This window comes from Taudactylus pleione, unplaced genomic scaffold (assembly GCF_031769625.1).
Source record: "Taudactylus pleione unplaced genomic scaffold, aTauple2 ptg003562l, whole genome shotgun sequence".
NCBI classification, from domain to species: domain Eukaryota; kingdom Metazoa; phylum Chordata; class Amphibia; order Anura; family Myobatrachidae; genus Taudactylus; species Taudactylus pleione.
The window spans coordinates 1-71,586 of NW_028287903.1; the positions used below are offsets into that span (position 1 = coordinate 1).

Here is a 71,586-nt window from a genome sequence, read left to right on the forward strand (position 1 = left end):
TGTTGAATTTCCATCTCTGGCGGACGCATGCCCAGTAGGAGGGTTGCGATGGGATTTCTGGCGCATGCCCAGTGGGGTCGAGAGTCATACACAGTGCGCATCAGGTCCCTTCCCCCAAAGCAAGCAAGAGCCTCACCTTACCATAATAAAGGAAGCTTTGTTAATCCATTTACTGTAAGCAGTCAGCTCTGCCCTAGTGTCCTGAAAAGTGCTACGAATTGTGACCATTGCTAAGGACACCATCCCCCGTCTGCTAGGACAACTAGTGTGCCACAGAATAGTGATTTCATAACTGCAGAAACTGCTAGTGAATCTACTGTCTAGAATGAGAGACAGGGCTCTGCATCACAAACTGTGCTCCCAAAATGCAAAACGCAAACATGCGACAGCGTAGATGCGGTCTCAGCCTTACGCACCATGGCTACGTCCCTTGGACTGTGTCTGACAGTGGTTTCCGACTGTGAGAGCGCTCTGTGTTCAAAGCTGACTGTGCGTTTGAAACGCAAAATAGCGTTGCATAGCAAACTTATGACATTGGTGATGCTGCTCCGACCATGCACACTAAGTACGGTAGTAGTGGGATCTGTATGAGAGAGAGCTCTCTGTATTACACGTTTGGCGCTATGGTGGCTGTCAGCCATCTGCGATGGATTAGAAATGGAGGGGGGTACAATGGGATCTGTGGCTCCAAGCCATACGCCATTTTAGTTTCAGTCGCAATATTGCTGTGTTTATCGTCCTGCTGCCTCGGTATGCCCCGTCCTTCACCCATCCCCGTAGAGGCTTATTTGTGAATCCAGTAACTATCACATACAGACACCGATCGTTCCTAGCCTCCCGTTGCCCCTCATAGTTTCCCGTGAGTGACCGTCCTGTCCCCGCCGCCATCTTGTTTTGCTCGGCGGCCATTTTAGTTTCAGTCGCAATATTGCTGTGTTTATTGTCCTGTTTGTCTCCTTCATACGGTAGATGCATATTTGCGTATTTAGGGGCATACTGTATGAAAGCTTGATGTGAGATTAAATTGGGAAATATATATCACTAATTAGCTCAAAACTATCTTTTATTAAACACAGCCTGCAAAATGAAATTTACTAGTACAGTACAGTATATACCGGTGTACACATGTTACGGCTGATGTACAGTAAGAATGTAATACCCCCGTGTTTAAGATACTGAACATTAAATTATGTACTGTATACTGTACTCAGTCTGTATACTCAGCAACAGTACTGTAACGTATTTCTCTTGTTCTTTACACAGATTTTGTCGTCAAACATGGCAAAAATCAGCAAAGCCATCAGCAAGATAATTGCAAGCATGAAAAAAGAACGCAAAACAACACGACAGATCCAGGCCTGGCTGAAAGAATGTGGTGTTCTTGTTAGTTTACAGACTGTGCGCTATCATGCATTTGAGAGAACGCGGACCAGATATAGATTTCCTTCAAAATGCACATGGTAGGTACTTTACATCAACCTTTTTTCATTACACTATACTGTATGTTGCTAGATTGCTACTGTATTGTGTTCCAATTTCAACACTAACTGTCCAATAATTGCTATATGCTCTGTATGTGTTCTACCGTAGGAGCGTCAAAAAGATTATGCACAAATTGAGTTGTGAGGATGATGAGCGTACAGCTTTACAAATCCAGCGTATTCTAAAAGCAGAATGTGACCTGGACAGCTCCTGTTCCAGCATCAAACGGATGCGTAAGGAACTGGGATGGAGTTTTGGCCCTACAAGGTACTGTACATACTGTAAAATATATATATACTGTATATTAATAATGCACTGATTTTACATGACAGTAAACTAAAACTTGTTTTTATTCCACAGGATAAATCCCATGATAAGGGATGTTAATAAAGTAAAGAGAGTTGAACAAGCACGACAGTGGATAGAGAGTGGAGAGAATTTTAATTACGTAATTTTCACAGATGAAACTTCCGTTTCTCTCGAGAGGTTCTCAAGACTGTCCTTCCGACACCGTGCACATCTCTCACTTAAATCACGTCCGAAGCATCCATTAAAGGTCCATGTATGGGGAGGTATATCTCGTTGGGGTGCAGGACCGATCTATATTTTTGAAGGTGCAGTACAGTAATGTTTGTTGTAAAAATTATTTACAGTCCTGTACAGTGTACGCTTGTTACTGACAATTTCTCATCTCTTTAGGGATCATGGATAAGACCTTCTTCCAAGAAAAAATAGTAGATTGCTGTATGGTGCCATTTGTGAGAAAATGCTTTCCATCAGGACATCGATTATTCCAGGATAATGATCCCAAACATTCGGCTTCAGCAAAATTCATGGAAGAGAGAGGGATAAATTGGGAACGCACACCACCAGAGTGAGTATTGTCCTATAGTACTGTATTAACTGTTTATTGTATCAAAAAGTATGTACTGTACAGTACCGAGCAGTAATTATTCTAGTACACTTTTTACTAAAGTACAGTACTCTGTGACTGAATATTTTTTTTTTACTTTCCTGTAGGTCACCGGACATGAATCCCATTGAAATGGTCTGGGCCCAGTTGAAGAGGTTCATCAGGTCTGATGTGAAACCAACAACTAAACAGGAACTTTTGGATGGGATAATGAAGTTTTGGAGACCAGTATTGACACGTGCCCAGTGTAACAATCATATTGATCATCTCCATAGAGTCTTACCAGTTGTCATCGAAAGAAACGGTCAAGCCACTGCTATGTAGCTTATACTGTACTGTATATAATTAGTAATGTGGAGAAGGGGTTTAACTTCCTCTTTTCAGTTTGTGATCCAGACTGCTAAGTACTGTACACTGTGTCCATACTGTATGTACAGTATTGTGGTTGTGTTTCTGTCCCTACATTATACAGTATTCTCCTAATTTATTTTATAAGCTCTTTATCTACAATAACTTTCCCTTACTGTACCTTATGTACTGTACTTCATACTTTTCCTTACACCTACTTTTACTGTACATTGCCCCCTGTTCCAAGGCACACATTGGCATCGTCACAGATTGTGCTGCAGCTGCCAGTTTCTGCTACTGCGCTTGATGTTGCCGTTTGTAATGCAGATGTTTCAAGTTTTCAGGTTCCTTTGGTTCATATACAGTACAGTAGTAGTGGCTGCTTCAACATCCACATCCATAGTTGCAGACATACAGTACTGTACAGTAGTGGGTGCACCGTGAATTGAGAGACAGGCTTCTACTGTACATCTACTGTATGGTTGGAGCGGCGGTCCCTTCGACATCAGGATAAGGTGAGAAAAGCATTTTTGATAATGTTAGTGCTCTGTTATCGTATTCAGACAGCTGGTGTTCGCCTCCATCTGGGGCACCCAAATACTGTCTTGTTTCATGTATTTTTTTTTATCGTTATATTATGGGCTGTGGGCCTAGGGGCACTGCTTACAGTATTTCACCACCAGGCTTAATTATAATACAAATTAGTTATTAATAAATTTGTTAGTCTGGTTAGTTAGGGCATATATTAATGTGGAGAAGTGGATTAGTGTGACACTGTTAGAGCAGGAAAGGGCCCTGCATGGCGTATTTTCTCTCCTACAGTACAGGGTGTGTGGGATCAAGCAGGATGAAGAACAAGAGCATCTCCTGTGAGAACCTGTGTCTCTCTTTTACTGTCTGTTTGTCTCTGCCTATCCTCCTTTCTTCAGGGCGTACAGTGGACCTTGCACTCCGATGCAAGGTAGAGTCTGCACCTGGTATAGGTGAAACTCTGGTACTGTAGTCCTCTGTTCAGTAGGTTGTATCGGTCGGCATTGAGGAAGGACTGTTCTCACGTCATCTCCTTCCTCCTACTGTATGTACTGTACAGTAGTCATGTCCGTGTCCAGCTTGGAATTCCAGGACATGCCAGCAGCAGAAGAAAGAAGCGGGGGACAGTAGAGGACTATGGGGGTGGAAAGCTAAAGAAGTCCCCCCCCTCTGTACAGCATGTTACTGTAGGTTAAATAAAAATTGTCATTAATTTATACAATTGGTGTTTGTACTGTATGTAATTCAGTCTTTAAGTGCGCCTGAGACCCAACACGTGCATCTGTCATTAAAAAGGTACAAAAAGTCAATAGCAGGGGTGTATCGTACTATTGGACAGGATTTCACTCACCAGAGGCGCGCCGGCCAATGGGGGTTGCCGCCCACAGTCATATACTGACGTTTTCAATTTAGGGGTGGTCTATTTACTTTTTTTAGCCGGTCTCGTCTTTTCACTCCAAGGAGTGTATTTACTGTACTAAGCAGTGTTAGGAGACAGAGTGAGAAGTGATAAAGTGATAAGGTGTCAGTCAATCAGCTCCCAACTGTCATTTTTCAAACACAGCCTGTGAGATGACAGTTGGGAGCACATTGGTTGGCACTTTTTCACCCATTGGAGCAAAAACACGTGATTGGCTAAAAAAAGTTTAGCAGATTACGTCATTTCACTAGGCGTAAAATTATCGTGGCATTCAATTTGAAAGCTTTTCTGCCTACCGTAGGCGGGAAGTCAATGCAATGTACAGTAAGACAGTATGTGAAAAAGTTTCGCCTACTGTATGAATAGCAGGCGGAAAAAATTGGTGAATTGGGGTGCAATGTTGCGGGAAGCCTTCAACGTGCAGCCTTAAGACAGTCCCCTAAAGGTACTGTAAACTGCGTAACTTTTTTTTAAAAAAAAGGCAGAACACACTAAAAATTCACTTTCATTTTGGGGGCGGAAGAAAAAAAATTGGGGGTAAAAAGTGAAACTTCTAGGGATAAATTTACTAAGATGGGAGTTCTATTCAAGAAGTTACTGTACTGTATGTTGCCCATAGCAACCAAACAGATTCTACTTCTCATTTATCTACAGTAGCACCTTCTAGAAGATACAGTAATACTTCTTAATAGCACTCCCATCTTAGTACATTTACCCCCTAATATATAAAATGTACTGAGTTTAGTAAGGGTTGGATAACAATACTGAACAAAAGTAGCGAAGACTTAAAAAAAAAAAAAAGCGCTACATGGGTATACTGTAGATCTGGGCATGCGTCTGAGATACGATGACGTACAGTATTGTAGGAAACACTCAAGCCAGGTGCAAACTTGGTATTGCAGGCGGCTGTAGTGTAATGGTAAATAATCAAACCAATACATTACACTGCCTGTACAACCCTTTTGCGGGTTCGAAACTTGAAAGGTTACACTTTTTATTTTTTATATTACACAGTCAAGGTTACACTTTTTTGTCATAAAGTACTGTGGCATAGAAATACCAGAATTTCTGGATAATGTATTAGTGAAGATTTAAAACAAAATAAAATTACTGTATACAGTATATACTTTAAAGGTCTCGAATCAGCGGGACAAGAAAAGGGTAGATGCAGTAGGGCTAGGCATTAGCACCCTAGACTACTGCATCTACTGTACTGTAGTTCCTAGAGTCATGGAATCACTACAATGTCTACCGTATTGTACTTACTATAATACAGACAACTGGGCATGCGCAGTGCTATGAGACTCAATACGCCACAGTGTAACGCGCAACTAGCAATGCGGTATACTGTATGGCGTACTGTATGGAGCAACAAACTACAGTACTGTAGCTGGGCACATCTACAGTACAATATATTGATTTTTGTAAGGGTTGGATAACAAGACTGAACTACAGTACTATAGTGAACATTAAAAAAATAAATTAATTTATCAAGGTCTCGAACATAAGGAGAGAAGTGTAAGCAAGACGGATCACCTAACCCCTTGCTCACAAGTCTCTCCTAGTAAGAATTGCATCTGTCCTCTACAGTACTTTATGTGACATCTACAGTACCATACGATGAAGTACTCAGGCGTCTGTAGCGTAGAGGTAAGAAATCGAACTTCTACATTGCAGACGTCTGTACAACCCGGTTCCGGGTTCGAAACCTGGAAGGTTAAACTTTTTTTTTTAAAATATTATTAGACAGTCAAGGTTACACATTTTATTTTTAATATTATTATTACACAGTCAGTGTGTAATACGGAGATCCCACTTTCACTGTGTGTGAATCATGACCCGCTACTGTATGATCTTCCATACTGTACGCCATGGCATAGCGCTACAAGGGTATGGCTATGGCGCAGCACAACTGGCAATGCATTGCAACCCCGCCACTGGGCACGCGCCAGAGATCCTATTTGTACCGTAACCCATCAGAACTGGCTATAAGTTACCACAACGCAAACTGTGCTAACATTGACGCAATTTTGCGGTTTAAACGCGGAGTCAGTTTGTACTATAGAGACCCCTCTCTTATACAGAGTCAACTATCAGTTACTAAACATATTAAATTACTAAAGTTTCCAAGTCTAGGACAGCATTTTCATTGACGCAAGTTTGCGCTCTGCATCACAGTTAGTATGTAATAAGCAGCCTTCCCTACAAACTGTACTGTAGCACCTTATGAAGTCATGAATTTACTATTGTGTATACTGTGCGGTAAGTCTCGGACAGTGCAGAATGGCACAAATGTGAAAATTCAACAGTTAGCAATACAGACAACTGGGCATGCGCCATAAAATAGCGCTACTTAATGCATGGCTTGGCTCCACTGGACATGCGGCACACATTCCATTGTGATTGAAACCCGACCACTGGGCATGCACAGACATTGACGCAATTTTGCGGTTTAAACGCGCAGTCAGTTTGGTATACAGAAACCAGTCTCTTTAACAGGGCCCATTGCCACTTGATGGTCATAATAAATCACTATAATGTCCATGTTTATGTCAGCGCCGACATTGACGCAAGTTTGCGTTCTAAAGTACAGTACTGTATGTACAATAATAAAAATCCTATTTTCGCTGTTTGACTCCCGAAGCACTGGGCAGGCATGCGCTCCACATGTACTGTATTAATACTGAATATTTTAAGTGAAGATTTTAAAAATAAATTAAAAAAACATACTGTATTTTCAAGGTCTCGAACCCACGGAACAAGAAGAGGGGAGAATCAGTGAGACTAGGCATTAGACCGCTAGGCCACACGCTTCACCCATTACTAGAGTTCTGTAGTTTGTAAAGTCTAATGTCTAAGTCCGGGACAGTGCCGACAGTATTTACATTTGCGCAAACACAGTATGATTTCAACCGCACAGTCAGTGGGTAATACAGAGCTTAATGATTTCAAACTGGATTAGACATTCTTCTACCGCTTTATTATACCGTACATTCCTGATTCCATGTGGAAAACGCTGTAATACTGTATAGTGTACTGAATCACCGCTTCTGTCAATCATCGGGCGGTGATACAGAACATACCGTACGGTACATTGGAAATCACACGAATGCTCTATGTAGTTTAGGAAAAGTGACACCTGGTGGGCAAAATGTTGTATTACACGTACTGAAATCACACGCATGCGCTATGTAGTTTAGGAAAAGTGACACCTGGTGGGCAAAATGTTGTATTACACGTAATTAAATCAGACGCATGCGCTATGATGTTTAGGAAAAGTGACATCTGGTGGGCAAATTGTTGTATTACACGTAATGACTTTTTTCACTACTAAACTTTCTTTGTGGCGCGACTCATGTTGTGTGGCGCGCCATGCGTGGCGTGTGATATAACGCTGTGATGCCACGTTATAGCTGGGCACATCAGTATATCACTCTACGGTCCCCTTTCCCCTATATAATAATAATACCACAGATCAGTGTGTGCTGGGAGCTGATTCAAACCGCTCGCTAGAGGCGTTCGCATGCAGCCGCTCAGCTGCTAATATTTGCATAGGCTGTGAGCGCACGGAAGACATTAGTACGCCCACTATGTTTTAGCGTGCGACGGCAGTGCTATCGCAAGACAGTTTAATGACGCCCCCTTTTCCTTCGCAGCGTACGTCATCTCCAGGAAGTATATGTAAAATCAGTAACATCGAGTGCCATCGGAGCCGCTCGCATCACTTGTGGTTGACCCTACCCCGCCGCAAGCACTGCGGCACTCGCAGTGCTTGCGGCGGGGTAGGGTCAACCACAAGTGATGCGAGCGGCTCCGATGGCACTCGATGTTACTGATTTTACATATACTTCCTGGAGATGACGTATGCTGCGAAGGAAAAGGGGGCGTCATTAAACTGTCTTGCGATAGCACTGCCGTCGCACGCTAAAACATAGTGGGCGTACTAATGTCTTCCGTGCGCTCACAGCCTATGTGTTTAAACAAGCCAGGAGACGTGTACAATGACGCAGCCTTGTAATTATGGACACCAAAAAAAAGCCGCTTTGACGCTCAGACACAACTGAGTTCGCACCACCACTCCCCCGTTTTCCTGGATCTTCCCGTCACCACCCACAAACGGCACATTCTGTCACTCAAAATAGCGGGCCGTCTGTGTATTACAGTGATCGCGCTGAGTGAAAACAATTGTGGGTCCCAGGGACCCCTCACTTTAAAAAATTGGGGTCCTACTTCACAGTTTCTGGGTCCCATCACATATTATGGGGGGTGAGGGAAGGCAACAGTTGGGACAGTGCTGCGGGCAGGTTGCAGTTGGTGTAGAGGGGCTTGAGGGCAAAAGCAGTTGGGGTAGAGCTGGAGGTATAGGCAGTGAAAAGTTGGGGTAGAGCTGGTGGTAGAGTGAAGTAAGGGCAGGCAGTGCCACGGGTAGGAAGGGGTAAGTGCACACAGCAGTTGTGACAGTGCTAGGGGGCAAGTGTAGAAAGAAGCTTGTGTAGTACTGGTGGGCAAGGATGGAGTAAGGGTAGATAGCAGTTAGGGCGATATAGGGCGTGTGTAGTACTGGTGGGCGAGGATGGAGTAAGGGTAGATAGCAGTTAGGGCAGTATAGGGCTTGTGTAGTAATGGCGGGTGAGGATGGAGTAAGGGTAGATAGCAGTTAGGGCGATATAGGGCGTGTGTAGTACTGGTGGGCAAGGATGGAGTAAGGGTAGATAGCAGTTAGGGCGATATAGGGCGTGTGTAGTACTGGTGGGCAAGGATGGAGTAAGGGTAGATAGCAGTTAGGGCGATGTAGGGCGTGTGTAGTACTGGTGGGCAAAAATGGAGTAAGGGTAGATAGCAGTTAGGGCGATATAGGGCGTGTGTAGTACTGGTGGGCAAGGATGGAGTAAGGGTAGATAGCAGTTAGGGCGATATAGGGCGTGTGTAGTACTGGTGGGCAAGGATGGAGTAAGGGTAGATAGCAGTTAGGGCGATATAGGGCGTGTGTAGTACTGGTGGGCAAGGATGGAGTAAGGGTAGATAGCAGTTAAGGCGATATAGGGCGTGTGTAGGACTGGTGGGCAAGGATGGAGTAAGGGTAGATAGCAGTTAGGGCAATATAGGGCGTGTGTAGTACTGGTGGGCAAGGATGGAGTAAGGGAAGATAGCAGTTAGAGCGATATAGGGCGTGTGTAGTACTGGTGGGCAAGGATGGAGTAAGGGAAGATAGCAGTTAGAGCGATATAGGGCGTGTGTAGTACTGGTGGGCAAGGATGGAGTAAGGGTAGATCGCAGTTAGAGCGATATAGGGCGTGTTTTGCGACCACTGCTTATACTATGTAGTTACATTTTACTTTTTATTTTCACACTTCTGCCAAAGTTTACTTATATGGCAAATGATGAGGTATTATGATTTTAAACACCAACATATTCTAGCAGTGTACCATCAAGCCGCACTCTAAAAACATTTTACTCATGGAGCACTCTATACATAAACATTGCACAGGCTACAAGCTGCTAGAACTACAACTCTTCCTGCAGATTCCTAAACACCAGGCTGATGATGTGTTTAATGAGAACAAAGTAAGACTGGCAGGACAAAGGGGTGTAGCTAGGGGTCCAAGTGCCCCTGGCAAAGGAAGGAACTGGCGCCCCCCCATATTTTCCCCTACCACTTGTGCCCTGTGATTGGTGTGTGTGGGTTTTGCCAGCCCTAACCCTCCCCCTAGTGCCTAAAACTAAGGGCCTGATTCAGAGCCACTCGCTGTTTGTGAGCGCACGCTCTGAATCAGGGCGAGGAGTGTTTTCTTTTTTTTTCCTGTCCACTCGCTAAGCAGTGGGTGCCCACCCACAGGTAGTGCGAGCGGGCAGGAGATGGTCGCGTTTATCGTGACCATCGGCATTGCGAGGAGACCCTAAGGTAGGGACTCCGCACTCACAATGCCGAGTGATGTCAGTAGGGCCGCCTTCGGGAACGCCTCCATTTGTTCAGCCACCCCCCCTACCTGCCTACAAAACGGGGCGAGCTGTCGATCAACATCGACAGCCGCCCCATTTTGCTGCGAGCCCCGGAGCGAGTGAAGGTCTCACTCGCTACGGGGCTCGCGTGTGCGCACTGGGGCACCATCGACTAGCTTGCGAGCGGGTCTGAATCAGGCCCTAAGCCATAACCGTAATACTTACTATTGGGATTCCGGCGTCCCAACAGCTAGGATAATGACTATAACCCGTGAGGGGTGTGTAGAATTCAGACAGGATGGGAAAATGAGGGGAGAGCGGTGGATTTGGAGAAGAGGGGAAGCTGGGATATCCTTGCTACAATTCACCTTCCACAGACCACATCGCACACACATACACTGGGAACCTACACAACCTTGTGCACCCTGACACAGGAACTCACTTAAATGCTGTCATGCATGTACACACGTGCATGGACTTATGGGAGATACCAGCTTGGTACCAGAAGAGTATTCTGAGAATATACAGTACTCACCAAAGTGGACTCACTTGTGATTTTTCACCTCCATTGCAGCCCAGTGTGCAAGGGCAGCAACTATGCTACTACAAACGTGGGCACTAGTTTTTCTCCAAGCAGCCACCCATCCTAATGAGATCATCAGCTGGGAGGAGCAGCAGGACTTTCGCAGCCAATAAGAAGCCTCCTGCTCCCAGCAAGTAGGTGCAGCTGCCGCATGGAGGAAGCGGATCAGCGCCCTGTCCTCTGTGGAGTGTTATTTTGCACATCCTGTGTATGTGGGACCGGTTCCGACTGTATCACCTATGTGGCGTCATGCCCGGCTCGGGAGGAACTTCACTGCAGCGCAGGGAGGGCTTGTAAAGCCTTCCACTGCACGGCTTATTGAAATTATGCCCGAGACTTAACCCCCTGCACATCCGGGCGGGCAGGGGGGCAGCACATGGTGGTGGCCAGGCAGTGGGGGGTTAATGGGCGGAGCCTCAGACAGACTAATTAAAACTAACTACTGTCTCCAGCCCAGGCTTGGTGACGGATACTTTCTGTGTGCTTGATGTGAGCCAGCTCAGACGCTAACCTTCCTCGGCTTTGCAAGCCGCGTAAGGTGGAAAGGAGGAGGAGGGGAGAGTCCGGCTGAGATTGGGGAGAGAGAGCTGAGCTCCCTGTAATCACCGCTCTGCGCTCCGCTCCCAGCTCTGCAATGAGTGACCGCGTGCAGACGTTACTCTGAGTCTGACCTGGGACAGGGGGAATGCAGGGTGGAGACGCTGACTCACTGCTGCTGCTGCTCCCGGGCAGTGGGCGAGGCTTGACAGTCCCAGGTCGGAGCGTGGTGGGACGGCTGGTGTATGACTGACAGGTTAGACTTAACTGCTGTAGCCAGAGATTGGGAGAGGAGACGCCGCATGGTGGAGCCTATTTAATGAGAAACCGACGGCTATTGGTTGAGAAGACACCGACGGCGGTGACTGACTTCGGCACAGAGCACAGCCCCACGCAGCGCCTCCTGCAGGACCCACTCAGTTTTTAAAATCGGGTCCGCAACTTCCTGTAGTGCGTAAATACGCGCTATAGTGCATATTTTGTGAACACTGCCGATGCAGCAGGGGGGCTGATCATCAGTACACCGCACACGCTCCACTACGCTCTGCAAGTGGGGGAGTAATGCCCATGTGGGTGAAGTAGTAATATCCCCAATGGGAGTCTACATTTTTTTTTTTTTAAATAAAATATTATTATATATTATAATAATACCACATATCAGTATGTGCTGGGAGCTGTGTTATTCCCCCTCATATATCACTGTACAGACCCCTCTCCCCTATATAATAACAATACCACATATCAGTGTGTGCTGGGAGCTGTGTTATTCCCCCTCATATATCACTATACAGTCCCCTCTCCCTATATAATAATACCACATATCAATGTGTGCCAGGAGCTGTTATTCCCCCTCATATATCACTGTACGGTCCCCTCTCCCTATATAATAATAATACCACATATCAGTGTGTGCTGGGAGCTGTGTTATTCCCCCTCATATATCACTGTACAGACCCCTCTCCCCTATATAATAAGAATACCACATATCAGTGTGTGCTGGGAGCTGGGTTATCCCCCCTCATATATCACTGTACGGTCCCCTCTCCCCTATATAATAATAATACCACATATCAGTGTGTGCTGGGAGCTGTGTTATTCCCCCTCATATATCACTGTATGGTCCCCTCTCCCCTATATAATAATAATACCACATATCAGTGTGTGCTGGGAGCAGTGTTATTCCCCCTCATATATCACTGTACAGTCCCCTCTCCCCTATATAATAATAATACCACATATCAGTGTGTGCTGGGAGCTGTGTTATTCCCCCTCATATATCACTGTACGGTCCCCTCTCCCCTATATAATAATAATACCACATATCAGTGTGTGCTGGGAGCAGTGTTATTCCCCCTCATATATCACTGTACAGTCCCCTCTCCCCTATATAATAATAATACCACATATCAGTGTGTGCTGGGAGCAGTGTTATTCCCCCTCATATATCACTGTACAGTCCCCTCTCCCCTATATAATAATAATACCACATATCAGTGTGTGCTGGGAGCTGGGTTATCCCCCCTCATATATCACTGTACGGTCCCCTCTCCCCTATATAATAATAATACCACATATCAGTGTGTGCTGGGAGCAGTGTTATTCCCCCTCATATATCACTGTACAGTCCCCTCTCCCCTATATAATAATAATACCACATATCAGTGTGTGCTGGGAGCTGTGTTATTCCCCCTCATATATCACTGTACGGTCCCCTCTCCCCTATATAATAATAATACCACATATCAGTGTGTGCTGGGAGCAGTGTTATTCCCCCTCATATATCACTGTACAGTCCCCTCTCCCCTATATAATAATAATACCACATATCAGTGTGTGCTGGGAGCTGTGTTATTCCCCCTCATATATCACTGTACGATCCCCTCTCCCCTATATAATAATACCACATATCAGTGTGTGCTGGGAGCTGTGTTATTCCCCCTCATATATCACTGTACGGTCCCCTCCCCCCTATCTAATAATAATATAATTTATAATGGACACGTTACCTGGCTCCGGCTGTCAGGAATGTCTATGACAAAATGGCAGCTAAAGCCCCTGTGGCCCCGCCCCCTCTGCTCTGTGACTGGTAGACTATAAGAATATGGCCGCCGATCACCGTACATGAGGACACCATTAGACAGTCATAGTGTTACTCTAGTGATGAAGCTGCTAGCGGCAGTTGCCAGTGGCTGCCTGATTGGCTACTCGCTACTGCCAATCACCGCACTGAGGGGGAGCGGTTACTTCGATTAGAGGGGCGGGGCAGACAGTAGCCATAGCTACACGGAGGTGAGTAGTGCGGGGCGTGGTTATCAACAGGGGGCGTTTCTTTTTTGTCGGCAGCTTCCGGGTCGCATTCCACTAACATCAGGAAGAAGCAGCAGGTGATGGTATTTATTGTTATTATACAGGGGGAGCAGACTGTGGTGCCTCATTACTTTCATCATACAGGCAGAGCAGACACCAGTGTTATATATAATACAGGGGTAACAGACCCTGGTGTTATGTTCAGCTGGAGCAACCTCTAGTGCTGCAATATGTATATACAGGTAGAGCAGACGCCAGTGTTGGTATATTACAGGTGCAGCAGATGCTTTGTTACTATAATACAGCTGGAGCAGACTCTGGTGCTGCATTATCATTATACAGGTAACAACAGAAGCAGGAAGTTCTCTCTATATTTTGGGGCACTCACCCTACTAATAATATAACGTAACCTGTAATAGTGTCAGTAAGAAATGACCGAGGTGTTATCTGTATAGCGCAATAAGTCAGGAAATACACAGAACGTAACAGAAAGAGGATATAAAGCCTGGTCTAACCAGGGCCAATAACCCCTCAGCACTGACCAGCTGTGTGATGGGAGACGTATATACTGATTATCTGTATCATTTATGGTCAGACACATACATCATCACCCAGTGCTCAGAGGTATGGGGAATATATATATATATATATATATATATATATATCACTATTAGTGTAAGGAGGTAGATTCCCTCTGTGTAATAAAGCGTCGGTAACCAGTTGAAGCGTCTGCGCATTTGATTTTAGATACAAAATAGGACCTTTGGCCTTTTTATGGTTTGTGTATTATAGTGTAACCTATTTATGTGTCTATGAGTTTTAATCACATGATATAATTGCCAGTAATTAAGTTATTTGCAGCAATGCTCCCACCCTTGGTGTATATATACATTTAGAATCTGTGTATGTGTGTATATATATATATATGTATGTATATATATATATATATATATACACACACACACACATATACACAGTATGTGAGTGTGTAACCGACTTTAATATTAGGGGCTCTGATACTATGGTTACAACCTGTGTTAATTCTCTTTAGTCTATCTCTTTCCTAGTGCCCCCTCCCAGCCTCTGATGATTGCAGACACCTGTAGTGGACAGAAGAACATTCCCACAGGTAAGATTGTCACTATCCTGTGATTTAATATTTTTCCTGTCTTCCAGCCGTCTCCTTGTACAGAATAGCACACATTAATAAATAACGCAATATTAGTCTGGATCTTTTCTCCCTCACAAAGTCTGGCCTCTGGTTATACGGTAGACGAGGATGAAACAAGGGACCCGATTGCCAGGTTCCCTCACAGATGTGGCCCTTAGTACATCCCATACACTTTTAGCCAATTTATATGCACATGTAGGTAACAATTTCCTCTTGCTTGGCCAATACCACTAATATTCTCAGTAATACAATAATACAGATCAGTGGTAGATGGAGCATCAGATGTAATATCCCTGTAGTTATTAGGGAATAACAGGATAGATGTATTACTAGTGGTGTTAGATGGAGATGTGACTAAGGGCTGATTCTCAGTAATACAATAATACACATCAGTGGTAGATGGAGCATCAGATGTAATAACCCTGTAGTTATTAGGGAATAACCGGACACATGTATTACTAGTGGTTAGATGGAGATGTGACTAAGGTCTCATTCTCAGTGATACAATACTACAGAACAGTGGTAGATGGAGCAACAGATGTAATATCCCTGTAGTTATTAGGGAATAACAGGACCCGTGTATTACTAGTGGTGTCAGATGGAGATGTGACTAAGGGCTGATTCTCAGTAATACAATAATACAGATCAGTGGTAGATGGAGCATCAGATGTAATAACCCTGTAGTTATTAGGGAATAACAGGACACATGTATTACTAGTGGTGTTATATGGGGATGTGACTAAGGGCTGATTCTCAGTAATATAATAATACAGATCAGTGGTAGATGGAGCATCAGCTGTAATAACCCTGTAGTTATTAGGGAATAACAGGACACATGTATTACTAGAGGTGTTAGATGGTGATGTGACTAAGGTCTGATTCTCAGTAATACAATAATACAGATCAGTGGTAGATGGAGCATCAGATGTAATATCCCTGTAGTTATTAGGGAATAACAGGACACATGTATTACTAGTGGTGTTAGATGGAGATGTGACTAAGGGCTGATTCTCAGTAATATAATAATACAAATCAGTGGTAGATGGAGCATCAGCTGTAATAACCCTGTAGTTATTAGGGAATAACAGGACACATGTATTACAAGTGGTGTTAGATGGAGATGTGACTAAGGTCTGATTCTCAGTAATACAATAATTCAGATCAGTGGTAGATGGAGCATCAGCTGTAATAACCCTGTAGTTATTAGGGAATAACAGGACACATGTATTACTAGTGGTGTCAGATGGAGATGTGACTAAGGTCTGATTCTCAGTAATACAATAATACAGATCAGTGGTAGATGGAGCATCAGCTGTAATAACCCTGTAGTTATTAGGGAATAAAAGGACACGTGTATTACTAGTGGTGTTAGATGGAGATGTGACTAAGGGCTGATTCTCAGTAATACAATAATACAGATCAGTGGTAGATGGAGCATCATCTGTAATAACCCTGTAGTTATTAGGGAATAATAGGACACATGTATTACTAGTGGTGTTAGATGGAGATGTGACTAAGGTCTGATTCTCAGTAATATAATAATACAAATCAGTGGTAGATGGAGCATCAGCTGTAATAACCCTGTAGTTATTAGGGAATAACAGGACACATGTATTACAAGTGGTGTTAGATGGAGATGTGACTAAGGTCTGATTCTCAGTAATACAATAATTCAGATCAGTGGTAGATGGAGCATCAGCTGTAATAACCCTGTAGTTATTAGGGAATAACAGGACACATGTATTACTAGTGGTGTCAGATGGAGATGTGACTAAGGTCTGATTCTCAGTAATACAATAATACAGATCAGTGGTAGATGGAGCATCAGCTGTAATAACCCTGTAGTTATTAGGGAATAAAAGGACACGTGTATTACTAGTGGTGTTAGATGGAGATGTGACTAAGGGCTGATTCTCAGTAATACAATAATACAGATCAGTGGTAGATGGAGCATCATCTGTAATAACCCTGTAGTTATTAGGGAATAATAGGACACATGTATTACTAGTGGTGTTAGATGGAGATGTGACTAAGGTCTGATTCTCAGTAATACAATAATACAGATCAGTGGTAGATGGAGCATCATCTGTAATAACCCTGTAGTTATTAGGGAATAACAGGACACATGTATTACTAGTGCTGTTATATGGAGATGTGACTAAGGTCTGATTCTCAGTAATACAATAATACAGATCAGTGGTAGATGGAGCACTAGCTGTAATAACCCTGTAGTTATTAGGGAATAACAGGACACATGTATTACTAGTGCTGTTAGATGGGGATGTGTCTAAGGGCTGATTCTCTATCACCATATTTCTTAGAGCTGATATAGAGTGATAAAAAGAAACTAACCTTTGTTGCAAAATATAACCCCTCACTTATCACCCGACCACATACACACACACATACACATATTGCCTCTTACAGTAACTACCTGAGTAAATAGAGCTTTTTTGTAATTTAAAACAACCTTTGCCATGAGAGCTCTCAGATTTCAAAGTACATCTTTCGGTGGTGCACGTTTAAGTATGATCCCTGTTTTTTGTATACACTAGATAAGTGAGCTTATCTAGTGTATATGCTATATTAAAGACAAAGACAGGAGTGAAATGACTGGGAATACTATGGCTTTGATTCAATTAGACGCAAAGGGGTGAGTTACCGCTACGACGGCTTGAAATCGCAACCAACTTACCCGCAACTTGCTCCGCTCATGGCCCGATCTAACCCCGCAACCGTGGATATTTATATGAGTGTGGTGGCACCGTAAGTGTGGCATATAGCTGTACTTACTTGTGGATGCAACTGTCATGTCTAATTGAATCGACCCTAAATCCTGGGGAATGTCACAGTGACATCACCTATAGCTATAGTAATAATACAGGGACATGACTGGGGAGGTGAGAGGATCTGGGAGTGCCAGTGACATCACCTATATTTATAGTAATAATACAGGGACATGACTGGGGAGGTGAGGGGATCTGGAAGTGTCAGTGTGACATCACTTATATCTATAGTAATAATCAGGTATATTTTACAGTGGGAACGGTCAGGAACAGACTTCCTGAAGCTCTTTAGCAAAATTATGTCATCGGGTACGGTGTTCCTGAACCTGTCTGCAAAGATGATTTTAGTGGCACTTGCAAAAACGAGTAATTGCCCCCGGACCAGCAGCCATGCTACAATGGCAATCATCAAGAAGTGACAGCCGCAGCATTTCAGATAAGCTGCCAGCCATGAGACAATCATAGCCTGTTGACCAGCAGCCAATCAGGAACAGCTTCCGGTCTGCGAGCTGTGATTGACTCGCAGTCGCCAGCTTTTTTGAAATGCTGAGGCTGTCCCTCAATCTAGATGACTGTGAGGATCAGCTCGTGCAGTGCGAACTGTATGTGGCTGGCTCCAGAGGACATCCCCACCCTCCACCCAGCCACTGCTGAGGAAGCTTTATGATCAAGGAAAAGTGAGGGGGGGAGGGAAGGGGTGGCAGTGTCGCACAGGGCGCAGTGCATTGTCGCACTCATACGGACCTGCAGAGTGCGAACACAACCGGAGCCGGCACTGATGGCTGTCATTCCTGGACGGATGCGGATCCGGTACCTATCCCCCCCAGTCCAGAGGTCAGTTAGTGTTCCTTGCCCTGTGCTCCCTGCCCCCAGTCCAGCGTTCCCTCCAAGTTCCCTCACAGACCAGTGTTCCCTGCCCTCCCCCCATTGGTACAGCACTCCCTGCCCTATGCCTCCCCCAAGGTCCAGCATTCCCTGCACTGTGCCCACCCAGGTCCATCCTTCCCTACCAGGCGCCCTCCAGTCCAGCATTCCCTACCATGTGGTTCCCCCATACAGCCTTCCCTGCCTTGTGTCCCCCATTAAGCTCCAACCTTCCCTTTCATTTGCCACCCCCGCACCATGTCTAGACATCCCTGTGCCTACAATAGATCCAGCCCGCCCTGTTCTGTACTTCCTGTTAGTCCAGCCCTTCCTGCCCTGCATACCAGCTTGGTCCAGCGCTCCCTACCCACAGCCCAAACTTCAAATTAAAAAAAAATATATTGGTTACGCACCAGCTGATGCCCCACTCCAATTTTAGTTCTGGCCACAGCCCCTTCCCCTAAGAATGGTTCCACCCACCTATTTTTCTACCAAAATACCATTGGTAATAATACAGGGGCATGACTGGGGAGGTGAGGGGATCTGGGAGTGTCACAGTGACATCACTTGTATCTATTGTAATAATACAGGGACATGACTGGGGAGGTGAGAGGGTCTGGGAGTGTCAGTGACATCACTTATATCTACAGTAATAATACAGGGATATGACTGGGGAGGTGAGGGGATCTGGGAGTGTCACAGTGACCACTTATATCTATATTAATAATACAGGGACATGACTGGGGAGGTGATGGGATCTGGGAGTGTCACAGTGACATCACTTATATCTATAGTAATAATACAGGGACATGACTGGAGAGGTGAGGGGATCTGAGAGTGTCACTAACGTCACTTGTATCTATAATAATAATACATGACAGTACAACTAGGGGATGTGTCTGGGTGATGACTGTATCATTGTGTGTGTCAGGTTCCTATAAGGTGTCAGGATGTCACTGTCTATGTCTCCATGCAGGAAGGGGTATATATAGAGGAACACGGGTCTGTACAAGGACGTGATGATGGAGAATCACCGGCCCCTCACATCACTGGGTAAGAGGAGACTGTCATTTATTGTACAGGGTAGAGCAGGTATGGGAGCCCTGTATACACACATTACCTGACAAGCACAAATATACAATGTACTCAGTCACTGTGTTTCCTATAGATGGACCCAGTAATAGAAATACCACATAGAGATGTCCCCATCATCTTTATTCACAGGATTATACAGAGGAGAATCACATGACCCCACAGGAGCATCAGGTAGATACCAGTATACCAAAGTGACTGTGACTATATGATCTATAGAGAATCTGTGTGTGTGTATTATACACTGATTATTTTACTGTTTATTCTCAATTAAATTAGACTTGATTGTTTTATGGGTCACAGAGTGAAGATCATGCTGATATTAAGGTAGGAGATACAGAGGGAGAAGAAGAGATGTATGTGACTGATATAAAGGTAGAAGTTATAGAGGGAGAAGAGATGTATGTGCCTGATATGACGACAGGAGATATAGAGGGAGAAGAGACGTATATGACTGATATGAAGGCAGAAGATATAGAGGGAAAAGAAGCGATGCATGTGACTGATATGAAGACAGAAGATATAGAGGGAGAAGAAGAGACGTATGTGACTGATATGAAGACAGAAGATATAGAGGGAGAAGAAGAGACGTATGTGACTGATATGAAGGCAGAAGATATAGAGGCAGAAGAAGAGACGTATGTGACTGATATGAAGACAGAAGATATAGAGGGAGAAGAAGAGACGTATGTGACTGATATGAAGACAGAAGATATAGAGGGAGAAGAAGAGACGTATGTGACTGATATGAAGACAGAAGATATAGAGGGAGAAGAAGAGACGTATATGACTGATATAAAGGCAGAAGATATAGAGGGAGAAGAAGAGACGTATGTGACTGATATGAAGGTAGAAGTTATAGAGGGAGAACAGACGTATGTGACTAATATGAAGACAGAAGATATAGAGGGAGAAGAAGAGACGTATATGACTGATATAAAGGTAGAAGATACAGAGGGAGAAGAAGAGACGTATGTGAGGAGTGATAAGCAGTGTAAAGAGGAGGAAAACCCTACAGATGTCAGCACAGGTGAGTAATAAACACTTATTTCAGAAAAGAGTCACACTCTATTCAGTCACTACAGCAATCTCTTATCCTACACCCTCCTCTGTCAGTACAAACTAATGAATAAAATGTATATGCACAGTGGGGGAGTCAGGAGCCATCGCCATTATTATACTCCTGCTTTCCCCCTCACATCATGTCACTGTGTGTTACCAGCCCAGAGATCTGACCAGTCTCCTCCCCACACTCTCTGGTGTATCTCATACATCAGGAGCCATCAGCCTCTATTATACTCCTGCTCTCCTCTTCACATCATGTCACTGTGTGTTACCAGCCCAGAGATCTGACCAGTCTCCTCCCCACACTCTCTGGTGTATCTCATACATCAGGAGCCCTCAGCCCCTATTATACTCCTGCTCTCCCCCTCACATCATGTTACTGTGTGTTACCAGCCCAGAGATCTGACCAGTCTCCTACCCACACTCTCTGGTTTATCTCATACATCAGGAGCCATCAGCCCCTATTATACTCCTGCTCTCCCCCTCACATCATGTCACTGTGTGTTACCAGCCCAGAGATCTGACCAGTCTCCTCCCCACACTCTCTGGTGTATCTCATACATCAGGAGCCATCAGCCTCTATTATACTCCTGCTCTCCTCTTCACATCATGTCACTGTGTGTTACCAGCCCAGAGATCTGACCAGTCTCCTCCACACACTCTCTGGTGTATCTCATACATCAGGAGCCCTCAGCCCCTATTATACTCCTGCTCTCCCCCTCACATCATGTTACTGTGTGTTACCAGCCCAGAGATCTGACCAGTCTCCTCCCCACACTCTCTGGTTTATCTCATACATCAGGAGCCATCAGCCCCTATTATACTCCTGCTCTCCCCCTCACATCATGTCACTGTGTGTTACCAGCCCAGAGATCTGACCAGTCTCCTCCACACACTCATATCTTTGTCTGCTACCAGCTACTCATGTTCTTTACTGTCCACTACAAAAATTACCTTTGTCGATGTTCCTCCCCATGCCCTTCAATGGGATATTACCCATGATCCTTCCTGACCACTACTGCCTGACATTATCAATGATCACTTATGGTAATAACATCTTTGCATGTGATTTCTTGTACTGATTTTATTCTGTTTTACCAGAGATATGAACCAGACCTGTATAAATATCTTTTAGGAAAGTATTACATTTTCTGCCTGGAGGTCCACAGCGAGGGTAATGGTGGATCCCGATTGTTTAAAATGTGGATTCTTCTGTTCCATTGTGCATGTTCCAGTATATCCCCTTAGAGGCTAGAGCGTATCTAACCTCCAGTGAAGATATTAATTCCTAGAGAGATACAAACTGGTTATTTTACATTTACTGAGATAGAGATCCGGAGAGTGTGAGGACACAGCAGGATGCAACTAGTATGACCTGTGTGTGATATAATGTATAGACCATGCCTGCACTCTGTTACACATACTGAGATGGAGATATGGAGAGTGTGAGGACACAGCAGGATACAGCTAGTATGTCCTGTGTGTGATATAATGTATAGACCATGCCTGCACTCTGTTACACATACTGAGATGGAGATATGGAGAGTGTGAGGACACAGCAGGATACAGCTAGTATGACCTGTGTGTGATATAATGTATAGACCATGCCTGCACTCTGTTACACATACTGAGATGGAGATATGGAGAGTGTGAGGAAACAGCAGGATACAGCTAGTATGTCCTGTGTGTGATATAATGTATAGACCATGCCTGCACTCTGTTACACATACTGAGATGGAGATATGGAGAGTGTGAGGACACAGCAGGGTGCAGCTAGTATGTCCTGTGTGTGATATAATGTATAGACCATGCCTGCACTCTGTTACACATACTGAGATGGAGATATGGAGAGTGTGAGGACACAGCTAGTATGTCCTGTGTGATATAATGTATAGACCATGCCTGCACTCTGTTACACATACTGAGATGGAGATATGGAGAGTGTGAGGACACAGCAGGATACAGCTAGTATGACCTGTGTGTGATATAATGTATAGACCATGCCTGCACTCTGTTACACATACTGAGATGGAGATATGGAGAGTGTGAGGACACAGCAGGATACAGCTAGTATGACCTGTGTGTGATATAATGTATAGACCATGCCAGCACTCTGTTACACATACTGAGATGGAGATATGGAGAGTGTGAGGACACAGCAGGGTACACCTAGTATGACCTGTGTGTGATATAATGTATAGACCATGCCTGCACTCTGTTACACATACTGAGATGGAGATCCGGAGAGTGTGAGGATACAGCAGGGTGCAGCTAGTATGTCCTGTGTGTGATATAATGTATAGACCATGCCAGCACTCTGTTACACATACTGAGATGGAGATATGGAGAGTGTGAGGACACAGCAGGATACAGCTAGTATGTCCTGTGTGTGATATAATGTATAGACCATGCCTGCACTCTGTTACACATACTGAGATGGAGATATGGAGAGTGTGAGGACACAGCAGGATACAGCTAGTATGACCTGTGTGTGATATAATGTATAGACCATGCCTGCACCCTGTTACACATACTGAGATGGATATATGGAGAGTGTGAGGACACGGCAGGATGCAGCTAGTATGACCTGTGTGTGATATAATGTATAGACCATGCCTGCTCTCTATTACACACACTGAGATGGAGATATGGAGAGTGTGAGGACACAGCAGGATACAGCTAGTATGACCTGTGTGTGATATAATGTATAGACCATGCCTGCACTCTGTTACACATACTGAGATGGAGATATGGAGAGTGTGAGGACACAGCAGGGTACAGCTAGTATGTCCTGTGTGTGATATAATGTATAGACCATGCCTGCACTCTGTTACACATACTGAGATGGAGATATGGAGAGTGTGAGGACACAGCAGGATACAGCTAGTATGTCCTGTGTGTGATATAATGTATAGACCATGCCTGCACACTGTTACACATACTGAGATGGAGATATGGAGAGTGTGAGGACACAGCAGGGTGCAGCTAGTATGACCTGTGTGTGATATAATGTATAGACCATGCTTGCACTCTGTTACACATACTGAGATGGAGATATGGAGAGTGTGAGGACACAGCAGGATACAGCTAGTATGACCTGTGTGTGATATAATGTATAGACCATGTCTGCGCTCTGTTACACATACTAAGATGGAGATCGGAGAGTGTGAGGACACAGCAGGATGCAGCTAGTATGACGTGTGTGCTATAATGTATAGACCATGCCTGCACTCTGTTACACATACTGAGATGGAGATACGGAGAGTGTGAGGACACAGCAGGGTGCAGCTAGTATGTCCTGTGTGTGATATAATATATAGACCATGCCTGCACTCTGTTACACATACTGAGATGAAGATATGGAGAGTGTGAGGACACAGCAGGATGCAGCTAGTATAACGTGTGTGATATAATGTATAGACCATGCCTGCACTCTGTTACACATATTGAGATGGAGATACTGAGAGTGTGAGGACACAGCAGGATACAGCTAGTATGTCCTGTGCGTGATATAATGTATAGACCATGCCTGCACTCTGTTACACATACTGAGATGGAGATACGGAGAGTGTGAGGACACAGCAGGATACAGCTAGTATGACCTGTGTGTGATATAATGTATAGACCATGCCTGCGCTCTGTTACACATACTGTAATGGAGATATGGAGAGTGTGAGGACACAGCAGGGTACAGCTAGTATGACCTGTGTGTGATATAATGTATAGACCATGCCTGCGCTCTGTTACACATACTGAGATGGAGATATGGAGAGTGTGAGGACACAGCAGAGTGCAGCTAGTATGACCTGTGTGTGATATAATGTATAGACCATGCCTGCGCTCTGTTACACATACTGAGATGGAGATATGGAGAGTGTGAGGACACAGCAGAGTGCAGCTAGTATGACCTGTGTGTGATATAATGTATAGACCATGCCTGCGCTCTGTTACACATACTGAGATGGAGATATGGAGAGTGTGAGGACACAGTAGGATACAGCTAGTATGTCCTGTGTGTGATATAATGTATAGACCATGCCTGCACTCTGTTACACATACTGAGATGGAGATATGGAGAGTGTGAGGACACAGCAGGATACAGCTAGTATGTCCTGTGTGTGATATAATGTATAGACCATGCCTGCACTCTGTTACACATACTGAGATGGAGATATGGAGAGTGTGAGGACACAGCAGGATACAGCTAGTATGTCCTGTGTGTGATATAATGTATAGACCATGCCTGCACTCTGTTACACATACTGAGATGGAGATATGGAGAGTGTGAGGACACAGCAAGATGCAGCTAGTATGACCTGTGTGTGATATAATGTATAGACCATGCCTGCACTCTGTTACACATACTGAGATGGAGATATGGAGAGTGTGAGGACAGCAGGATACAGCTAGTATGTCCTGTGTGTGATATAATGTATAGACCATGCCTGCACTCTGTTACACATACTGAGATGGAGATATGGAGAGTGTGAGGACACAGCAGGATACAGCTAGTATGACCTGTGTGTGATATAATGTATAGACCATGCCTGCACTCTGTTACACATACTGAGATGGAGATATGGAGAGTGTGAGGACACAGCAAGATGCAGCTAGTATGACCTGTGTGTGATATAATGTATAGACCATGCCTGCACTCTGTTACACATACTGAGATGGAGATATGGAGAGTGTGAGGACAGCAGGATACAGCTAGTATGTCCTGTGTGTGATATAATGTATAGACCATGCCTGCACTCTGTTACACATACTGAGATGGAGATATGGAGAGTGTGAGGACACAGCAGGATACAGCTAGTATGACCTGTGTGTGATATAATGTATAGACCATGCCTGCACTATGTTACACATACTGAGATGGAGATATGGAGAGTGTGAGGACACAGCAGGGTACAGCTAGTATGTCCTGTGTGTGATATAATGTATAGACCATGCCTGCACTCTGTTACACATACTGAGATGGAGATATGGAGAGTGTGAGGACACAGCAGGATACAGCTAGTATGACCTGTGTGTGATATAATGTATAGACCATGCCTGCACTCTGTTAGACATACTGAGATGGAGATATGGAGAGTGTGAGGACACAGCAGGGTGCAGCTAGTATGTCCTGTGTGTGATATAATGTATAGACCATGCCTGCACTCTGTTACACATACTGAGATGGAGATATGGAGAGTGTGAGGACACAGCAGGATACAGCTAGTATGACCTGTGTGTGATATAATGTATAGACCATGCCTGCACTATGTTACACATACTGAGATGGAGATACGGAGAGTGTGAGGACACAGCAGAATACAGTTAGTATGACCTGTGTGTGATATAATGTATAGACCATGCCAGCACTCTGTTACACATACTGAGATGGAGATATGGAGAGTGTGAGGACACAGCAGGGTACACCTAGTATGACCTGTGTGTGATATAATGTATAGACCATGCCTGCACTCTGTTACACATACTGAGATGGAGATATGGAGAGTGTGAGGACACAGCAGGATACAGCTAGTATGACCTGTGTGTGATATAATGTATAGACCATGCCTGCACTCTGTTACACATACTAAGATGGAGATCCGGAGAGTGTGAGGATACAGCAGGGTGCAGCTAGTATGACCTGTGTGTGATATAATGTATAGACCATGCCTGCACTCTGTTACACATACTGAGATGGAGATATGGAGAGTGTGAGGACACAGCAGGATACAGCTAGTATGACCTGTGTGTGATATAATGTATAGACCATGCCTGCACTCTGTTACACATACTGAGATGGAGATATGGAGAGTGTGAGGACACAGAAGGATGCAGCTAGTATGTCCTGTGTGTGATATAATGTATAGACCATGCCTGCACTCTGTTACACATACTGAGATGGAGATCCGGAGAGTGTGAGGACACAGAAGGATGCAGCTAGTATGACCTGTGTGTGATATAATGTATAGACCATGCCTGCACTCTGTTACACATACTGAGATGGAGATATGGAGAGTGTGAGGACACAGCAGGATACAGCTAGTATGTCCTGTGTGTGATATAATGTATAGGCCATGCCTGCACTCTGTTACACATACTGAGATGGAGATATGGAGAGTGTGAGGACACAGCAGAATACAGTTAGTATGACCTGTGTGTGATATAATGTATAGACTATGCCTGCACTCTGTTACACATACTAAGATGGAGATCCGGAGAGTGTGAGGACACAGCAGGGTGCAGCTAGTATGACCTGTGTGTGATATAATGTATAGACCATGCCTGCACTCTGTTACACATACTGAGATGGAGATATGGAGAGTGTGAGGACACAGCAGGGTACAGCTAGTATGACCTGTGTGTGATATAATGTATAGACCATGCCTGCACTCTGTTACACATACTGAGATGGAGATATGGAGAGTGTGAGGACACAGCAGGATACAGCTAGTATGACCTGTGTGTGATATAATGTATAGACCATGCCTGCTCTCTGTTACACATACTGAGATGGAGATATGGAGAGTGTGAGGACACAGCAGGGTACAGCTAGTATGACCTGTGTGTGATATAATGTATAGACCATGCCTGCACCCTGTTACACATACTGAGATGGAGATATGGAGAGTGTGAGGACACAGCAGGATGCAGCTAGTATGACCTGTGTGTGATATAATGTATAGACCATGCCTGCACTCTGTTACACATACTGAGATGGAGATATGGAGAGTGTGAGGACACAGCAGGATACAGCTAGTATGTCCTGTGTGTGATATAATGTATAGACCATGCCTGCACTCTGTTACACATACTGAGATGGAGATATGGAGAGTGTGAGGACACAGCAGGATACAGCTAGTATGTCCTGTGTGTGATATAATGTATAGACCATGCCTGCACTCTGTTACACATACTGAGATGGAGATATGGAGAGTGTGAGGACACAGCAGGATACAGCTAGTATGACCTGTGTGTGATATAATGTATAGACCATGCCTGCACCCTGTTACACATACTGAGATGGAGATATGGAGAGTGTGAGGACACAGCAGGATGCAGCTAGTATGTCCTGTGTGTGATATAATGTATAGACCATGCCTGCACTCTGTTACACATACTGAGATGGAGATATGGAGAGTGTGAGGACACAGCAGGATGCAGCTAGTATGTCCTGTGTGTGATATAATATATAGACCATGCCTGCTCTCTATTACACACACTGAGATGGATATATGGAGAGTGTGAGGACACAGCAGGGTGCAGCTAGTATGACCTGTGTGTGATATAATGTATAGACCATGCCTGCTCTCTATTACACACACTGAGATGGATATATGGAGAGTGTGAGGACACAGCAGGGTGCAGCTAGTATGACCTGTGTGTGATATAATGTATAGACCATGCCAGCACTCTGTTACACATACTGAGATGGAGATATGGAGAGTGTGAGGACACAGCAGGATACAGCTAGTATGACCTGTGTGTGATATAATGTATAGACCATGCCTGCACTCTGTTACACATACTGAGATGGAGATATGGAGAGTGTGAGGACACAGCAGGATACAGCTAGTATGACCTGTGTGTGATATAATGTATAGACCATGCCTGCACTCTGTTACACATACTGAGATGGAGATATGGAGAGTGTGAGGACACAGCAGGATACAGCTAGTATGACCTGTGTGTGATATAATGTATAGACCATGCCTGCACTCTGTTACACATACTGAGATGGAGATATGGAGAGTGTGAGGACACAGCAGGATACAGCTAGTATGACCTGTGTGTGATATAATGCATAGACCATGCCTGCACTCTGTTACACATACTGAGATGGAGATAGGAAGAGTGTGAGGACACAGCAGGATACAGCTAGTATGTCCTGTGTGTGATATAATGTATAGACCATGCCTGCACTCTGTTACACATACTAAGATGGAGATATGGAGAGTGTGAGGACACAGCAGGATACAGCTAGTATGACCTGTGTGTGATATAATGTATAGACCATGCCTGCACTCTGTTACACATACTGAGATGGAGATATGGAGAGTGTGAGGACACAGCAAGATGCAGCTAGTATGACCTGTGTGTGATATAATGTATAGACCATGCCTGCACTCTGTTACACATACTGAGATGGAGATATGGAGAGTGTGAGGACAGCAGGATACAGCTAGTATGTCCTGTGTGTGATATAATGTATAGACCATGCCTGCACTCTGTTACACATACTGAGATGGAGATATGGAGAGTGTGAGGACACAGCAGGATACAGCTAGTATGACCTGTGTGTGATATAATGTATAGACCATGCCTGCACTATGTTACACATACTGAGATGGAGATATGGAGAGTGTGAGGACACAGCAGGGTACAGCTAGTATGTCCTGTGTGTGATATAATGTATAGACCATGCCTGCACTCTGTTACACATACTGAGATGGAGATATGGAGAGTGTGAGGACACAGCAGGATACAGCTAGTATGACCTGTGTGTGATATAATGTATAGACCATGCCTGCACTCTGTTAGACATACTGAGATGGAGATATGGAGAGTGTGAGGACACAGCAGGGTGCAGCTAGTATGTCCTGTGTGTGATATAATGTATAGACCATGCCTGCACTCTGTTACACATACTGAGATGGAGATATGGAGAGTGTGAGGACACAGCAGGATACAGCTAGTATGACCTGTGTGTGATATAATGTATAGACCATGCCTGCACTATGTTACACATACTGAGATGGAGATACGGAGAGTGTGAGGACACAGCAGAATACAGTTAGTATGACCTGTGTGTGATATAATGTATAGACCATGCCAGCACTCTGTTACACATACTGAGATGGAGATATGGAGAGTGTGAGGACACAGCAGGGTACACCTAGTATGACCTGTGTGTGATATAATGTATAGACCATGCCTGCACTCTGTTACACATACTGAGATGGAGATATGGAGAGTGTGAGGACACAGCAGGATACAGCTAGTATGACCTGTGTGTGATATAATGTATAGACCATGCCTGCACTCTGTTACACATACTAAGATGGAGATCCGGAGAGTGTGAGGATACAGCAGGGTGCAGCTAGTATGACCTGTGTGTGATATAATGTATAGACCATGCCTGCACTCTGTTACACATACTGAGATGGAGATATGGAGAGTGTGAGGACACAGCAGGATACAGCTAGTATGACCTGTGTGTGATATAATGTATAGACCATGCCTGCACTCTGTTACACATACTGAGATGGAGATATGGAGAGTGTGAGGACACAGAAGGATGCAGCTAGTATGTCCTGTGTGTGATATAATGTATAGACCATGCCTGCACTCTGTTACACATACTGAGATGGAGATCCGGAGAGTGTGAGGACACAGAAGGATGCAGCTAGTATGACCTGTGTGTGATATAATGTATAGACCATGCCTGCACTCTGTTACACATACTGAGATGGAGATATGGAGAGTGTGAGGACACAGCAGGATACAGCTAGTATGACCTGTGTGTGATATAATGTATAGACCATGCCTGCACTCTGTTACACATACTGAGATGGAGATATGGAGAGTGTGAGGACACAGCAGGATACAGCTAGTATGTCCTGTGTGTGATATAATGTATAGGCCATGCCTGCACTCTGTTACACATACTGAGATGGAGATATGGAGAGTGTGAGGACACAGCAGAATACAGTTAGTATGACCTGTGTGTGATATAATGTATAGACTATGCCTGCACTCTGTTACACATACTAAGATGGAGATCCGGAGAGTGTGAGGACACAGCAGGGTGCAGCTAGTATGACCTGTGTGTGATATAATGTATAGACCATGCCTGCACTCTGTTACACATACTGAGATGGAGATATGGAGAGTGTGAGGACACAGCAGGGTACAGCTAGTATGACCTGTGTGTGATATAATGTATAGACCATGCCTGCACTCTGTTACACATACTGAGATGGAGATATGGAGAGTGTGAGGACACAGCAGGATACAGCTAGTATGACCTGTGTGTGATATAATGTATAGACCATGCCTGCTCTCTGTTACACATACTGAGATGGAGATATGGAGAGTGTGAGGACACAGCAGGGTACAGCTAGTATGACCTGTGTGTGATATAATGTATAGACCATGCCTGCACCCTGTTACACATACTGAGATGGAGATATGGAGAGTGTGAGGACACAGCAGGATGCAGCTAGTATGACCTGTGTGTGATATAATGTATAGACCATGCCTGCACTCTGTTACACATACTGAGATGGAGATATGGAGAGTGTGAGGACACAGCAGGATACAGCTAGTATGACCTGTGTGTGATATAATGTATAGACCATGCCTGCACCCTGTTACACATACTGAGATGGAGATATGGAGAGTGTGAGGACACAGCAGGATGCAGCTAGTATGTCCTGTGTGTGATATAATATATAGACCATGCCTGCTCTCTATTACACACACTGAGATGGATATATGGAGAGTGTGAGGACACAGCAGGGTGCAGCTAGTATGACCTGTGTGTGATATAATGTATAGACCATGCCTGCACTCTGTTACACATACTGAGATGGAGATATGGAGAGTGTGAGGACACAGCAGGATACAGCTAGTATGACCTGTGTGTGATATAATGTATAGACCATGCCTGCACTCTGTTACACATACTGAGATGGAGATATGGAGAGTGTGAGGACACAGCAGGATACAGCTAGTATGACCTGTGTGTGATATAATGTATAGACCATGCCTGCACTCTGTTACACATACTGAGATGGAGATATGGAGAGTGTGAGGACACAGCAGGATACAGCTAGTATGTCCTGTGTGTGATATAATGTATAGGCCATGCCTGCACTCTGTTACACATACTGAGATGGAGATATGGAGAGTGTGAGGACACAGCAGAATACAGTTAGTATGACCTGTGTGTGATATAATGTATAGACTATGCCTGCACTCTGTTACACATACTAAGATGGAGATCCGGAGAGTGTGAGGACACAGCAGGGTGCAGCTAGTATGACCTGTGTGTGATATAATGTATAGACCATGCCTGCACTCTGTTACACATACTGAGATGGAGATATGGAGAGTGTGAGGACACAGCAGGATACAGCTAGTATGACCTGTGTGTGATATAATGTATAGACCATGCCTGCTCTCTGTTACACATACTGAGATGGAGATATGGAGAGTGTGAGGACACAGCAGGGTACAGCTAGTATGACCTGTGTGTGATATAATGTATAGACCATGCCTGCACCCTGTTACACATACTGAGATGGAGATATGGAGAGTGTGAGGACACAGCAGGATGCAGCTAGTATGACCTGTGTGTGATATAATGTATAGACCATGCCTGCACTCTGTTACACATACTGAGATGGAGATATGGAGAGTGTGAGGACACAGCAGGATACAGCTAGTATGTCCTGTGTGTGATATAATGTATAGACCATGCCTGCACTCTGTTACACATACTGAGATGGAGATATGGAGAGTGTGAGGACACAGCAGGATACAGCTAGTATGTCCTGTGTGTGATATAATGTATAGACCATGCCTGCACTCTGTTACACATACTGAGATGGAGATATGGAGAGTGTGAGGACACAGCAGGATACAGCTAGTATGACCTGTGTGTGATATAATGTATAGACCATGCCTGCACCCTGTTACACATACTGAGATGGAGATATGGAGAGTGTGAGGACACAGCAGGATGCAGCTAGTATGTCCTGTGTGTGATATAATATATAGACCATGCCTGCTCTCTATTACACACACTGAGATGGATATATGGAGAGTGTGAGGACACAGCAGGGTGCAGCTAGTATGACCTGTGTGTGATATAATGTATAGACCATGCCTGCTCTCTATTACACACACTGAGATGGATATATGGAGAGTGTGAGGACACAGCAGGGTGCAGCTAGTATGACCTGTGTGTGATATAATGTATAGACCATGCCTGCACTCTGTTACACATACTGAGATGGAGATATGGAGAGTGTGAGGACACAGCAGGATACAGCTAGTATGACCTGTGTGTGATATAATGTATAGACCATGCCTGCACTCTGTTACACATACTGAGATGGAGATATGGAGAGTGTGAGGACACAGCAGGATACAGCTAGTATGACCTGTGTGTGATATAATGTATAGACTATGCCTGCACTCTGTTACACATACTGAGATGGAGATATGGAGAGTGTGAGGACACAGCAGGATACAGCTAGTATGACCTGTGTGTGATATAATGTATAGACCATGCCTGCACTCTGTTACACATACTGAGATGGAGATATGGAGAGTGTGAGGACACAGCAGGATACAGCTAGTATGTCCTGTGTGTGATATAATGTATAGACCATGCCTGCACTCTGTTACACATACTGAGATGGAGATATGGAGAGTGTGAGGACACAGCAGGATACAGCTAGTATGACCTGTGTGTGATATAATGTATAGACTATGCCTGCACTCTGTTACACATACTAAGATGGAGATCCGGAGAGTGTGAGGATACAGCAGGGTGCAGCTAGTATGACCTGTGTGTGATATAATGTATAGACCATGCCAGCACTCTGTTACACATACTGAGATGGAGATATGGAGAGTGTGAGGACACAGCAGGGTACACCTAGTATGACCTGTGTGTGATATAATGTATAGACCATGCCTGCACTCTGTTACACATACTGAGATGGAGATATGGAGAGTGTGAGGACACAGCAGGATACAGCTAGTATGACCTGTGTGTGATATAATGTATAGACTATGCCTGCACTCTGTTACACATACTGAGATGGAGATAGGAAGAGTGTGAGGACACAGCAGGGTGCAGCTAGTATGACCTGTGTGTGATATAATGTATAGACCATGCCTGCACTCTGTTACACATACTAAGATGGAGATCCGGAGAGTGTGAGGATACAGCAGGGTGCAGCTAGTATGACCTGTGTGTGATATAATGTATAGACCATGCCAGCACTCTGTTACACATACTGAGATGGAGATCAGGAGAGTGTGAGGACACAGCAGGGTACAGCTAGTATGTCCTGTGTGTGATATAATGTATAGACCATGCCTGCACTCTGTTACACATACTGAGATGGAGATATGGAGAGTGTGAGGACACAGCAGGATACAGCTAGTATGTCCTGTGTGTATTATAATGTATAGACCATGCCTGCACTCTGTTACACATACTGAGATGGAGATATGGAGAGTGTGAGGACACAGCAGGATACAGGTAGTATGACCTGTGTGTGATATAATGTATAGACCATGCCTGCACTCTGTTACACATACTGAGATGGAGATATGGAGAGTGTGAGGACACAGCAGGATACAGCTAGTATGTCCTGTGTGTGATATAATGTATAGACCATGCCTGCACTCTGTTACACATACTGAGATGGAGATATGGAGAGTGTGAGGACATAGCAGGATGCAGCTAGTATGTCCTGTGTGTGATATAATGTATAGACCATGCCTGCACTCTGTTACACATACTGAGATGGAGATACGGAGAGTGTGAGGACACAGCAGGGTGCAGCTAGTATGTCCTGTGTGTGATATAATGTATAGACCATGCCTGCACTCTGTTACACATACTGAGATGGAGATACGGAGAGTGTGAGGATACAGCAGGGTGCAGCTAGTATGTCCTGTGTGTGATATAATGTATAGGCCATGCCTGCACTCTGTTACACATACTGAGAAGGAGATACGGAGAGTGTGAGGACACAGCAGGGTGCAGCTAGTATGTCCTGTGTGTGATATAATGTATAGACCATGCCTGCACTCTGTTACACATACTGAGAAGGAGATATGGAGAGTGTGAGGACACAGCAGGATACAGCTAGTATGACCTGTGTGTGATATAATGCATAGACCATGCCTGCACTCTGTTACACATACTGAGATGGAGATAGGAAGAGTGTGAGGACACAGCAGGATACAGCTAGTATGTCCTGTGTGTGATATAATGTATAGACCATGCCTGCACTCTGTTACACATACTAAGATGGAGATATGGAGAGTGTGAGGACGCAGCAGGATACAGCTAGTATGACCTGTGTGTGATATAATGTATAGACCATGCCTGCACTCTGTTACACATACTGAGATGGAGATATGGAGAGTGTGAGGACACAGCAGGGTACAGCTAGTATGACCTGTGTGTGATATAATGTATAGACCATGCATGCACTCTGTTACACATACTGAGATGGAGATACGGAGAGTGTGAGGACACAGCAGGGTACACCTAGTATGACCTGTGTGTGATATAATGTATAGACCATGCCTGCACTCTGTTACACATACTGAGATGGAGATATGGAGAGTGTGATGATACAGCAGGGTGCAGCTAGTATGACCTGTGTGTGATATAATATATAGACCATGCCTGCACTCTGTTACACATACTGAGATGGAGATATGGAGAGTGTGAGGACACAGCAGGGTGCAGCTAGTATGACCTGTGTGTGATATAATGTATAGACCATGTCTGCACTCTGTTACACATACTGAGATGGATATATGGAGAGTGTGAGGACACAGCAGGGTACAGCTAGTATGTCCTGTGTGTGATATAATGTATAGACCATGCCTGCACTCTGTTACACATACTGAGATGGAGATATGGAGAGTGTGAGGACACAGCAGGATACAGCTAGTATGTCCTGTGTGTGATATGGTTACACAGTATGGAGATGGGGGTACAGCCGAGCACTTCTTATAGTTACACAGTATGGAGATATTGGGGTACAGCCGGGCATGTCTTATTATAGTTACACAGTATGGAGATGTTGGGTACAGCCGGGCACGTCTTATTATAGTTACACAGTATGGAAATGTTGGGGTACAGATGGGCATGTCTTATAGTTACACAGTATGGAGATGTTGGGGTACAGCCGGGCACGTCTTATTATAGTTACACAGTATGGAGATGTTGGGGTACAGCCGGGCACGTCTTATTATAGTTACACAGTATGGAGATGTTGGGTCTACAAACGAGCACGTCTTATTATACTTACACAGTATGGAGATGTTGGGGTACAGCCGGACATGTCTTATTATAGTTACACAATATGAGATATTGGGGTACAGCCGGGCATGTCTTATAGTTACACAGTATGGGGATGTTGGGGTACAGCCGAGCACGTCTTATAGTTACACAATATGAGATATTGGGGTACAGCCGAGCACGTCTTATTATAGCTACACAGTATGGAGATGTTTGGGAACAGCCAGGCACGTCTTATAGTTACACAGTATGGAGATGTTTGGGTACAGCCGGGCACGTCTTATTATAGTTACACAGTATGGAGATGTTAGGATAAAGCCGGGCACTTCTTATAGTTACACAGTATGGAGATGTTTGGGTACAGCCGGGCATGTCTTATTATAGTTACACAGGATGGTATAGTTCTGCAGGGGTGCTAATTCCCATATAATTATTCTGTTCCCAGCAGATGGACACAGCAGCAGGAATAACTCGGGCAGATGTCTCATATTATCTCCAGATTGTGACCTAGTCGATAACTTCTCACAGGACTCTCCAGGAGGAACCCCCATTATCCCCAGTATACATCCAGCATCTCACAGTGCAGATATATCCTCTGATCCCTCTAACCATGAGGAATGTTCCCCTGAAAATCCCAGTAGTATTACACACAGCTCAGATCACACAGGTGATAAACCATTGTCTTGTTCTGAGTGTGGGAAAAGTTTTACCAAGCGGATCAGTCTTTCTATACATCAGAAGAGAGTACACGCAGCTGAGAGGCCTTTTCTGTGTTCTGAGTGTGGGAAATGTTTTACTCTGAAAAGTGATCTTACTAGACACACAAAGATTCACACAAATGAGAGGCCATATTCATGTTCTGAGTGTGAGAAATGTTTTATACATAAATCAGCTCTTGTTAAACATCAGAGAACTCACACAGGTGAGAAACCATTTCCATGCTCTGAGTGTGGGAAATGTTTTACACATAAAACAAATCTTGTTACACATCAGAGAATTCACACAGGTGAGAAACCATTTTCATGTTATGAATGTGGGAAATGTTTTACACAGAAATCAGATCTAGTTACACATGAGAGAACTCACACAGGTGAGAGGCCATTTTCATGTCCTGAGTGTGGAAAATGTTTTATATGTCATTCAAAACTTGCTTCTCATAAGAGAACTCACACAGATGAGAGGCCATTTTCATGCTCTGAGTGTGGAAAATGTTTTACAGAGAAATTTGCTCTTGCAACACATCAGAGACACCACACAGGTGAGGCCATTTTCATGTTCCGATTGTGGAAAATGTTTAACACGGAAAATAGATCTAGTTACACATCGGAGAATTCACACAGGTGAGAAACTATTTTCATGTTCTGAATGTGGGAAATGTTTTACACACATCAGCGAACTCACACAGGTGAGAAACCATTTCAATGCTCTGAGTGTGGGAAATATTTTACAAGGAAATCACATCTTGTTACACATCAGAGAAGTCACACAGATGAGAAACCATTTTCATGCTCTGAGTGTGGGAAATGGTTTACACATAAATCAGATCTTGTTACACATCAGAGAATTCACACAGGTGAGAGGCCATTTCCATGTTCTGAGTGTGGGAAATATTTTACACACAAATCAGCTCTTATACATCATAGAAGTCACACAGGTGAGAAACGATTTCCATGTGCTGAGTGTGGGAAATGTTTTACACAGAAATCTGCTCTTTTTTTTGTCATCAGAAACGTCACACAGGAGAAAAACGATGTGTATGAGCGTCTAGAAATATATAGAAATTGCAGCGGTATTTGCAGTACTGTAATATTGGGAATTATCAGAACAAGCATAAATACAATGTTAGCCTAGATTGCTGTCCCTGGTTGATGGAGGGTAAATGACATTTGCATTATCGCACTATGTGCCTGATTCAGCAGCGGAAGCAAATGCAGTTGCAGTCGCTTACAGATCGCAGTTGCTAATATATGCTAATGCAGAGGCACAGCCGCCATAACCACGCCCACTGCTGCCTTCTCATTATCATCCAATGTCGCCCTCCTGTGTAATCGGTACCATCGCCGCACATTAAGCAGTCACACAGCATTTACATCAGATCTGACCAGCCGCAAACACTGCAGCTCTCCTGACACGCAGAGACGTCTCATGCTGCAGCTGCCATCGCAATGGCTAATTTATACACACACATGACATGGCAATCACACGGACAGACAAGCCTGCAGGACATGGCGATCACACGGACAGACATGCCCATGACATGGCGATCACACGGACAGACATGCCTGCAGGACATGGCGATCACACGGACACACAAGCCTGCAGTTTTCTGTCCACCCCCGTTACCTCCCCCAAACGCTGTCACCCTGCCACTCACTATGTGATGTATTCCTCTTTGCATCCATAATCACAATGTGATCACTGCGCAAACAATCGATTTGTGTAGATTTCGGCAATGCATCCACTGCTGAATCAGCTTTTATATACTAATATAATACAATATAATATTTCTACTTCAGGGTCCACAGGGTGACCTTGGGGTATAGCTGGATCCTCGGGCACCACGGAGTTAAAGATTTTAGCTGCTCCCAGGATGCACTTGGGTCCATCCTCCTCTATACCCCGCCCCCGGGCCACAGGCACCTCAGTTTAAGCTGGTGCCCGGCCAGAGTCGGGTCACCCTGCGGGGGGGGGGTTGCAGCCCCCTAAAGCTTTTTATTTTATAACTTAGTTAACTTTATTTTTTTACTATAGTTTTTTTCTCCAGAGTGGCAGCGATGGGCTGTCTGTACAGACGCCCATGCTGCCGCTCCTCCCTGCTGGTGCCGCGACGCCAGTACTGAACTGGGGATCGCGGCGGGGGAAGCCAGAGTCTGTACTAGCCGGACTCTGCTTTCCCCCGGGACTGCTGCCGGAGACGCCGGGGAGATCAAGGTAAGCCGCGCACCGCTGATTAGCGGCGGTGCACGGGTTCCTCTTAAATGCAGTCCCATGCCCCCGGTCTAGGGGACAGACCGAGGGCGCTAGCAGTGGCGGCGGGCTCCCCCTCCATTGGAGGCATACCCCGCCAGACCACTAGACCACCAGGGTGAATAACGCGGCAAGCGGGATGCCGGAAACCCGGGGGTTAATATGTTAGCCAGGGGAGGAAGCCTTGCCTGTCTAGCGGCTCAGCGTGCCTTTCAGCTAGTAGTCTGGCGTCGCTGAGCTGCAGTTACTCGGGCCACTCCTCTGAGGTCTCCAGCAGCCATTTTCTCTGTGGCAGTGCAGATACTCTTAGGGAGCATGCGGACCTGTCCCCCTGTGTACCTCTCCCCTGCAAAAGGACAGTGTACACAGCACTATAGCCCTCCCAGACACTGAATCTGGGCAGGTTGATTGTAGTGGAAAGGTGCAGTGAGTATATCTTCCTGCATGGTATGTGACTTTTGCTAGTGCTGCCTGTCTGCTAATTTCTACTTACTGTCAGCCTATACCTATCCCTTCTCCTACAAGCCCTACAGGTGTGCGGGGGAAGGGTGTTTCTACTGACCTCACTTATATAGATCACGTGTTTGTGAGGTCCGTCACATACGGTTGTGTGCTACACAGTACCATATTGTGGGCTGTTGTCCAGCATACTGGTGAGTGCGCACGTTTTCTTCCTATGTCATAACTGTATATTTAATTATATAGTCTGTCATGTCTGAGGAGGAGATTGAGCACTCCGTGGCTCCGGTATTGTTTTCCTGCAGGCGCTGTTCTGCAGGAGTGGAGGAGGATTTGTCGCAGGACGGCCTGTGCGGACGGTGCCAGGCGATCCCTGGTACGTCTAAACCTATGTCGCAGGAGCCACCATGGGCGATGTTTTCCCAGGTGCTGGTGTCCATCGCGGACCGTCTGTCGGTCCCGACTGCCGCCCCTACTAGGGCATTGCCCCAGCCTACCATCCCCCATTCCCCGGGTGTCCCACAATTATTGCAGACTCCCCCGGGTCTCAGCCTGTTGGTCCCTATGCGGGGTTGCCAATGTATATACAGTCCACCCCTGTGGCGCAGCAGGCTGTGGTGCCATTTCAGGCTCCTGTGGCAGCTCCACCCTGGGTGGATGCGCTTTCCCACACTATCCAAGATTCCCATGTAACACGCCTCATCAGGAGTGCTACTTTGCCATTGCCGTCTATATCCTCGCTGAAGGATCCTATGGACAGGAAGTCTATTTACTCTCAGGGGCTGTAGCCCGGCCGTCCATGGCCATCTCCTGGGTGGCCAAGGCCATTGAGGGTTGGGCCAACGCCTTGGAGGATACGTTTACGGATGAAGCTCCGGATGTCCAGAGGGCGTTGTTAGGACAGATGAGAGATGCCGCTTCCTACATTGGAGAAGCATCTTTGGATGCTAGCCTGCTGACCTCTAGGGTTTCGGAGGCAGCAGTGTCTGCTCGCAGATCCTTGTGGTTGAGGTCTTGGAGAGCAGACGTTGATTCAAAGAAAGGCTTGGAGGCCTTACCTTTTAATGGAGAGTTACTATTTGGTCCGGACCTGGACAAAATAGTAGATACCCTGGCAAAATCCAAGTCAGCCTTCCTCCCTTCTGCTACGACACCCGCTAAGGTCCGAAGCTCGGCCTTTCGCTCCTTTCGGGTTCAGGGCAAGGCAAAGGGTCATTCCTTCCCTTGGCAGTCTGCAACCAAGACTGCCTCGAAGCTAAAGAAGCAAGCCTGGAGTGCTAGGCGCCCTTCTTCCAAGCAAGAAGATAAGCCTTCTGCGTGATGGGACGGGCCTCCCTCTGGGGGACCCCAGAGTGGGAGGCCGACTTCTTCAATTTGCCCAGTGCTGGCACAATACCACCACGGATGCCTGGGTGCGAGAAGTGGTCTCCCAGGGGTACGCCCTGTTGTTTCGGCACAGGCCGCCTCGCCAGTTTTTTTGCATTAGCCCTTCTCAGGACAAAACCAAGGCCTTGCAGGTTCAGGAAGCCATAGAGGCCTTGCTGACGGCGGGGGTCATTATACCCGTACCACAATCTCAACGTGGGATGGGGTATTACTCTATGCTGTTTCTGGTGCAGAAACCCAATGGCTCTCATCGCCCCATCAATTTGAAGTCCCTGAACAGGTTTCTCAGGGTTCCCAAATTCAGGATGGAAACTTTGCGTTCCATCATTCTGGCGATGGAACCGGGGGATTATATGGTCTCCCTGGATATCCAGGACGCCTACCTCCATGTGCCTATAGCAACATCGCACAAACGGTTTCTGCGGTTTGCTATTCTCCACTACCAATTCAGGACTCTACCCTTTGGCCTCTCCACGGCACCAAGGGTATTTACCAAGGTGATGGCGGTCATGGCGGCTCACCTTCGGAGCCAGGGGATACGGTTGCTACCGTATCTAAACGACCTCCTCTTGCTGGCAAGCTCCCCGGAGGTACTGATCCAGCATCTCCACCTGACGATCGCTTGTCTACAGGCGCATGGGTGGTTGATCAACTGGAAGAAGTCCTCCCTCTTCCCATCACAGCGGATGGTTCATTTGGGGGCCCTGCTGGACTCTCGTCAGCAACGGATTTTTCTGACTCCAGAGAAGGTCTCCTCCTTACAGCTGCGGATTCACAGTTGTCTAAGCAGTGGCAGAGTGTCGGTGCACTCAGCAATGAGAGTTTTGGGGTCCATGGTGTCGGCATTTGACATGGTGGAGTTTGCCCAGTTCCATTCCAGGCCCCTGCAGAGGCTGATTCTTTGTGGAATGGATTACCACACAGGATCCGCTCTCAGATGCTGGTGTTGTCCTCGGAGGTGCGTCTGTCCCGGGCCTAGTGGCTACAGACTGCTCATCTCCTCGAGGAGCGCCCCTTTTGGATCCCGGAATGGGTTCTGCTCACGACAGATGCCAGTCTCCGGGGTTGGGGGGCGGTGACAGGCTCCTTGTCACTTCAGGGTCGTTGGTCGGCGGAGGAAGCAATTCTTCCCATCAACATCCTGGAACTGCGGGCAGTGTACAGAGCCCTGCAGTCGTCCGGCACCGCTCTTCACGGAAGGGCCGTTCAGGTGCAGTCAGACAATGCCACCACGGTGGCGTGCATCAATCACCAGGGAAGGACTCGCAGTCGAGCTGCGATGTCGGAGGTGTCCCGCGTCCTGGCTTGGGCAGAGCGCTATCTTCCAGCTCTCTCGGCAGTCTTCATCCCGGGAGTCCTCAATTGGGAGGCAGACTTCCTCAGCCATTACGACGTGCATCCCGGGGAATGGTCGCTTCATCCAGAGGTATTCCAACTACTCGTGGACAAGTGGGGGCTGCCAGAGCTGGACCTGATGGCGTCCCGTCACAATCACAAGCTGCCCGTGTACGGGTCGACAAGGGACGCAGGCGCAAGTCTGATAGACGCGCTGTCGGTGAAATGGCTGTTTCGCCTGGCTTGTTCCCGCCGATATCTCTGCTGCCTCGAGTCCTGCGCAAGTTCAAGCAGGACGGAGGCACACTGATCCTGGTGGCCCAGAAGGCCGTAGTACTCCGATCTGCGGAGCCTGTCCATCGACACTCCGTACCTCCTACCTCAACAGCCGGACCTGTTGTCTCAGGGGCCCTGTCTTCACCCGGATCTGGGTCGACTATCTTTGACAGCGTGGCTCTTGAGACAGCCGTCCTGAGGTCTCGGGGCTTTTCTAGCTCCGTTATTACCACCTTGCTGAGGGCGCGCAAGCCTGCTTCCGCGAGGATCTACCACAGAGTGTGGCACACTTACTTTCAGTGGTGGGAGGCCAGAAGATATGATCCCCAGGTGTTCTGGGCTTCGCGTATTCTGGCTTTCCTTCAGTCGGGTTTGGAATTAGGATTACGTCTTTCCTCACTGAAGGTGCACGTGTCTGCTCTGTGGATTGCTGCTATGCCGGACGTACACACCTTTTTCCAGGGTGTTTTGAGAATCCAGCCTCCCTTTGTGCCACCTGTGGCCCGTGGGATTTGGTGGTGGTTCTTCGGGCCTTACAGGGTCCTCCTTTTGAGCCCTTGGAGTCAGTGGAGCTCAAGTGGCTAACTTTTAAGACTGTGTTCCTATTGGCAATTGCTTCTGCCAGGAGGGTTTCGGATTTGGGGGCGCTTTCCTGTCGTCCCCCCTTTCTGGTTTTTCATCAGGACAGAGCGGTGCTTCGCACTCGTCCTGATTTCCTGCCTAAGGTGGTTTCCAGGTTCCACATTAATCAGGAAATTGTTGTACCAGCTTTTCAGTCGCCTGATCTTTCGGCTGGGGAGGCTTCCTTAGATGTTGTCCGTGCACTCCAGGTTTATGTGGACTGGACTAGTTCTGTGAGGAAGTCGGATTCTATGTTTATCCTCTTTGGTTTTCACAAGAGGGGTTGGCCTGCCAACAAACAAACTCTAGCCCGTTGGCTTCGTTCTGTTATTATTGAGGCTTATATGCAGGAGGGTTTACCTGCTCCAGCCTCTGTTAAGGCTCATTCCACTCGGTCTGTGGGGCCTTCTTGGGCTGCTAGCCATGGCGCCTCTGCTGTTCAGCTTTGTAAGGCGGCCACCTGGTCTTCCATTCAGACTTTTTTGAGGTTCTATGCATTTGATACCTTTGCCTCTCAGGATGCATCCTTTGGGCGCCGGGTTCTCCTATCAGCACAGGAGCGTCCCCGCCCTTAGTTGGACTGCTTTGGGACATCCCCAAGGTCACCCTGTGGACCCCTATGGACCCTGTAGAAAACAAGAGATATGGTAAGAACTTACCTTTGTTATCTCTGTTTCTACGAAGTCCATAGGGTCCACAGGGCACCCGCCCTGACGCACCTGGCTTCATATGGGCTCTGTGACTGGTCACCGGTTTTCCGTCTCCCATTTCTGTGAGTATGGTTCTTGTGTGTTCCAGTCTTCCTTCTCTGTTTCGTCTCCTCCTCCGGCCTTGGCTGCTTACCAACTGAGGTGACTGTGGCTCGAGGGCGGGGTATAGAGGAGGTTGGACCCAAGTGCATCCTGGAAGCAGCTAAAAGCTTTAACTCCGTGGTGCCCGAGGATCCAGGATCCAGCTATACCCCAAGGTCACCCTGTGGACCCTATGGACTTCGTAGAAACAGAGATAACAAAGGTAAGTTCTTACCATATCTCTTGTTATCCACACGGATGTCACCAACGTAGAGCTCCAACAGGTTCCTCCTGTAAATGTCTTCAGTTTCCTTATTCTATCAGATCAGAGTTTCCCAAACTCCGCTATTACAGGACAGGTTTTACCACATTTTCTTCTTCAGGGTCCATAGGGGGTCCACGGGGTTGACCTTGGGGTATAGGTTGGGAACCAAATCCGGGCACCATGCAGTTAAAGCTTTCAGTTCCCTGGATGCACTGGGTCCACTCCCTATAATCCTGCCCCCAAGCCAGAGGCACCTCAGTTTGAGTAGGTGCCCGGCCGTAGTCGGGTCACAGTTATCGCGGGGGGGGGGGGCTGATTAGCAGCCCCTAAGCTACTTTTAATTTTATTTTAAATTTTTTTATTTATTTTTGGACTCTTCTGAGTCGCAGCTGTCCATAGGACGTCCAAGCTGCCGCTCCATCACCCCGCTGGCGCCGCGATGCCAGTGCAGATCTGGGGACCCCAGAGTCTGTGCTAGCCGGACTCTGCGGGTGCCCTGGACTGTGGCCGGATCAACGGGGAGCAGGTAAGGTCACGGGTCACCACTTGCGGTGATCTGCGCATTTCTGCAGTCTATTGTATTTGGGGACAGACCGGAGGTGCTGGCAGTGGCGGCGGGCCCCCCGCATGTCCACTAGACCACCAGGGACTTAACGATCGGCAACGGCATCCCGGGGGTTAATAGCCGGCCAGGGGAGGCAGCCTTCCCTTTCCAGTGGCTTAGCTTAGCGCGCCTTTCCAGCGGAAGGTCTGGCGTCCCTGAGCTGCTTCCTCCGTGGGCCACGCTTCCTCTGAGGTCTCCTGCGGCCATTTTACTGTGGTGCAGCAGATCTCCTAGGACTGCAGTTGGTCCAGTCCCCCTGCGTACCTTACCATTTAGGTCAGTGTATACAGCGCTGTAGCCTTCCCAGACACTGAATCTGGGCAGTTGAATGTAGTGCCATGTGCAGTATATTATATGTAATGTTTATATATATGTCTGCATTGTATGTGACTTATGCTAGTGCTGACTGCTTTTTCTCTCACCTGTCAGTGTATATCTATCCCTTGTCTTTACAATCTGCCCTAATACAGGTGTGCCTAGGATTGGTCACATACTGGTGCGTGCTGCTCGATGTAATATGTTAGATGGAACTGTGTGTTGCATACGCTGACAATGGGTCCCTGCAGCTAATCTTAGCACCACAACGATTCTAAGAAACACAAGATGGCGTAATAAACGCCCTGTGGTTACTTCCCAGCCTGCACTGCTGTCTAACACAGATCGTCAGCCAAGGGTGAACTGGATGATGTATCGGACTCCTATCCCTTTCACACGAGGGGGAGCCTAAATCAAGTATTATTATCCCTGCCTGGGTGCTGGCGGTCAAGTCCATCCTAGTTATAGCATTCCTAGGGGTAAATTTACTAAAGTGAGAGTTTTTAGAAGTGAGTTTTAAAAGTGATGTTGCCCTTAGCAACCAATGAGGTTCTACTTAACATTTAACCAGCACCTTCTAGAAGATAATAGATAGAATCTGATTGGTTGCTATGGGCAACAATCCTTTTAAAACTCACTTCTAAAAACTCTAAATTTACCGCCAAGTGTTACTAAAGAAGGAAACTATATTCTTGTAATCTTGCAATAAAATGATTTTGATGTAGACATTTCTGCCTCATTGCTGTGTTTAGTAATCATACACTAAATTATAATTTATTATTATTGTATTGAGATGTGGGGGGAAGGGGGAGGTGGAGGATTAGGGTTAAGGTGAGGGGAGGGATTAGGGTACTTACCTCCAGGCATTGGGATTCTGACCACCGGTATCTGAATGGCCAGTGTCCCAACCTTAATATTAATACCATGGTTCCCATATATTGTGATATATGTTTAGGGCAGTGATCAATAATGAAAAGTATAACATGGGAGAATCCACCACATGTGATCCATAACAGCCCATATGTGGGATCATGTAATGGGTACAAGGACCTGTGTATGAGCCTATCTGATGGGTCACAGCGACTCCCTATGTCAGTAATGTGTCTGCTCTATGTCAGTCATACAGATATAATAGGACAGTTCCCCCTTATACATGGACTAATGTACCTGCCCCTCTGCACATCCCCAGCTTTGGTCTGAGGAGGAGGATGCTGGGAATTGTCACTGGAATCATAAACACCTGCCCACCTCCTGTGACTGCCCTGACAGACTCTGGGCTTAGCCAATCAGCAGTGTCCTCTATCATTGCCAGGCAGAGCTGCTCTGTAGTGACATACTGAGTATTACTGTGACATCATAGACACCTGACCGCTGCCCAAGCTGTGTGTCTGGTGGAAGAGTCTGGAGTAAGTGGGTGATGGCCGGGCCACAGGAGACAGTCACAGTGATCCAACATCAGAACTAATATGTCAATAGTGAGGAAACATTGGAACCTCAGCCTTGTTGGGGTAAACCATCGAACATTGGAACCAAGCCATCGATGGTGTGATCTGGCAACATGTATAATGCTGACATGAGAATGATGACATTAGTCAAGCTGTAGAAAGTCGCCATATTCTCCCTGGTGGCCCAGCAGCTACTCACCTGCTCCTGATGGCTGCAGCAGCTTCCGTGTCCCAGCGGTCATGTGACTTCACACCTGGGCGCAGGCCTGAGAAAGACCCCAGCGGCCGTGTATCTGCCTCCCAACATGGCTGCTGCAGCTCTCCTGCCTGAGAGGTGACTGTGTCACTGACTCCAACTAATAGTGTCCCCATCAGATAGAAATTACGGGGAGATATAGAGGCCGTGAGGCTGGTGAGTACATTCTGGGAACGGACTGAGAAGTTAACCAATCTAACTCTAACCAGTAGTAATGATATATTAGCAAAGGAGAAAGTACTAACTGCACAGAGTAATCAGTGTATTAACTCTACTATTCAGGATAACCGCTGTACCCAATTCCCTTCCTTACTCTGAATACAAAACACAGCAGGCTCTCCCATAGTCACACACAGCAGGCTCTCACACAGTCACACAGCAGGCTCTCCCATAGTCACACACAGCAGGCTCTCCCACAGTCACACACACAGCAGGCTCTCCCATAGTCACACACAGCAGGCTCTCCCATAGTCACACACAGCAGGCTCTCCCATAGTCACACACAGCAGGCTCTCACACAGTCACACAGCAGGCTCTCTCATAGTCACGCTCACAGCAGGCTCTCTCATAGTCACGCTCACAGCAGGCTCTCTCCCACAGTCACACACACATTCACACAGCAGGCTCTCTCATAGTCACGCTCACAGCAGGCTCTCTCCCACAGTCACACACTCACAGCAGGCTCTCCCATAGTCACACACAGCAGGCTCTCCCATAGTCATACACAGCAGGCTCTCACACAGTCACACAGCAGGCTCTCTCATAGTCACGCTCACAGCAGGCACTCTCCCACAGTCACACTCACAGCAGGCTCTCACACAGTCACACAGCAGGCTCTCTCATAGTCACGCTCACAGCAGGCTCTCTCCCACAGTCACACACTCACAGCAGGCTCTCACACAGTCACACAGCAGGCTCTCTCATAGTCACGCTCACAGCAGGCTCTCATAGTCACACACTCACAGAAGGCTCTCACACAGTCACACACTGTCACACAGCAGGCTCTCACAGTCACACAGCAGGCTCTCTCATAGTCACGCTAACAGCAGGCTCTCTCCCACAGTCACACACTCACAGAAGGCTCTCACACAGTCACACAGCAGGCTCTCATAGTCACGCTCACAGCAGGCTCTCATAGTTACGCTCACAGCAGGCTCTCACACAGCAGGCTCTCATAGTCACGCTCACAGCAGGCTCTCATAGTCACGCTCACAGCAGGCTCTCATAGTCACGCTCACAGCAGGCTCTCAGTCATGCTCACAGCAGGCTCTCATAGTCACACACAGCAGGCTCTCACACACAGTCACACAGCAGGCTCTCATAGTCACGCTCACAGCAGGCTCTCATAGTCACGCTCACAGCAGGCTCTCATAGTCACGCTCACAGCAGGCTCTCATAGTCACGCTCACAGCAGGCTCTCATAGTCACGCTCACAGCAGGCTCTCATAGTCACGCTCACAGCAGGCTCTCATAGTCACACACAGCAGGCTCTCTCATAGTCACTCAGCAGGCTCTCATAGTCACGCTCACAGCAGGCTCTCATAGTCATGCTCACAGCAGGCTCTCATAGTCACACACAGCAGGCTCTCACACAGTCACACACAGCAGGCTCTCTCATAGTCACGCTCACAGCAGGCTCTCACACACAGTCACACAGCAGGCTCTCATAGTCACGCTCACAGCAGGCTCTCTCCCACAGTCACACAGCAGGCTCTCTCATAGTCACACTCACAGCAGGCTCTCTCCCACAGTCACACACACATTCACACAGCAGGCTCTCTCATAGTCACGCTCACAGCAGGCTCTCTCCCACAGTCACACACACATTCACACAGCAGGCTCTCTCATAGTCACGCTCACAGCAGGCTCTCATAGTCACACACAGCAGGCTCTCATAGTCACGCTCACAGCAGGCTCTCTCATAGTCACACACAGCAGGCTCTCTCCCACAGTCACACACACAGTCACACAGCAGGCTCTCTCATAGTCACGCTCACAGCAGGCTCTCTCCCACAGTCTCACACACAGTTACACAGCAGGCTCTAACACAGTCACACATAGCAGGCTCTCATACACAGTCACACAGCAGGCTCTCCCACAGTCTCACACACAGTTACACAGCAGGCTCTCACAGTCACACATAGCAGGCTCTCATACACAGTCACACAGCAGGCTCTCTCACAGTTACACAGCAGGCTCTCACACAATCAAAATATACATAGAATATAATAACAAAAATACTAGCTTTGAAATTAACAAAAGATGGATTCTAAAGGGCCAGTTTATGCGCCTTCGACGCAATTATATCGGCATAGAGATGTTTTCAAGACAAGCTAGAGATATGCTCCATACTTTCAAACAATGGTGTTAACCAGAGACTTTATTAGAACTGGCATATACAGAGGTCCATTTAATGGATAGACAAAAACTGCTTATGCCTAATGCTGCATACACGTAAAGATTTTCTGTCCAACCATCCAACTAGGTGATTGGTGGGAATGAAAATCTGGTAATGTATGGGAGTAACTGATGATCAGCGATTTGCTCCTAAATGCCAGAAAACAGATGAAAATGGCGTCAGACAAGTTTGTTAAATGTTTGACCTAAACAATTTGTTTAAACAACAGTTTTTGTCCATTTTCCGGCATTTTGGGAGCAAATTGCTGATTGTCATTTACTTTCATACCTTACCGGATTTTCATTCCAACCAATCAACTAGTTGGATGGTTGGACAGAAAATCAAACCCACTGGCACGCCTGCAATTTGCCAACCACCCCCTCCCGTCACCACCCCCAAAAGTCACCTCCTGCCACTCACTCTGCGATGGGACTGCCTGATGTCTGCGATCGCAGTTTGCTTGCTGTGTAATCACAGTGGTGAGTTCGCGCACACGCAGTGATGCATACCCATGCACAGAACGCAACAATCAGCCGATTGCGTGCGTATTAGTCACTGCGATCCTTGCTGCATCAGCCGATTGCATGCGTATTAGTCACTGCGATCCTTGCTGCATCAGCCAATTGCGTGCGTATTAGTCACTGCGATCCTTGCTGCATCAGCCGATTGCGTGCGTATTAGTCACTGCGATCCTTGCTGCATCAGCCAATTGCGTGCGTATTAGTCACTGCGATCCTTGCTGCATCAGGCCCTGTAACTCTAAGTTTATTGTATATCTGCTCACATGTGATTGGGGTCTCTTTTATGTGGGACGTACTATCAGACTCCTATGTACTAGGGATCATTGTCAGAAGATTATTAATAGAAGTACTATGCATAGTGTTCCACGACACTTTTACCATAAGCATAATAGTGATCCCGCCTGTCTTATAATCACTGGGAGTGAAATGTTCTCACTGACAGCTAGAGGGGGTAATCCATTTATCCATCCATTTAGTGTAGTAGTGAGGTCTATGGGGTAATAAGATTTAACCCTCTATACCCTGGTGGTTTGAACGAATCGATGGAGCTCAACTCTGTCATCAGTTGAGCATTGCTATAATGGACTTAAATGTATATTTCTGTATTTCCTTGTATCTGGGTATATATATATATATATATATATATATATAGTGTGACCTGCCTGTGGTGAGCAATAAAGGCTATTGATAGATTTTACCCAGTCTATGTGATTCCTGTCACATTTGGTGCCCAACCAGGGACCTTGCTGGATACTACTACGCAGCAAGAGCCCAGATACAGTGACCGGATCCACCCCAGCAGCAGTGAGATGCTTTGCAGGACTCTACCCACTGCGCAGTGGCTTGGTGAGTGAGACATTTTACTAGCAGCTGGGTGGGTGAGTGTGGCAGGAAAGCCATAAAATGGCAGTTGTTCACAGTGATATGTCTGTGTATAAGCAAATTGTGCACAATATAAAAACTGCTTAATTCCTATGTATGTGGTTGAAAGGCCAGGGAATGTTGGGCAGTTTTAAGAGAAGCCAGCTGATATAGATTGCTGGGGAACTGGCTTCCAAAAGAGAATTTATAAAGCCTCCTAAGTTTGTCCATAAAGGGATAAAGCAGTGTAATATGGAGGAATTGATGAAAGCGTTTGCTGAATTGGCTGTAGGGCAGGAGACCCAAATTCAGTTATTACATGCAGAGTTAACTGAAGTGAGGACAGGTGGGCAGGAGTGAGAGGTGTTACAGAACTTAAAGACAGAGGTTGGGAATCACTGGCCTAAACCTTCAGGTGATTTAAGATTCTGCAATGATTTTCGCAAATTAAATAAAGTGTCACAGTTTGATTCCTATCCGATGCCCCAGGTGGATGAGCTGTTGGAGAATCTAGGAAACCATGAGTATCTCACCACCCTAGATCTGACAAAAGGGTATTGGCAGATTCCTTTAACTGAAGCTGATAATGCCAAAACAGCCTTCTCTACCCCAGGTTTGTTTCAGTATAAAAAGCTGCTGTTTGGTCTGCATGGGGCTCCGGCAACCCTACAGAGGGCTATGAACAGGTTGCTGCGACCTCACAGTCATCTTTAGCCCCGACTGGGAGTCACAGCTACCAAGAGTAGAAGCAGTGTTGCAATCTTTACAGGCACATTGGTTTACTGCTAATCCTGTGTAGTGTGCCATTGGAATGGTGAGGGCAAAATATTTGGGATATATTGTAGGCAGAGGGCAGGTAAAACCTCAGCCCAGTAAGGTGGAGGCGGTCCTTACATGGCCTAAACCCAAATGTAAATCCCAGCTCAGAACATTCCTTTTGCCACTAGGGCAGCACCATTAACTGAGTGTCTTAAAAAACAGTCCTCAGACAAGATAGTGTGGTCTAGAGCAGCAGAAGCTGCATGGCAGGATTTAAGGCGCTCCTTGCGTGCAGAACCTGTTTTGCAGGCTCATAACTTTAAAAAGAAGTTTATATTGCAGACAGATGCCTCAGGTACGGGATTGGGGGCAGACCTTTCCCAAGTGGTAGACGGGGAAGAGAAACCCAACCTCTACCTTAGCTGGAAATTGCTGCCCAGGGAGCGCAAGTACTCAACTGCGGAGCAAGAGTGCTGGGCAATTAATTGGGCAACTTTGTATAGGGAAAAGGGGATGAGGATATCCTAAGCACTGGTGGGACTACTGACAGAATCACTTGTATAGTAGATGTATTCCAAAACAGACAGCAATTTTGGAACCACCCCTATTTACAGGGAGTTAGCTAGGTAGTCACCGACTATTACATTGAAGGGCAGATATCCTTTATATTTCCTTATATAAATCCCCTTCAATATATACATATTTTCGCCTTTTTGACCACAGTGTCATAATTTTTGTGTCTGACCCATATTGGGATTTAGAGATCGGATATATATATAAAACTTTTTCCCTATCTCTTATCAGTCACTCATAACTGGACCCACTGTGGCCCAGATTACATATTGTGTTTGTTTTTTTTCAGTGTTCACGTATAGATGTTTGTCACATTATTTCATTATTTTAATAGCACACATATTAAAAGCTACGTTTTATAATATAGTAGTTTGAGTGCCCCACAAAAAGAGAGTATCTTTCTCTTTCTTCTCAATTAATTGGGCAGTAGACTCATTAAAATATTATTGGTTGGGGCTGGAGTTTGTGTTGGTTACAGATCAGGCCCCTTTACAGTTGATGCACATGAACAAAGTAGTGAATGCTCGTGTAACCCGCTGGTTTTTGTCTTTGCAGCCATTTAAGTTTGAGGTGCAGCATCGTCAAGGGAAACAGCCCCTCAATGCTGATGTACATTCCAGAAGGTTTGTTGGGCCTGATCCTCCAAACAACCCTATGGTGAAGCTAGAGGAGGAGGAGGAAGGTGAGGATGACAAACTGGAGAAAATTGTAGAGAGCTGTGTACCCGGACAGATGGCACAAATAGATGTGGGCGAGGCAGATAGCTCACCTGAAAGTGTTTTCGCATCACCAGGGTGGTTGAAGCTAAGAGGGGAGGAGTGTGACAGGGTTAGCATAATTCCACAGGAAGTAAATGTGGAATATCCAGATCTCCCAGGTTTGGCAGAGCGTTGGCATTCGGATTGTGTTATGTCCAGTTCAGGTGTTGATCAATCAGTGCCTGGAAATGCAGCCGATTACAGACACCTGTGGGAAGCTGGTTTAAGAACTGCAGAGACACTGGCACAACTGAGCCTGATGGTGAGATAGTCACCCAGCTTATAGGTCCTGGGGTGACTAGTGTTAGGGTTCCAGGACCTGCGAGTCCACTGAAGAAACATTGCTGTTTGGAAGACTTTATGTATTATCTTGCCTGTGAAACTGCCATGTCCTGTAAACCTGACTGTGGTGAGCAATAAAGCTACTGATGGATTTTACCCAGTCTATGTGATTCTTGTAACTATATATATATATATATATATATATATATATATAATTTTATATATATATATATATATATATATATATAGAACGCAAGGCGGCACTCCATAATAAATGTGTTCACAACCAGAAGATCATTTTGCAACGTTTCAGCGCTTTATTCCGCGCTTTCGTCAAGCATACAAGTCAAACATATAATAGACACTTACCACATATAAATAGCAGTTAGACGCCATGCCTTGCGGAGACCTCACTTCCTGGAGCCGAAAACCGGAAGTCTCCGGACCTGGAAGTGACCTCACCACAGCACAACAGCAACAAACGGTTGCCATGGCTACAATAACACTAAACAAGATACACACACATAAAAACAATACAAACAATCATGTAAAATATATAGAAGTGCTTATTTACAAGCAGGGCAAAACATCACCATAAATGCATAACTACACTGGTGCACAATTGCGTGCACATCAAAGTAAGTAACAACTGATCATTACAAGAACCTAGTCATAGAATATGCTGCACAAAATTGAAAAATTAGCAGATCCCTCCTATTAATATCAGACCATCAAAAGATACACAAAAAAAATTAATAACAAATGCGTGTCACATAAGAACTAGATAAAATAAAGGAACAAAGAGTGGCCCCTATACACCTGAAATGGATACAAATAGTGACCTATTTAAACGAAACACTGAAGACCCAGTGTTTCATTTAACCCACGAGGGGAAAGGGAGTCTAAACGCATGATCCATTGTGACTCACACTGTAGCAACTTTCGTCCTCGATCACCACCTCTGATAAGAGGGGGGACGTGGTCGATAATTTTGTAGCGGAGTGCTGAAAGATTATGTCCTGTAATAACAAAATGTCGTGCCACTGGTTGATCACTAGTACCTACGGCAAGGGCAGCCCTAATAGCAGAACGGTGTTGGGCCATCCTTTCTTTCAAAGTACATTCCGTCTTGCCTACATAAATCTTCGAACAAGGGCATGTAATAACATAGACAATAAACTTGGTGGTACACGTTACATGATGTCTAATGGTAAATTTAATACCAGAATACGGGTGGCAAAAAAATGTCCCAGTTTGAAGAGAACGGCAAATGATACAATTCGGACACCTAAAACACCCCACCTTCGGCGTACCCAAAAAAGACTTGATATTACTAGGCTTGCCCATCGATGAAACATCGTTCTTGACCAGATAATCTCTCAAATTTTTGCCTCTCTGATAACAAGACATCAATTTTTTATTATGTAGCATATTAAGATCCTTATCGGACGTTATAATAGGCCATAATAATTTTGCTTGTTTATTAATATCAGTGCTACGATGATTATATCGATTAATCCAAAGATGTCTATCAATGCTGCGGTCCTTGGTGGAATTTACATCGGTCAATAATTTATCGACAGGGATAGCCAAAGCTTTAGCTTTAGCCTGTTCTAAAACACTCTTCTGATACCCTCTCTGCAGAAACTTAGCATACATCATATCCACCTGTTGTAACGCTACAACCCTGTCAGGTGCAATCCTTAAAGCTCGCAAAAATTGAGAGTAAGGCAAGGCATTTTTCAAAGGGACAGGGTGTGCACTGCTTGCCAATAGGATGTTATTTCTATCAGTCGGTTTTGCAAACAGGGAAGGCACTAGACGACCATTACTTTTAGTTATAGTAACGTCAAGAAAATTTACGCAATGCATGTCAATAGAATTCGTGAATTTAACAGGATCTATGCGCCTATTGTGTGAGTCAATCAAATCAGCAAACGACTGTTGCGAACCTCGCCAGACTATAAAAAGGTCATCGATGTATCGATAATACGCTACGATGTTATTGGCCACACTCGGATCAGAAAAAAATACATCAAATTCAACCGCAATATATATGGAATCGGTATGACTTACCGCCGGACGCAAGTCCCGACAGCAGCTGCCCGACATGGGTGAAAATCCCGATCGTCCCTAGGTAAGTATTTACTAACCTAACCTCCACCCCCTAACCCTCCTTAGGGGTGCCTAACCCTAACCTTCCCCCCAGTGCCTAACCCTAATCCCCCCTCTAAGTGCCTAAACCTAACCCCCCCTTCCGCGCCGCATAAACCTAAGTCCCCCCAGGGGTGCCTAACCCTAACCCTAGCCTAACCCTAACCTCCTGGGGGGGGGTGCCTAACCCTAAGTCCCCCCGGAAGCCCTAAACCTAACCCTCCCCCCACGGCTATCTGCTGCAACACCCGGCATCACTTCGATAGGTCTCCCGGCGTTGGATAAAATGACTGGCGTCTAGATGTAGACGCCGGTCATTTAACCCTCGCCGGGATAAAGCAGTCGGGAAGACGGCCGTCGGGATTACGTCCGCCGGCTTCCCAACTGCATACATACATATATATATATATATATATATGATAAAAATATATAACTCCATAGGTATAACAAAATAATAAAATATGTAAATCTTTATTATTAGTTATAATTAATCATGAAATATGATACTGAATGTTGACCATTATATCAGTAATTAAGATGGTCAAAGATATAGAAGAGGTGAGTGATATATAGAGTAACATAGGAATAAGAGACAAACGAGAGGGGACATATAGAGGTAGCATCATGTGTAATTATATTGTTATAGGAAGCGAGTCTCATCATTGATCACAGTGGGGATGAATGTGGAGAACGTGCCAAGGTCAGTGATGAAGGAATAGTGAAGGGGAAGGTGAGTATCGGAGTGTTCTGGGATTAAGAAGAATGAGTATAAATAGATGACAATTCTCAGTCATATAAGTGGTGAGAGAAAGTGATACAATGATAAGAAGCACTTTGTGGTCACCTATTTCCAGTGTTTTCAATGCAAATGTCCCTGGCAGTTTACAGCAGGACATTTACTACTGCTGCCCATTCCAAGCATTCCCTGGTCCCACATTTCCATGGGCCGAGCTACCAACCTCAAATACCCCAGCATCTGTTCCTGAGTAGATTCATTCTCCAAAATGGCCCATGACATACCACTCTGAGATCTTCCTTCTGCACCAGCTCAACTAAATATTCTGTCTCTGGCTGTATCATTGGAATAGTCTCTGATCGGGGTGTACAGTTTGTGGCCAAATTCTGGAGGTCTTTGTGTCAGACATTACAAGTGTGTACATTTTCTCATCTCAGGATAACTGGTCCGAGCCTCACCCTTCAGCAGAACTCACAACAATCACTACCATGAGTCATCCTCTTCTATTCCCATCCATACAGTCTATGGTATGTGGCCCAGGTTCCCTCCTTCTCTTCCATCCCTCCTCCTTCAGATCTAGCTGCCAAATTTCTACGCCATGACTTTTCTTATCTGCATCCAATATTTTAGCAGAAGAGAAGGAAAGCCATTCCTAATCTGCAGCCTGTGCATTAATAACCTGCATCTCCAAGTATCCTTCATGAAGTCTGTTCCAGGCTACATCGGTCCTGTCAGTATATCTTGGGTCACCAATCCCATTTCATACAAACTTTGTTTACCTCCAGATTCCCAACTCCTACATAGGAATAAAGAAACTAAAGGACTGTGCTACCTGCTGTCACTTCCGTGTCCTACAGGAAAGATGTGACTCAATTTTATAGGGCACAGAGATATTGTTATAACCCAATTAGAATGAACTATAGGATATAAAATATCTTCATATACATTTGCTGCTGTACAAAATCAGGAGGTCACCTGAGATTATGTAGAGCATAAATATATTTAAAAAACAGCGCAAAAGTATTGATGATTAGTATTTAAACACTGTTCAATAGGGTATATCTAACAATAACATTTATTCACATTTAGCATAGAAAACGTATAGTACAATTACATATTGTTAAAATATATAAAACATACATTTATAACCAGTAGATAATATGAGATATGGTAAGAACTTACCTTTGTTATCTCTATTTCTACGAAGTCCATAGGGTTCCACAGGATACCTTGGGTATAGGCGATGGCGGCAGACATCCAGGCACCACAGTTGAAAACTTCTCCATCCTCCCAGGATGCACTGGGGTCTCAGGCACTCAGTTTCATCACAAGCCATAGGCCGGAGGAGGATAAAGAGAGAGAGAACACACAAGAATCCCAGTCTCACCAGAGGGAGACGGAAAAACCGGTGACCAGAACCACAGTCCATCTGCAGTACAGGTGCGACAGGGCGGGAGTCCTGTGGAACCCTATGGACTTTGTAGAAATAGAGATAACAAAGGTAAGTTCTTACCATATCTCATATTTTCTACATCAGGGTCCATAGGGTATCCACAGGATACCTTGGGGATGTCCCAAAGCAGTATCCTTCAAGGGTGGGGACGCTCCTGTGCTGAGAGGAGAATCCGTCGCCCGAAGGAAGCATCTTGAGGGGCGTAGGTATCAAAAGCATAATACCGTACAAAAGTATGGACAGATGACCACGTGGCCGCCTTGCAAAGCTGAACAGCTGAGGCGCCACATCGAGCTGCCCATGGAGGACCCACAGACCTAGTGGAATGAGCCTAGAACAGGAACCCTCGTGAGCAAAAGCGTCAGATAGCCAGTCGAATCCATCCTGCCAATATTTGTTTAGTGGCAGGCCAACCTCTTTTATGGAAGCCATAAAGGACAAACAAAGAGTCTGACTTCCTATAGACTGAAGTGCGGTCCACATAGATTTTCAAGGCCCGCACCACATCCAAGGTGGCCTCACCAACCGAAAGGTCCGGTTAAGTAAACTATGGTACAATAATTTCCTCATTGATATGGAAACTAGATACCACCTTTGGAAGAAACCCAGGACGAGTGCGCAGCACAACCCTGTTTCTATGAAAAATTAGAAATGGAGGTCTACATGAGAGAGCTCCCAATTCTGAAACCCTTCTGGCCGAAGCAATAGCCAGAAGGAATACATTCTTAATGGTTAGCCATTTCAAATCCACTGAGCCCAGCGGTTCAAAGGGCAGTCCTTGAAGAGTCTTCAAGACCACAGACAGATCCCATGGTGCCACAGGTGGAACAAAGGGAGGCTGAATAAGAAGCACCCTTTGCATGAAGGTGCGGACATCAGGAAGCATAGCAATCCTACGATGAAACCACCCTGAAAGTGCAGACACCTGTACCTTCAGGGAAGATAGGCGAAGACCCTGGTCTAAACCCGCCTGTAGGAAGGCCAGAACCCTGGGCAATCTGAACACCTGAGGAGCATAACCTCTAGTGCGACACCACTGGAAGAAAGCCCACCACACTCTATGGTAGATGTTGGCAGATGAAGGCTTCCGAGCTCTCAGCATGGTGTTGACCACCGAGCTGGAGAAACCTCTGGACCTCAAGAGGGCAGTCTCAATAGCCACGCCGTCAAAGACAGCCGACTCAGGTCCGGATGAAGGCAAGGACCCTGAGACAGCAGGTCCTGATGTTGAGGCAACAACAGCGGAGTGTCCAGTGAGAGACTCTGAAGATCCGTTTACCAGTGAAGCTTGGGCCACTCTGGATCAATCAGCAGTAGCATGCCGCCTTCTTGCTTGAATTTGCGTATCACTCGAGCAAGAAGGGAGAACGGAGGGAAGACGTACGCATACTGGAAAGTCCACTTGACCGCCAGAGCGTCCTCTAGACAAGTCTTTGCGTCTCTTGTTCCTGACCCGAACATCGGCAGTTCGTTGTCGTGTCGTGAGGCCATCAGATCTATCTCTGGAAGGCCCCACTTGTTCACCAGTAGCTGACACACCTCCTGGTGAAGAGACCAATCTCCTGGATGCACGTCTTGACTGCTGAGAAAATCTGCTTCCCAGTGGAGAACTCCTGGTATGAACACTGCTGAAATTGCAGTGAGATGCTTTTCCGCCCATACTAGAATGCGGGACACCTCTGTCAGAGCCGCCTGACTGCGAGTCCCTCCTTGGCGGTTTATGTATGCCACCGTGGTGGCGTTGTCAGACTGTACCTGCACAGGTTTTCCCTGCAGGACCTGTCGTGCTTGCTGGAGAGCCTTGAATACTGCCCGCAGTTCCACTATGTGTATTGGAAGAGCAGCTTCTACCGATGTCCACCTTGGACCCATCACCGCTCCCCAGCCCCGGAGACTGGCATCCGTCGTCAGAAGGGCCCAGTCCGCAATCCAAAATGGGCGCCCCTTGTTCAGGTGAGCCGTCTGTAGCCACCAGGCCAGAGATAATCGCACCTCCGGGGAAAGCACCATAGTCTGTGTCTTTTATCCTTTGGGGCGACGCATTCCATCTGGAGAGGATCAGCTTCTGCAGAGGTCTCGAGTAAAACTGGGCAAACTCTACCATGTCGAACATGGATAGCATGGACCCCAGTAACCTCATTGCCGAGTGAATATACACCCGGCGACTCTGCAGGCAAAGACGGACCTTTGCTTATAACGCAGAGATGTTTCCTCCCGTCACCAAGATCCTCTGATGTTGGGAATCCAACAGAGCTCCTAGATGGAGCATCCTCTGTAATGGTACCAGGGAGGACTTCTTCCAATTTATCAGGCAGCCGAAAGACTGTAATACAGAGACTGTTAGTTGCAGATGGCGCTGAAGTTTCTCTGAGGACTCTGCCAGTAACAGGAGATCGTCCAGATAAGGTAACAGACGGACTCCCTGCAACCGAAGGTGGGCTGCCATGATGGCCATAACCTTGGTGAACACCCGAGGTACTGTAGCCAAACCGAAGGGCAGAGCCTGAAACTGGAAGTGGTCCTTGACCACTGCAAATCTGAGGAAGCACTGGTGTGCTGGGACAATAGGGATATGCAGGTAAGCATCCTGAATATCCAGCGACACCATGAAATCCCCAGGTTCCATTGCTAAAATAATGGAACGCAGGGTCTCCATCCTGAACCGAGGAACCCTCAGAAATTTGTTGAGGGATTTGAGGTTGAGTATCGGCCGGTAGGACCCATTGGGTTTCTGCACCAGAAAAAGATTGGAGTAATACCCCAATCCCTTCTGAGACAAGGAACTAGCACTATAACTCCATTCTGGAGCATCGAGTGCATTACCTTCTTGAGTTCCCGGGCCTTGTCCTGACTGAACGGAAGGCCCATGGTGAAAAAACGGCTGGGAGGCCTCCTGCGGAAGGAGAGGGCATACCCCTGAGAGACCACTTCTCTGACCCATGTGTCTGAAGTGGTCAGACACCAGCTCTGGGCGAATTTCAGAAGTCAGCCTCCCACTTTGAGGTCCCCCAAAGAGAGGCCCGTCCTGTCAGGCCGAAGGTTTGTCATCGGACTTGGGAGTGGGACATCTGGTACTCCAGGCCTGCATCCTGGGCTTTGCAGGTTTCTTGGCGGCAGACCTCCCAGGAAAGGACTGTACCCTGGGTCTGTTCTGCGGGACAGTAGTGGAAGACAGACTTAGCTGCTGCCGAAGTAGCCACAATTTTGTCTAGATCAGGGCCAAACAGCACTTCTCCATTGAAGGGTAACCCCTCCAAACCCTTTTTGGAATCAGCATCCGCCTTCCAAGAATGCAGCCACAGGATACGACGAGCCGCCACTGCTGCCGAGGAGATCTTGGATGCCATGAGGCCCATATCTAAAGCTGCCTCATTAATGTAGGTAGCTGAGTCCCTTAAATTACCCACCAACTCCAACTGTTCAGGTGACGAGTCTGGGTCCAGGGATGCCTCCAAGGTATCAGCCCAGTGCTCCATAGCTCTTGCCACCCAGCACACGGCCAAAGCCGATCTGGACACACCTCCTGCAAGGGAATAAATAATTTTCAAACATATTTCTACCCTGCGATCCGTTGGATCCTTTAAGGAGGACATAGAGGGCATAGGCAACGTAGCACTCTTTACTAGACGTGTGAATCCACTTGTGGCAGGTTATCCCATTTTGCTAAATAATTAACTGCAAAAGGGTATGCCACTGCAAACCATCTAGGGGGCTGGTAACGCTTACCCGGCGTTTTACACGCCTCCTCTAAATGATCCACTAGCTGATCAGATAGGGGAAACACCGTAGCATCACTTTTAATATCCTTGAAAAAGGCATATTTTGATTTAGCTACAGGAGGAGCGTCATCCTCAATAACCAAGGCCGTGCGCACCGCACGTATGAGCCATTATCTGTCGTTACAACATCCTGATCTTGATGAGGTTGCAGTTGACGCTTCTGCGCCCGCACAGATGACTCGCCCTGTAACACCTCTGACAGCTGTTGTACTGAGGTAGACAGTGAATTAGCCCACGCAGGTTCATGGATGACCTGAGGGGGGCAACAACGGGAAACTCTGAGGCACGATTAACTGTTTAGGAAACCCCTGCATAGGGGTGCTGTGAGACCCCCATCTGGGGACATGCAGGGGTTGTCGTTAACTGGCCCACCAGGATAGTAAGTGCCGCAGCAAAACAAGCCCATGGTAGCTCCTGCACAGGTGTAGTGACAGAAATCGTCCGTGCCAACCACAGGCACGCCTTACATAATCCATCAGAGTTACCATCACCCTCTGCCAATGGTACCTTGCATACAGTACACTGAGGCGGAATGGGGAAATCGTGCTCACTGTCAGACATACTGAGTGTGTGACCCGGAGCTGTATGTGACCACCGCACTTCACAACAAGTTGTATAGTGAGGTATAAATCCCCCATGCAACACCGCACCACAAGGGCTTGTTAGCAGAGAAGAAAGGGATAGGGAAAATAGCTGACAGTATGTGAAAGTGACAGACAGCAGCGCTAGCCCAAAGTCACATACAATGCAGAAAACCCTGCAGTATCTCCGCCTCATCAACTAACCAGACCTCAGCCTGGTAGGAAACAGCGCTGCATACACTGACCTTGCACCGGAGGAGAGGTATGCAGGGGGACCCAGACCACAATGCCCGCGTTAACAGCTTCCAGCAGCGTTTGCCACATGTATTAAAATGGCCACCAAGGAGCAGAGGGAGGGCTGGTCCGGGGGCGGAGCGCATGCAGATGCCTAACCACCTTGTGGAGAGGCCGTGTGCAGCGGGGGAGGCGCCGGCTGCTTAGCAGGGAAAGCGCGTTCCCCTGGCATGCATTTAACCCCTGGGACGCTGGACATTTACTGTTTCTGTCCAGTCCTCAGTCCCAGGGGGTAGTGGAAAGCGCAGGGATCAGTAGCCTGGTTCCACACTGCAGCCAGTCCCCAGGGAGCCCCCTGCCTGGGGACTAAGGATTGTGCTACTCGGCTGGGACCCACCGCGGGACCTTGCCGCTTACCTTAACCCCCGTAAATCCGGCCACAGTCTGGGCAACCGGGGCCACTGCTAGCTGTGACCCCAGTCACCCACAAGCATCCCCGGATCAGTACCGGCGTTCTGGTACCAGCGGGGTGTAGGAGCGACGACATGGACGTCAGTACAGACTGTCCATGTTGTCTGCTCATTAGATGTGCAGCCACAGCTGCATTGAAGAACTTCAGGGGCCTGCAGACCCCCACTCTGTACGGTGCATCTGACTTCGGCCAGGCACCAAAGAAAACTGGGTGCCTGAGGCTCGGGGGCGGGGTATAGGAGAGGGACCCCAGTGCATCCTGGGAGGATGGAGAAGTTTTAAACTCTGTGGTGCCTGGATGTCTGCCGCCATCGCCTATACCCCCAAGGTATCCTGTGGATACCCTATGGACCCTGATGTAGAAATAGTGATTACAGACATGCTCTCAGTATATGATGTGCAATCACACACATATGGAATGACAAATGAGAGTTACCTTTGTCTATGTGTCACACTGTAATTATATAATACACTAGAGGAATATAGTGATTACAGACATGCTCTCAGTATATGATGTGCAATCATACACATATGGAATGATAAATGAGAGTTACCTGTGTCTATGTGTCACACTGTAATTATATAATACACTAGGGGGATATAGTGATTACAGATATGCTCTCAGTATATGATGTGCAATCACACACACATGGAATGATAAATGAGAGTTACCTTTGTCTATGTGTCACACTGTAATTATACAATACACTAGAGGGATATAGTGATTACAGACATGCTCTCAGTATATGATGTGGAATCACACACACATGGAATGACAAATGAGAGTTACCTTTGTCTGTGTCACACTGTAATGATATAATACACTAGAGGGATATAGTGATTACAGACATGCTCTCAGCATATGATGTGTAATCACACACATGGAATGACAAATGAGAGTTACCTGTGTCTATGTGTCACACTGTAATGATATAATACACTAGAGGGATATAGTGATTACGGACATGCTCTCAGTATATTATGTGCAATCACACACACATGGAATGACAAATGAGAGTTACCTTTGTCTATGTGTCACACTGTAATAATATAATACACCAGAGGGATATAGTGATTACGGACATGCTCTCAGTATATGATGTGCAATCACACACACATGGAATGAAAAATAAGAGTTACCTGTGTCTATGTGTCATACTGTAATTATATAATATACTAGAGGGATAGAGTGATTACAGACATGCTCTCAGTATATGATGTGCAATCACACACACACATGGAATGACAAATGAGAGTTACCTTTGTTTATGTGTCACACTGTAATGATATAATACACTAGAGGGATATACTGATTACAGACAAGCTCTCAGTATATGATGTGTAATCACACACACATGGAATGACAAATGAGAGTTACCTATGTCTATGTGTCACACTGTAATGATATAATACACTAGAGGGATATAGTGATTACAGACATGCTCTCAGTATATGATGTGCAATCACACACATGGAATGACAAATGAGAGTTACCTGTGTCTATGTGTCACACTGTAATGATATAATACACTAGAGGGATATAGTGATTACAGACATGCTCTCAGTATATGATGTGCAATCACACACATGGAATGACAAATGAGAGTTACCTTTGTCTATGTGTCACACTGTAATGATATAATACACTAGAGGGATATAGTGATTACAGACAAGCTCTCAGTATATGATGTGTAATCACACACACATGGAATGATAAATGAGAGTTACCTGTGTCTATGTGTCACACTGTAATTATATAATACACTAGAGGGATATAGTGATTACAGACATGCCATCAGTATATGATGTGCAATCACACACACATGGAATGATAAATGAGAGTTACCTTTGTCTATGTGTCACACTTGTCAAAATCAAATAATTGGTTATGATCATCGTGTAAATTATTATCTGACGATCTGGTCGTCGATGGTCTGTTGAAGAGCGAGTTGGACGATGCTCTGCTTCAGCTCAGTCTGATTGCAGCACAAATGTGTATTTGTGTCTGTAACAAATTAATTAAAATGTACACAGAGACCAGTATGCTGAAAGGAAGTGGTCTAAATGTAAAGTTACGAATTACTGTCATGGACCTGCAAGTCATTGGCAGTTGTGTGTCTATTGTTTGATGCTGTTTTGGTTCATAGGAACTGACATCTACATCCTAATTAAGTGAAGAATAGGCTGTCACAGGCTACCAGACTATGTGGCACCTGCAAGCAGCTGTGGGTCTCTCTCCCCCCATTTAGAAATAAACTTCCATTTACACCTTAGAATTGGTCCAGGCAATGCTTGGATGTTAAAATGTTAGAAATGGATAATATATAAATTAATCCATCACAAATACCCTAAATTACATAACACACACATAGGCTTACATGCATACACACATTAAATAAAACATATAAATATACAAGATGCACAGCGCTCAGTTGCGATGTTTATCAAAGCACAAAACACATAAACGCACCACACATATTAGTGAAACTACGCAATATTCTCACACTTACACATACCAAAACTTATAAATAGGTTCCTCCACATTAAAAGGTTAATATTAGAGGTTATATACGTTATCAAGTCTATAGTGAAATACATATATTTGGGATCTAAGGTTTAGTACATGATAAGCAGAACATGTTTGGTATCATTCTAAAACTCTGTTTATTTGCAGGTTTCCGGTTCTATCGGCAAGGAGATCACAGCAGGCATTCGCAAGATATGAATTATAGGTTAGAATGTATCTCTGTATTTAGTTTTTCTTTATTAGTTCTTCGGAGGGAAACATACACAAAGAAGCAGTTGGAAAGCTGATCCATAGCTCTGATGACACCATATGAACTAACCAATGAACGGAGTGACCTGAAGCAAGAACCAATGAGCATCTGTTATTCTGTGCCTTTGTTGGTTCTGAAACCTGTACAGAATACAGGCTTGTGAGCTGAGGCAGTAGGCAGTCATTTCCTCCATATCCTTGGGTGACGGTGACCACAGAATTCAGGATTGAAATACTGCATACTGGGCCAGTGCGCAAGCGTATAGTTTTTTTTGTACCTTGTTAATGTATCATCTTTAGCACTAATTTTATTTAGATCACAACGTGTAACTAAATGCTTTTTATGTGAATAATAACTTTTGTGCTTTGGAACCACACTCAAAGTCTGGAAAGCGATTGTTTCATATGCGTACGCTACGCTAAACAGCGACATTTTGGGTATAAAGGTTATTAGGAATTCATACACTGTAATGATATAATACACTAGAGGGATATAGTGATTACAGACATGCTCTCAGTATATGATGTGCAATCACACACACACATGGAATGACAAATGAGAGTTACCTGTGTCTATGTGTCACACTGTAATGATATAATACACTAGAGGGATATAGTGATTAGGGACATGCCATCAGTATATGATGTGCAATCACACACACATGGAATGACAAATGAGAGTTACCTATGTCAATGTATCACACTGTAATTATATAATACACTAGAGGGATATAGTGATTACAGACATGGTCTCAGTATTTGATGTGCAATCACACACACATGGAATGACAAATGAGAGTTACCTTTGTCTATGTGTCACACTGTAATGATATAATACACTAGAGGGATATAGTGATTACAGACTTGCTCTCAGTATATATGTACAATCACACACACATGGAATGACAAATGAGAGTTACCTTTGTCTATGTGTCACACTGTAATGATATAATACACTAGAGGGATATAGTGATTACAGACATGCTCTCAGTATATGATGTACAATCACACACACATGGAATGACAAATGAGAGTTACCTTTGTCTATGTCACACTGTAATGATATAATACATTAAAAGGATATAGTGATTACAGACATGCTCTCAGTATATGATGTGCAATCACACACACATGGAATGACAAATGAGAGTTACCTATGTCTATGTGTCACACTGTAATGATATAATACACTAGAGGGATATAGGGATTACAGACATGCTCTCAGTATATGATGTGCAATCACACACACATGGAATGACAAATGAGAGTTACCTATGTCTATGTGTCACACTGTAATGATATAATACACTAGAGGGATATAGTGATTACAGACATGCTCTCAGTATATGGTGTGCAATCACACACACATGGAATGACAAATGAGAGTTACCTATGTCAATGTATCACACTGTAATTATATAATACACTAGAGGGATATAGTGATTACAGACATGGTCTCAGTATATGATGTGCAATCACACACACATGGAATGACAAATGAGAGTTACCTTTGTCTATGTGTCACACTGTAATGATATAATACACTAGAGGGATATAGTGATTACAGACTTGCTCTCAGTATATATGTACAATCACACACACATGGAATGACAAATGAGAGTTACCTTTGTCTATGTGTCACACTGTAATGATATAATACACTAGAGGGATATAGTGATTACAGACATGCTCTCAGTATATGATGTACAATCACACACACATGGAATGACAAATGAGAGTTACCTTTGTCTATGTCACACTGTAATGATATAATACATTAAAAGGATATAGTGATTACAGACATGCTCTCAGTATATGATGTGCAATCACACACACATGGAATGACAAATGAGAGTTACCTATGTCTATGTGTCACACTGTAATTATATAATACACTAGAGGGATATAGGGATTACAGACATGCTCTCAGTATATGATGTGCAATCACACACACATGGAATGACAAATGAGAGTTACCTTTGTCTATGTGTCACACTGTAATGATATACAGTAGAGGGATATAGTGATTACAGACATGCTCTCAGTATATGATGTGCAATCACACACACATGGAATGACAAATGAGTTACCTTTGTCAATGTGTCACACTGTAATTATATAATACACTAGAGGGATATAGTGATTACAGACATGCTCTCAGTATATGATGTGCAATCACACACACATGGAATGACAAATGAGTTACCTTTGTCTATGTGTCACACTGTAATGATATAATACACTAGAGGGATATAGTGATTACAGACATGCTCTCAGTATATGATGTGCAATCACACACACATGGAATGACAAAACAAGAGATATGGTAAGAACTTACCTTTGTTATCTCTGTTTCTACAAAGTCCATAGGGTCCACAGGTTGCCTTGGTGTATAGGTTGGGAAACAAATCCAGGCACCACACAGTTAAAGCTTTCAGCTCCCAGGATGCACTTGTCCTCTCTCTATAACCCCACCCCTAAGCCAGAGGCACCTCAGTTTGTAAGTAGCCAAAGGCTGGAGGAGGAAAGAAAGAGAGAAGACTGGAACAGTCAAGAACCAGATGGGAAACCGGTGACCAGCCACACAGCCCATATGAAGCCAGGTGCATCAGAGCGGGTGCCATGTGGACCATATGGACTTCATAGAAACAGAGATAACAAAGGTAAGTTCTTACCATTTATCTTGTTTTCTACTTCAGGATAAATAGAAGGTCCACAGAGTTGACCTTGGGAATGTCGCAAAGCAGTCCTTATAAGGATGGGGATGCTCCTGTGCTGAGAGGAAGCATCCTGAGAGGCAAAGGAATCCAATGCATTGAACCTTAGAAAGGTCTGGACAGAAAACCACGTGCCTGGAATGGAACTGAGCATATTCCAGCACACACCGGCAGTGTGTGATAGAGTCAGGAGGCCATGAGGACCACCTCTGGGAGGCCCCTATGCTCACTAAGAGTTGAAACCTCTCTTGGAGAAGAGACCAGTCCCCAGAATGCACGTCATGACGGCTGAGGAAGTCCGCTTCCCGATGGAGAACTCCCAGAAGGAACACTGCAGAGATGGCCGGGAGGAGACCCTTGGTCTATGTCAGAATGTGTGACACTTCTGTCATTGCTGCCCAACTACGAGTGTCTCCTATATGTAAGCTACTATTGTGACATTGTCAGACTGAACCTTTATAGGTTAACTGTGAAGTATGTGATAGGCCAGAGCGAGGGCCCATAACAGCTTGAAGTTCCAATAAGTTGATTGGCAGGGCGGAATCGACAAACATCCAACTGCCCCAAAAGGATTGCGGACTGGTCACTGTGCCCCAGAGACTGGCGTCCGTTGTAAGGATTGCCCTAGATGAGATGGCCATAGCCACCCAGATAGAAACAGATGCACCTCCGGAGAGCATCATCATCTGAACAGTGATACGATGGAGAAACCTGTTCCATCTGGAGAGGATCAGTTTTTGCAAAGGCCTGGAATGGAACTGAGCATATTCCAGCCTTCCAAAGGTAGACACCCTGGATTCCAGAACCCGCATTACAGAGTGTAATGACACTTGTCGACTATGGAGACATCCGCGCACTCGTAGTTGAAGAGTGGAGATCTTGTCTAACGTCAGAAGGATTCTCCGATTCTGAGAATCTAGCAGAGCTCCCAGATGAATCATACCCTGTGAGGGATTCAGGGAGGACATTTTCCCAGTTGATTAACCATTCGTGCTTGTGAAGGAAAGCAATGGTTAACTGGAAATGACTTTAAAGTACATTGGTGATCCAGGTGGGCTATCATAAAAGCCATAAATCTGGTAAACCCCGGTGGGGCTGTGGACAGGCCAAAGGGCAGAGCCCGAAAATTGGAAGTGTTGCTGTGGCACAGCAAACCTGAGCTAATGCTGAGAGGGCTCTATATGTACCTGTAGGTACGCATCCTGAATATCCAGCGATACCATAAAGTCCCCAGGTTCCATAGCTCGGATGATGGAGCATAGAGGTTCCCTCCTGAACTTAGGCACCTTTAGGAATTGGTTCAGGGATTTGAGATAGATAGGCCAATGAGGACCATTCGGCCTCTGCACCAAAAAGTAGAATAACCAGTCCCTCGCTGAGATAGTGGGGCTGCCATAATTACCCCTGCTTACCGCAAGGACTGTATAGCTTTCTGGATTGGTAAGGCCTTGTTTGGGTCTGAGGAAGGGCTTAATTAACAAATGTGGGGAGGCTGTATGAGCAATGAGAGGGCATACCTGTGAGAGACTTCAACTCTTACCCAAGCATCCGTGGTGACTTGACACCAGCACTGGGTGAAGTGAAAAATTCGAAATCTCACTCTGGGATTCCCCAGATGAAGACCTGTCCTGTCAGGCTGAAGGTTAATCCTTAGGTTTAGAAGCAGGGCGTCTGGATGTCCAGGTCTGCTCGGCACCGGGTCTGGCGACCCTCGTGGAGGATAACAACCTAGGAAAGGACTGGCCTTTAGGCTGTCTCTGAGGAACAAAAGACTTAACAGATTTAGACTGAGGCCTTGTAGTGGGAGTAGCTGAAGGCAGAAATTTGCCGTTAGTGTACTGCCGACATTGCTACAATCTTGTCAAGGTCAGGACCAAACAAGATCTCCCCAATATAGGGTATCCATTTTAAGGGAGTCCTCCTCTGCCTTCCATGAGCGCAGCCATAGGGTATGGCAGCAGATACAGTCGCAGCTGAAAACCTGAAGGTTAGGAGACTGGCATCCAATGTTGTTACTCCAACACATGAACCTGCATTTTGAATGTGAGCAACAAAAGGCATCTGATCCCCAGAATATTTTGAGGGAAAAAGCTCCACAAATGTATTAGCCCAGCACTCATTAGCATTAGCCACCCATGCGATAGCCATGGTTGGACGGGCAACAGCCCCTGAAAGCGAGTATATTGATTTCAGGCAGTTACCACCTACACGTCCGTAGAATCCATCAGAGCAGGGACAGGAGACGTAGTAGTGGTCTCAATCAGATGAGTAACATGATAATCCACCCCAGGAGGTGATTCCTATTACTTGCAATGACCCTCAAGGAATGGAAAACATGAGGCCAAATGCTTTTGTGATACCTCTTATTTGGCGATTGCCAGACCTCCACCATGTGATCCACCCCCTGGTCAGAGGGGGAAAAACAGCCGAAGGCACTCTAATGTTTAAATTGAGGGTGAATTGATTTAGGTGCAGGTTCGAAATCCTCTATAACTAGGATGGACTTGACCGCCAGTACCCAAGCAGGGATAATACTTGATTTAGGCTCCTCCTGATGTGAAAGGGATAGGAATCCAAAACATCATCCATTGGCTGACGATCTGTGTTAGACAGCAGTGCAGACTAGGAAGTAACCACATGGCATTTATTACACCATCTTGTGTTTCTTAGAATCATTGTGGAAATATCAAGCAGCGCTATACTGGTCCTGACTGGTGCTAAGATTAGCTGCAGGGACCTATTTATCAGCGTATGCAACACACAGTTCCATCTAAAATATTATCGAGCAGCACGCACCAGTATGTGACCAACCCTAGGCACACCTGTATTAAGTCAGATTGTAAAGAAATGGGATAAATATACACGGACAGGTGAGAGAAAAAGCACAGTCTGCACTAGCATAAGTCACATACAATGAAATATATATAAACATTACATATAATATACTGCAAATGGCACTACATTCAACTGCCCAGATTCAGTATCTGGGAAGGCTACAGCGCTGTGTACACTGACCTAAATGGTAAGGTACGCAGGAGGACTGGACCAACTGCCGTCCTAGGAGATCTGCTGCACCATAGTAAAATTGCCGCCGGAGACCTCAAAGGAAGTGTGGCCCACGGAGGAAGCAGCTCAGGGATGCCAGACCTTGTGCTGGAAAGGTGTGCTGAGCTGAGGAGCCACTGAAAAGGGAAGGCTGCCTCCCCTGGCTGGCTATTAACCCCCGGGACGCCAGTTCTTGCTGCAGATCATAAAGTCCCTGCTGGTCTAGTGGACACTTGGGGTTTGGGGGGGCCCGCCGCCACTGCCAGTACCTCCGGTCTGTCCCCAAAGACAATAGACTGCAGAAATGCACAGATCACCGCAAGCGGTGACCTGCGACCTTACCTGCTCCATGTTGATCCAGCCGCAGTCCAGGGCACCCGCAGAGTCCGGCTAGCACAGGCTCTGGGGTCCTGTTGAGATCCCCAGATCTGTACTGGCATCGCGGCGCCGGCGGGGTGATGGAGCGGCAGCTTGGACAGTCCGACGCTGCCACTCAGAAGAGTCCAAAAATATATTAAAAAAATTAAACTCATAAAATTAAAAGTAGCTTAGGGGCTGCTAATCAGTCCCCCCTGCGATAATGGTGACCCAACTCCGGCCGGGCACCTACTCAAGCTGAGGTGCCTCTGGCTTGGGGGCAGGGTAATAGGGAGAGTGGACCCAGTGCATCCTGGGAACTGAAAGCTTTAACTGCATGGTGCCCGGATTTAGTTCCCAACCTATACCCCAAGGTCAACCCTGTGGACCCCCTATGGACCCTGTAGAAGAAAATGTGGTAAAACCTGTCCTATAATAGCGGAGTTTGGAAAACTCTGATCTGATAGAATAAGGAAACTGAAGCCAAATTACAGGAGGAACCTGTTGGAGCTCTATGTTGGTGACATCAGTGTGGATATATTATATTGTATTATATTAGTATATAAAAGCTGATTCAGCAGTGGACGCATTGCTGAAATCTACACAGATCGATTGTTTGCGCAGTGATCACATTGCGATTACGGATGCACAGAGGAATACATCATATAGTGAGTGGCAGGGTGACAGCGTTTGGGGGGAAGTAACAGGGGGGTGGACAGAAAACTGCAGGCGTCTGTGTCCATGTGATCGCCATGTCATGGGCGTGTCTGTCCGTGTGATCACCATGTCATGGGCGTGTCTGTCCGTGTGATCGC

General features: G+C 45.8%; 1 protein-coding gene and 1 pseudogene across 1 annotated transcript; one reads left to right on the forward strand and one right to left on the reverse strand.

Moving 5' to 3' along the window:
• Window positions 1–13,596: 13,596 nt before the first annotated feature.
• Window positions 13,597–37,454, forward strand: LOC148430595 (uncharacterized; annotated as a pseudogene).
• A 15,707-nt stretch (window positions 37,455–53,161) lies between these two features.
• On the reverse strand, window positions 53,162–55,143 carry LOC148430596 (uncharacterized). The gene is made up of 2 exons (XM_088466574.1): window positions 55,130–55,143; window positions 53,162–54,482 (listed from the first exon to the last, which is right to left on the reverse strand). Exons 1-2 carry the CDS (start codon window positions 55,141–55,143, stop codon window positions 53,315–53,317), a joined length of 1,182 nt encoding a protein of 393 aa, XP_088322700.1. The 3' UTR covers window positions 53,162–53,314.
• Window positions 55,144–71,586: the final 16,443 nt, after the last annotated feature.